The sequence below is a fragment of the Manis pentadactyla genome, chromosome 13, assembly GCF_030020395.1.
Source record: "Manis pentadactyla isolate mManPen7 chromosome 13, mManPen7.hap1, whole genome shotgun sequence".
NCBI classification, from domain to species: domain Eukaryota; kingdom Metazoa; phylum Chordata; class Mammalia; order Pholidota; family Manidae; genus Manis; species Manis pentadactyla.
The window spans coordinates 93,281,046-93,351,556 of NC_080031.1; the positions used below are offsets into that span (position 1 = coordinate 93,281,046).

At 55.2% G+C, this 70,511-nt stretch overlaps 1 protein-coding gene across 1 annotated transcript; it reads left to right on the forward strand.

Moving 5' to 3' along the window:
- The first annotated feature begins 20,960 nt into the window (after positions 1-20,960).
- Positions 20,961-56,679, forward strand: WNT3A (Wnt family member 3A). The gene is made up of 4 exons (XM_036927854.2): positions 20,961-21,175; positions 36,201-36,442; positions 51,157-51,422; positions 56,039-56,679. The coding sequence occupies exons 1-4, from the start codon at positions 21,105-21,107 to the stop codon at positions 56,516-56,518; spliced, it is 1,059 nt and encodes a 352-aa protein (XP_036783749.1). The 5' UTR covers positions 20,961-21,104; the 3' UTR covers positions 56,519-56,679.
- The last annotated feature ends 13,832 nt before the right edge of the window (positions 56,680-70,511 follow it).

Consider the following 70,511-nt stretch of genomic DNA (forward strand, 5'->3'; position numbering starts at 1 on the left):
GACAGGGTGTGGGCTCGGTTCTCCCGGAGGTCTGGGAGGAGTGGGGGCTGCTTATCAGGAAACATTGCCTAATTGAGAAGGTTTATGGGGCCAGGCAGGGGGTCTCCTTGGGGCAGACAGCAAAAGCCACTCATGAGTCATTTGAAACTAAGCTGGACAAAGAACTCAAGGAGAAATGATCCCACCCAGACTGCCAGCCATGGGCGGAATGAGCTCATGGGCCATGCAGCAGCATGCGTGTGTGTGTGTGTGTGTGTGTGTGAGAGAGAGAGAGAGAGAGAGAGAGAGAGAGAGAGAGAGAGAGAGAGGAGAGAGAGGAGAGAGAGAGGTGGGGGGGGTAGGGAGGGGTTGTGGGAGGAAGGAAGAGAAGGCTGCTGCTCTCAGAGCTGGGACTGCAGAGCTGAGCCCAGCACAGCCTCCACCACAGCCATCCCTACATGGCCAGGCTGCCCCCTGCAGGTTGGCAAGGGAAGAGCCCAGCACCTGGCCAGCATCCCCTCAGCATCCTGGTGTCCATGTAGCATCCTCATCCACTCACATCCTGGTCCAGTGGCCCACCAGTACCCAGGCCAGCCTACACACACACACCTTCTGGCCAGTGCCCAGCAGAGCACCTGTCCTAGGACAGAAGCCTCAAGCACAAAGTTTTCTTCACTGGGACACTAATCTGTTCACACCACCTCGTCCTCTGCAGATGTGTGTTGGAAGCTTGAGTGCATAATAAGCATTTCTTAACATATTTAAATCTTTAAAGCTTGTTTTGAGAAACCATAGATGCACATGCAGTTGTAAGAGGCAATAAAGAGATTTATCTAGTTTCCTCCATGACAGCGTCTTGCAGAACTCTAGGACATGGGCCTAGAATATGGACACTGACCTTGACACAATCCATAGACCTTGCTGCATGCACTCATCTGTGCCCACGTGTGTTTTGTTCTGTGCAACTTTATCACATGTAGAAGCTCCTGTTTCTACCTCGACAACAGGTTCTGCTCATCATCACAGAATCCCCAGTTACAGCTGCATGGCCCTCCACCTCCCCTACCCCAGCACCCACTAATCTGATCTCCATCTATGGGTCTGTCCGTTCAGGAATGTTCACACACGGCACGTGACCTATCAGGGATGGCACTTGCACTGAGCAAAGTTGCCTGAAGATCCCCACAGGCTATTGAGCGTATCAATGGCTTCTTTGTCTTCATGCTATATATGGATGGACCGTGGTCTGTCAAGCCTTCACCCAGTGCAGGACATAGGGGCTGCATCCAGTTTCTGGCTATAATAATGCTGCTGCATTCGTGTACAGGTTTCATGTGATTGTAGTTTAACCTCTCTGGGACTGCCACTCAAAGGAGTGGGTCATGTGGAGACTGCATGTTCCTTTTGGTAAGAAACCTCATGCTGTTTTCCAAAGTAGCTGTACCATTTTACATTCCTGCCAGCAACGTTCAAGAGCTTCCATTTCTGCGCATCCTGTCTGGTGTTTTGGGTCATCACTTGTGCATTGTGGCCATTGTTATCAGCCATGGCATCTCATTGTGGTTTCAGTTTGCATTTACCTAAAGGCTGAGTTGAACATGAATTATTTTTGTTCTCCATCTGTAGCTCCTCTTTGGTGAGATGTCTATTCAGCTTTTGCCTGTTTCTAATTGGATTGGTTTTTAATGTGCACATTCTCCACACATTGTTTCATTGGATTTTCCAAATGTGTACATGTTCTGCAAGTTCTGCATGTATTAGAGATGTGATCTCTTTGCAGATGCCAGGTTTACACGTTCTCCATTCATGCTCTTGACCTGGGCTTTTGCAGAGCAGAGTTTTTTAATTTTGATGAGGTTTTCAATATTTTCTTGAATGGTTGTTTTTGTTGTCATGTCTAAGCTCTGTCTAGCCCAAGATTCTGAAGGTTTCTGCTTTTGTAATGAGATTGTATAGCTTTACCATTTACATTTAACTCCATGACCCATTTTGTGCTAATATTCACCTAACGTTTGAGATTTAGGTAGAGCTTTTTTTTTTTCTGTCTGTTGGTGTCCAGCACCATTTGTTTTACAGGTTATCCTTCCTCCTTTGAATTGCTTCTGCAACATTATCAAAAAGAAAAAAAATCAGTTGTGCCTCCAAGAGCTGTTTGTGGGCTCTCTGTTCCCTTCCAATCATCTGTGTGTCTCTCTGTGGCCCTGTACTATCTTGGCTTCAGCTGGGCAGTGGCCTTCACATTGAGGACAGTGATTCTTCCACCACATGAACATCAAGATAGTTTCAGGTATGTTAGGATCTGTGCCTTTACACATGAATTTTAGAATAAGCTTGCCTGAGCCTGCAAAACACCTTGCTAGGATTGTTACAGAAATTACATTAAATTTGTACTCAACTTAGGGAGAACTGGTATCTTTGCCATGTTGAGTCTTCTTGCATTTACTGCATACCAAATGGTCAACTAACTACTAAAAAACAGAATGTGTGTTTACTTCTGAGGTTTTCTTTGACTTCTTTTATCATTTTGTAATTTCGGCATGCAGATCCTGCACATGTTTTGTGATGTTTGTAGCTGAGCATTTCATTTTCTTTAGAGTGATTATAAATGGTATTGTGTGTTACATTTCCATCTCCACGTGTTTGTTTTAAGTATACAGAAATGCAGTTGATATGTGTTTAGATCTTGTATCTTCCAACCTTCCAGAACCCACTTCTTAGTTCTAGAGGACTGTGTGGGTTTTTAAAAAAATATTCATTGGTATTTCCTACATAGATAATCACGTCATCTGCCAATAAAGACAACTTTATTTCTTCCTTTCCTATTTGTATGCCTTTTATGTCTTTTCTTGTCTTATTGCACTGACTAGAACTTCCAGTACTGTGTTAAATAATAGCAGTGAGAGTGTACATCGTCGTCTTATTCTCCATCTTGCGGGAGAGCTTTCATCTTTCATTATTAAGTATGATATTAGCTGTAAGTTTTGTTTCTAAGATGGTCTTTGTCAGTAGAGAAAGTTTCCCTCAATTCCTAGTTTGCTGAGTCTTTGTCACAAATGAGTGTTGGATTTTTTCAGATGATTTTTCTGTATCAATTAATACAATCATTTAATTTTCTTCTTTAACCTGTTGATGAGATGGATTACACTGATTGATTGTCACATGTTGACCCAGACTTGTGTTTCTGGGATGAATCCCACTTAGTCATGTTGTATAGTTCTTTTATGCATTGCCAGACTCAATTTGCTAATTTTTTTGCTTTGATGTTTGTAAAGGGTATTAGCCTGTAGATTTCTCCTTTTTTTTTTTTTGGTACTATCTTTGCCTGATTTGGATATCAGGCAGGATAATAACCAGTTTTCTAGCATGAGTTGGGATCTCATCTCTTCTATTTCCTAGAAGAAACCGAAAAATTTGTGTTATTTCTTCTTTAAATGTTTGTTAGAAATCTCCAGTGAAGCCATGTGGTCATGGGGATATTTTTATTTACACAATTTTTTAAAGGGCTATAGGACTATTCAGGTTGTTTGTTTCATCATGGTTGAATTTTGATCATCTATAGTTTGTGAGGAGTTAGTCCATTTCTTCTAAGTTGCTGGATTTATGAGCATAAAGTTGTTCATAGCATTCCTTTATTAGACTTGTAATGTCCCAGGTCTGTAGTGATGGCTCTTATTTAATTCTGATCTTGAGACTTGTGTTTTCTTTTCTTTTTCAGTTTTGCTAGAGGTCTATAAATATTACTGACGCTTTCTTCAAAGAGCCAGCTTTTTTTGTTTCACTGATTTCTCTCTTGTTCTTCTGTTTTCAGTTTCATCAGTTTCTTAACTTCATTATTTTTTCCTTTCTTCTTGCTTTGGCTTTATTTTGCTCCTCTTTTTCTCCTTTCTTGAGGCAGGCACTTTAAATATTAACTTGAGACCGGCTGTCTTTGCTGATGTAAGCATTCAGTGCTACAAATTTCCCTCTCTGCTCTCCTTTAGCTGTATCCCACATATTTTGATATGTTGCATTTTCATTGTATTTTCCAAACATGTACATACTATACAACAGAGCCTCAAAATCCATGAAGTGAAGACTGTTAGAGCAAGAAGGGCATGTAGACACACCCCAAGTTGTCACTGGGGACCTCAACACCTGTCAGTAGATGGGAGAACCACAAGGCAGATATCAGCAGGGTCACTGAAGAAATCAGCAGCCCCACTGACCAAGAGAGTCTGATGGACATCACCCAACATGCATTCTTTTCAGAAACCCAATGGAATGGAACCTCAGGGCATAAAATGAACCTCAACAAATTTGAAAGAATCAAAATCATACAGGTGTGCTCTTGCCCACAGTGCAATTCAACTGGATATCAACACCATAAAGGGACTGGAAATTCTCCTAACCCTGATATATCTTTCAAATTTTTAATTGTTAATTAAATCAGAAACAATTAATCCCCTAATTTGAAATCTCTACCTGACTTGGGAAAGTATTTTTTTTCTATAATCTACTCCAAACCAGTTTTCTGAGTGCCGCTTTTCCTCCCTTGGTTGGTTCACTGCTGGCAGGAATAGTACCAGGGCCAGAGAGTGGGCAAGGGCTATGCAGAGAGAGGCAGTAGGTGCTGAGAGTCTGTCTCCACCTGGAGTGCGAGCCGGACTCTACAGAGGAAGTGCACTTGCACCCAGAGAGTATGCCAGGCGCCAGGCTGTGCCCCATCCCTGAAGCACCCTCCCTGTCACTGGGACCCCTGCCTGGTTGCAGGCTCCCAGGTGGGCCAGTGGGGCTCAGAACCTGCATCCAGGCTCTCCGCTCTCCCCTCCAGGCCCTGGGTCAGCTCTACCCCTGTGACTGATGTGTTCAATCAGGTGCCCCTGCTCTAAGGAGGCTTGCTGGCCTCCCAGCACATTCCGGCTGACCCACCAGCAAGGAGCTTGCCCCAACCTTTGCAGGCTCCTCTGAAGCCAGGAAAGGGTAAAATTGTTGGGCTCAGCAGTAGGGTCCACATGCCAGCAGCTGAGGGAGACGGGCATGAAGCAGCCCTTTGCAGTGTGCCCCCCAAACACCCCCACAAATTGCACCTGCCTTTCCAATGACTTCCTCCTGCAGATTCAAGCAGGCTGTTCCATCAGGAAACTTTTGTTTGGGATTTGGAAAGTGCAGGTTGGGAGAGCCATGTGTTTCTGTGCCCAGGGGTGGCTGGCAGGCCTGTGTAGACTCCTGCAGTTGGCGAGGCCCCTTGACTCCTGCTGGACCTCTGGGCAGCCAGAGTGTGCTTATGCAGTGCAATGGACACCATCTAGCCCCCTGCCCACTGGGCTTCCAAGCGAACAGCTTCACAGAGATAGCTCTAAAACGGTGTGAGATCAGACCTCTGTTGTAAGCAGAGGCATGTCTCTGAGCAGCTTAGGTCTTTGCTCAAACCCAGACTCTACAATCTGATGGCAGACTTCCTTGGAGGCCAGCTAGCTTAGCCTGGGGAAAGTGTGTCCTGATGTCAGTGAGGGAGGCCCCTGGCCATGACAGTGGGGCTGTCAGAACACACTCGGCACCTCGTGGGCCTGGTTGGAAGCCAGTCCTGCCCTGTCCATGTCCCTCCCCAGTGCTGGTTCCCATCCTAAACCTGTGGATGAGCCATTTGAAAAAGAAGAAGAAATCCCTTCCTTCCAGCCCTGGCTTTGCTGAAATTGGTTTCAGAGGGATTAAGGAAACTTTAAAGTAATGAAAATTAAGTGGGTGAATTTCCTGTTGACTTGGGGGCGAGGAAGCCCTTTGTAAGCATAAGAAGGAAGTGGTGGCCAGCACTGTAGGCCATCTGGCAAAATTCCTCCAAAGTTTTGACCTTGTCAAAATTCTAACCCAGTGTCTAAGCATTCATGCTGGAAAATTAGTAGAGACACGAACATTCTGGACAGTGAATATTATTTGTAGTACGAGATCGCAGGCATTGTAAACATCCCCAGTGGAGATGTGTTTTCAAATAACGCTTCCAGGAAAATCTAACTGGTTAGAGACCCGAGAGCATTTCTGGCTAAAGATGGCTGTGCATCCTTCGCTTCAGTTTCTTCTTTCCCCCAAGACCTCACTGAAATAGTATTAAATGAATTAAAAGATATGAGGCCTTGGGAGAAAGTCATCAGGGGAAGATTTTTGGAAGAAAAGAGATGGGCAGGTATGCCAAGGCCCAGAGCAGGTGGGGATGGCAGGCCCATCAAGGGGCAGTGCAGTCCATGGAGGCTGTCAAGGGCTGAACTGTAGCCCCCAAAACTCATGTGTGGGTGCCCCACCCCCAGATCCTCCTACTGTGATTGTATTTGGAGACAGAGCCTTGAAAGAGGAGATTTGGGTGAAATGAGGCCTTGAGGGGAAGAATCCAAGAGAGGCAGTGAGTGGAGATGACAGAGGGCCCACCTCCCAGGATTGAGGCCAGCCCCCTGCCAGCTTACTACTCACAGCTGCCCCAGTGCCCACAACAGACCCCACACCACATACATGTGTCCTTGTAACCATCTACAAAGGCCTGTCTCTGTGTGGTGGTTTCCAGAGACAGGTGGGAGGGCAAGGCAGATGTGCCCTCCTGCAGGTGGCTTGGGGGAGCTCTGGCAGCCAGTGTGTGGCCCTCCAGGGCTGAGTCTTGGCTATGTGGTGGCTGGCCTCCCGCAGATGCTCCCCACCTACCAGGCCACCCCAAACACCTAAGAGCTGCCACGTGAGTCTACTTACATCTGAGTCACAATGAAGTACAATTAGCTAAACTGAACACTGAGGTGCCTGGTTGTCATCTGGCCTTGTTTTCAGAGCACAAAAGCTAATGTGGCTGGCGCTGCTCCTGTGGGAAGCACAGACACGAGATGCACCCTGTGGGGAGCTCTGCTCAGTGCTGCTCGAGGCGTGCTCACAGCTGGGTTATCCCACTCTTCATGCAACTTGCTCTAGTTACGGGAGATGCAGCAGCAAGCAGAGTAGACAAAACTTTGCACTTATGAAACTTACATTCTACTATGAGGAAACAGATAATAAATCAGACAGACAGTTGATAGATGACAGGTCAATTGACAGATAACACATAGATTGATGAGTAGGTAGGTAGATACACAGATGAGAGAGTCCACTAGCAATGCATGTAAAACAGCCCAGGGAAGACGTATCAGGTGGGGGAGGCTGCTTTCTGACTGAGGGCTTCGCTGGGACAGTGGCACATGGCTGGCCCTGAGGGAGGTGGGGGAGCTCTGAGCAGCCCCAGGGTGGGGTGTGAGGGGCACTGGGGGTCAGTGGGGAGTGAGCGAGGCCCAGGGTACTGGTGAGTCACCGCACTGAGTGGGCAGGTCTGCTGCACCAAGATCAGCCTGCAGGCCAAGCCTAGTGAGGGAGATGGTGTTTGAACCAGAGACCTCCGGCAGCATACAGGCCCTGCCCATCCTGCAGGGAGAGCTCTCAGACCTCCCAACAGCATGCACAGCCGGAGATGCAAAGAGCCTGGTGTCTCAAGGCTGCTGTGGGCTCAGATGGGAGGCCTGAGAACCAGCAGGGTCAGGACACTGAGAGGCATTGAATTGGTTGTGGACGTCAAGGTGGAACTGGGGAAAGGCGTCATTCATGAGTCAGAGAAACAACACGTAGGGACATCTTGGAGACTCCCACTGCCTGGCAAATCCTCATATTGCAAAGCCAGCCCTGGTTTCCAGAGACCAAGGTTACCGGCAGCACCCCACCACACGGCAGCACCCCACCAAACAAGAGATGGAAGCCCATGGTCACTGACATAGACAAGCAACATTGGTTTCCAGAGTGTGTGTGGCAGGCAGGGCTCCAGGGTGCACACCGTGCAGAAGCCCCAACCCTTCAGAGGGGCTGAACCTGAGTCCTTGGGGTCCATTACTGACCAGTTGGCTTTGAAAGACTGAGTATCCAGGTGGGCCTGACCTAATCAGGGGAGCTTGTAAGCAGGACCAGTTGTCCCTGAGTTACAGAGATGGGAGTGCTAGGAGGCCAGGGGGGCCAGGACGTGAGAACAGCCCTTAGCTGCTGGGAGCAGACCCCCACCAATAGCAGCAAGGCAATGGGGGCCTCAGCCTTAGAACCACAAGGACACAGGTCTGTCAACAATGCATGGGGGCTTGGCAGCTCTGCCTCGGGCCCACACCCCTGGTGAGGAGGCAGCCCTCCCACCCCTTGACTTTGATATGGTGACACCTGAGCAGCACACCCAGCCACACACACCCAGGGCTCCGTCTACAGACTGAGATGACACTTGAGTTTGTTAAGCACTGAGCTTGTGCTGATCTGTCACATGGCAACAGAAAGAGAACTAACACACCTATGCTGAACTTCAGTCACAAGGTTTCCTCAGACACTACTTTCCGTACCCATCTTGGCCTGGTTCTAGCAGGTGAGGCCACCTGGGTGCCATTTCTCCCCAGGATGCACCCTAAGTAGCTGCTACTTGCTGGCCACTCCCTCCCTCCAGTCCCCCATCCTGCCCCACCCCCACCAAAACCCCTGCTGACAGCACAAGGCCCAGAGATCACCTCGGCTGCTCCCCAGGATGCTCGAGGCTCCCCGTAGCGTGTGATCTCAACAGTTTTGTTACGAGGGTGTCCCTGGTGATCTTCATCTGCTGCTTTATCAGCAGATAGGAGGAATTCTTGGAATGTTCTGACTTGCCTCTGCCCATTGCCTAGATTGGTCCCCTGGACAAAAAGCTGTCACGGATCCAGCCCCTGGTTCTGGTATCTGTAGAAAGCTAATATCAGGGCTTGCAGGGTAGAACATACATGTAGGTGTGGACCACCCAGTCCTGCTTCCCTGAGTGGCAGGTTCTGCCACATCACCAGAGCATGGAGAGTGACTTCAAATGGCTCACGGTAGGTTTTTGGGACCTGTGCCTTTTGCTCTGAGTCTCATTCTGCACCATCTTCTTGAACCCACAGGTTGCCCCAGACCAGGGCTGCCTTCAGCCCTTCCCAACTCATGTTGCTGGACAGAGAGCCGGGGCCTCCAGAGGAGCAAACATCTGGCAATGCCATCTCAGCGTAAAGACCACTGGACTCCCACCACTGAAGCAGAGGTGGCATGACATACTCCTTAAGGAGATAACATGGGACATGCACAAGAAATCAGTCCCCAAAGAACCAAAGGAGACAAGAAGATGAGAAGTGAAGACAGGCTTCCTAGGGACCCAGATTTCAGGAAAGAGGCAGCAGTGAGTGGCCTGGTTTTCTTTTTGTCTGAAAGATCCCAGCCTCAGTGCTGGGAAGACCAGAAATGCAGAGACAGCAAGGGGTGCATATCAAAAATCCCCAAGAAAATCTTCCTCCCTTTAGCCAAAGGACTGAGAAAGGGCAGCCTAACAAGATAGGACATTTTAGATAGTAATTGCCCAATACAGTCAGACACCACGGGAGCAAACATGCCCACCACACCCTGCCATCAACTCAGGGGCCTGGACCTCCTCCTCACACACTTTCCAGCCACCAGGATGGTGTAAGGGAAGGCCCCTAACATGGAAGCCTTGACAAACACCACCTTCCAGGGAGTATGAGCCCCACTTCACCCTTGGGGTATGGGTAGAGGCCATGTGGGGAGCAGAGGGGCCTGGTAAGGAGCCATATCTTCCCCCACCAGCACCAGGGGGACAGTACCTCCCCTTTGCTACAGGCTGGTGTCAGAGAGGGCCTGCTAAAACAGACAAGTGTAATGCCCTCCGCTTGTGGGACCAAGAACCAGGAAAACTGCAACTGAATGACAATCAACAGATAGACACCAAGGTGACACAGAGGTTGAACTTATCTGGTAAGGAATTTAATGAAATCACCAGAAAAATCCTTCAAGAAGCAATGACAAATGCAGTTGAAATAAATGCGAAAAAGAAGAAAAACGGAAATTCTCAGCCAAGAAATAGAAGATATAAAAACAGCCAAATGAAAAGAAAGAAAGAAAAGACACACACACACACACATACACACACACACACACACACACACACAACCAGAAAACAAAAACAAAAAGAAAAGAAACTAAATGGAAATGTTAGAACCGAAAAACACAATAAAATAAAAAGCTCATGCTGGGCTCAACAGCAGAATGGAAAGGGCAGAGCAAGGAAGCAGCAAACGTGAAGCTAGACTAGCAAAAAACACCTAGTTTGAACAACAGCAATAAATAGGGGGGTGGGGGTGAGAAAAAGCAGAGCCTGAGAGCCCTGTGGGACAATAACAAAGAGCTGGTGTCCTGAGTCCTGAAACGAGGGGAGAAAGAGGGCCAGGCTCAGAAAACCCCCAAAGTTGGCAAAAGACATAAACCTGTAGATTTGAGAAGCCAAGCAAACCTAAGCAAGATAAACCCAAAGAATGCACACCAGGACCTATCATAGTCAAGCTTCTGGAAATGCAGAAAAAAATCTGGAAAGCAACACCTTATTTATAAGGGGGAGAAATTATAATTTTAACAGATTCCTCATCAGAAACCATGGAAACCAAAAGGAACTGGCATATTTTTCAATTGCTGAGAGAAAAGAACTGTCTGCCCAGAATTCTATATTCAACAAAAAATCCTTCAATAATGAAGAGGAAATAAAGTCATTCTTAGAGAAAGGAGCCCAAAGAGAGTGTCTCCAATAGACTTACCCTGGAAGGGTGGTTAAAGGAAGTTCATGCAACAGAAAGGAAATGACAGCAGAAGGAATCATGGAACATTAAGAAAGAAGAAAGAACAAAAATGTGGGTAGAGAAAATGGAATTTCCTCCTCCTGAGTTTTCTAAATTGTGTTTTATGGTTTAAGCAAAAATTATAACATTGTTTGGTGTGTTTCTCAAAGTTTGTAGAGGAAATGTTTAATGCAATTTTATTATAAATGAGATATGGTAAAGGATGTAAGGTTTCTACACTGTACTTGTAAAACGTGTACCCCAGCACACTGTGATATTATATACATAAAATGTGATACCCAAACCAACCAGTAAAAAATCCCTTCAAAGAGATATGCTCAGAAGCACAGCAAATTAATCAAAATGGAATTCTAAAATATGTTCGAGTAACCCACACGTAAGAAAAAGGAACAGAAACAGAGAACAGAGAAGAAAAAATAAAATGGTAGCATAAGCCACAACATATCAGTAATGACATTAAATGTAAATGGCCCACTTTATTTGTAATAGCTAAAAACCACAAACGAGTAAAATATTGCTCAGTAGGTGAACGGTTAGCCACACTTTAGTACTCTCATCCAATGTAATACTTACCAATAAGAAAATAACTATTGATCCATGCAACACTTTCAAATAAAAAGTATTTTTTAATGGCTCAGAGATTTGAATACACATATCACCAAAGAAGACACACAGAAGGTAAACTGGTCCATGAAAGGATGCTCACCAGCATTAGCCAATGGTAAATGTACATGAAAACCACAGTGAGGTATCGCTACACACCTATTAAAACAGCTGAGATAAAAGACTGATGATAAAATGCAAAACACTAACAAAAATGTGGAGCAGCTGGAACTCATGTTGCTGGTGGGAATGCACAACGGTGTAGCCTCTCTAGAAATCAGTTTGGCAGTTTCTCCTAACGTCAAGTATATACTTGTCATGTGATCCAGCAATCCCACTCCTAGGAGAAATAAAACTTCTTCACGCACACAAAAATGCATACTGGTGTTTATCACAGTTCTATTCATAATTGCTGAACACTGGAGAAAACTCCAAGTGTCCTTCAACATGAGTACATCATGGGGTCCCCATATGGCTCAATACTCCCCACAATAAAAAGAAATGAGTTATTGGTAAAATAAAAAATGTGGCTCAAGTTCAAAAGCATTATGCTGAGTGAAAGAAGCCAGTCTCACAGGGTCATATACCAAATGATTCCATTTATACGATATCCTCGAGGACCCAAAACTATAGTCACAAGGAACAGAACAGTAGCCAGCAGGGGCTGGGAAAGGGGGAGGGTATGATCACAAAAGTGCATCAGGAGGCAATAGTTTTGGGAAATGGAACTATTAAGTATCCTGACTGCAGTGGTGGTTACACCATGTGTTAAACTCGTGTTAAGATTCATGGAACTGTACATTTTAAGCTGTTTTTGCTGTAGATTTTTAAAATTAAACACAAACTTTCAATAATCTTTTTGGGGAAAAAATGGACAAGTTGATGCTAAAAGTTATAGGAAACTTCAAAGGGCCTAAAATAGTCCAGACAACTTGAAAAGAACCACTGGCAGGCTTCGTATGGACTGCACAAGCAACGCACAAGGATAGACATATATTTCAACACACATAATAGTCTGGAAATAGACTCTATTATGTACAACCCAGGTATCAAAGCAAAGCAACTAGGAAGAAAATGTCTTTCAATAAATGGTACTGGAACAACGAGATCAACAGATGGGAAATGAGCCTTAACCCCTATCTCAAAACCCATGCAAAATTAACTCAAGATGGACCATAGATGTAAACACAAAAGCTAAAACTAGAAATTTTTTCCAGAAGAAATATCATCTTCTAGATATTGATTCTCCTTGAAGATAGGAGAATATCTTCATGACATTGAAGGAGGCAAAACTTTCCCAGAGAGGACAAAAAAAGAGAAGAAAAAGACATATTTCATCAAAATTGAAAGCTTCTGTTCAACAGAAGACATTGTTAAGAAAATAAAAATGCAGGGCAGCAGACTGAGAGAAAAATGTTCACAATATACATATATGATGAAGGACTTGCATCCAGGTTGAATAAAGAACCACTACAAATAAGAAAAAGGCAAACATCTCAATAAAACAATGTGTAAAACACACAGATATTTCAAAGTAAGAAGATATACAAATGTCAGTAGAAAAACTGCACATGAAAATCACTCTGAGCTACCACTTCACACCCACTAGCAGGACTAACATTGAGGTGACTGACATCAGGACCTTCATTTCCATCTAAGATGGACCATAGGGAATGGATTTACCTTCCTATCTAAAACAACAACAGCAAAAACTACAAAAGACATAGGCAGAACATTTAATACAATAGTGATTGTCAAACTGCAGGACGATGATTCCCTAAAAGAGGGGAAGCAAGGTAAACTCTACAGTTGCCAAGTCAACTGTCTGTGGAGAGTCCACATCAAAGCAGGGTGGAGGGCCCAGGGAAGCCTGGGGTCTTCCTGAGCTGAGGAGACAGAGTCAAGAGTCTAGGAGTCCACACTGGCTGGTGTTCACCAGAAAGAGCACCAAAAAGGAGAGAACTCCTGAGATTTGCAGAGGGCTCTCTCAGGTCATCCAAGAGCACTGATCAGCACAGGCATGCCATGAAATTACTCAGAGTCGGGGAAAGAAAAACCGCAAAGAATTAGAGAAACCGTTCCCAGAGATCACACAGGTGGACAATAGTTTATGTTTCCAACAGCCAGAATGGAAAAAACTCACAATTCAGAGAACATCAGAAGGGCATGGCCTCCGTACTGAGGAAAAGTTAGCCTTAGACCAAATGCTGTTCAAATCCTGCCAAGCAAGCTTAAAAGAAAGCCTCAGGAGAATCAAACTGTTCTCAAGTCTTTCGACTGTTTCCCAGGGTATAGCTAAAGAATATAAGTATTCCAAAGTGTCCAGTCAAGTAAAGTAAAACACAGTGTCTGACATTCAGTCAAAAATTACCAGGCACACATGTAACCAGAAAAATCTGGCTTATAACATGGAGGAAAACCAATCAAGCAACGGAAATAGACAAAAATGAGAAAGTTAGTAGACAAGCGCATTGACACAGTGATTGTAGGGATTCACACATTCATAAAGCCAGAGGAAAGACCGCCAGGTTATAAGAGACAAGGAATGTATTCAGGTAAGCACCCCTCTAAAGCTTAAGGCCACAATAATAGAGATGACAAGCACTGGATGGGACTGATGGCCAATCAGTTATGGCAGAAAAGGAAATTAGGGAATGAAAAGACATCATGTGGAAGAAAAGACTGAAAATGTGAGCAGAGGATCAGTGAGTTGTGGGAAGCTTCAAGCAGACTCAAGACTCATATATATATATATAACTAGAGTCCCTGAAGGTAGGACTCAGGTGTATTATGAGAAATTGCCTTGTTTACATGTGAATGAAAACTAAGCAAGTCCAAAATCCCCAGGAATTCAGGAAGAAGAGATCACGGGCAAGGTCAAATCATGGACTCTTTGAAAGATCACTTTAGCCCTGCTTATCAGGAAAGGAGAGAGAATAATAATATCAAGAATTAGAAAGGTCACATCTCTACAGATATTAAAAAACAAAAAGGAATATTATTAACATCTATTTGTCAATACATTTAACAACTTCTATGAAATGAACAAGTTCCTTGAAAGACAAGTCTACCAAAGTTCATTCAACAAGAAATAGATAACCAAAATAGCACTGCATCTATAAAAAAAAATTGAATGTATAGTTACAAACCTTCCTATAAAAAACTTCTTCCTAAGAATACTTTAGGTCCAGATGACTTCACTGATGAATTCTAGCAAACATTCAAGAAAGAAATAATTACAATTCTCTAAACTTTTCTAGAAAGTTAAAGAGTTAAGAGCATTCATGGGTAACCCACAGGGCCAGAATTATCTTGATACCAAATTCAAAGATATTAAAAGAAAATATAGACCAATATTCATGAACATAGAAAAAAATTCTTCACTAAGTTATAGCATATCCAATTCAATAATATATAAAGACCAATACATCCAGGCCAAGATTTTTCCCAGGAATGCAAGATTTGTTTGATATTTGAACATCAGTTTGTATAATTCAGTATACTAACAGACTAACAAATAAAAGCCATACAATTGTCTCAATAGATGGAGAAAAATCAGTTGACAAATTCTGACATCTGGAAAAAAGTTCTTAACAAACTAAGAGTGTAAGGTAACTTCCTCAGCATGATAAAGGGAATGTATGGAATACCTCATACTTAAATGAATCACTGCATACCTACCCCTAATATCAAGAACAAAGTAAGGATATCAGCTCTCAACACTTTTATTCAGCATTGTTCTGGAGTTTCTAGCCAATGCAATAAGGCGAGAAAAAGGAATGAAAGGTATCCAGAACTCAGAGGGAGATGTAAAAGTGTCTTTATTCACAGATGACACAATTGCTTGTGTAGAAAATCCTATAGAATGTATGGGGGGAAATCTAGTAGAACTAAAAAGTGCATTTACAAAGAATACAAGATCAATGTATTGAAATCAATGTTATTTCCACATACTAGCAACAGAAATTGAAAGAAGCAATACCATTTCATATGTCATCTCACTTCTAGACAAAGAAAGATGCCAGTCTAGAGGATGAAGGTTTAAGAAAGAGATGGTTGTTGAGTCTGGGAAGGATGAGAACAAATGCTTGGCTGAATCTTCTGGACCAGCTTGGCTGGTGGGAATCTATCTCATCCTCTGAGGCAGGAGAGGTGGCACCCTACATCAGGTGTTAAGGGGAACTGAGAGCCTCGATCTCCTGACTTGAGAGGAAGTCAGAAGGGAGTAGCTACCCTGGAGGGTCAGCAGGTAGGGAAGCTGGCAGGGAGGCCCTCATGGCCACAGAGGAAGGAATGAACCTACAGAGGAGCTGATGGCGTCATAAGAAACATGTCCTGGAGTCTCACTGGAGCCAGGGAACAGAAAGAGGGAAGGAGTGGCCATGGAGTACCCTGGCCAGCCTAGGCCCATGCCCCACCTGCTCATCGCACAGAGCCCAATGGAAGAACTACACCCCACTTTCTGGGCCCAGGAAATAGCAACCAGCAGAGCTATGCTTTCCCCACCAACATGGTAGGGCTTAGAAGACGACCAAGGAGAATGTGCACAAAAGGACAGGGGAGTCTTGATGGGATGGATTCAGAGGCCATGAGCCTAGGCAATTAGGGCCAACTGCAAAGACACGGCCTGGAAGCCACCCAGACCTAACTAAGCTACACCCTAATACAGACCTGACCTTAACCCTAATACAGACTCTGACCCAGACCCAGACCTGACCCGACCTTCACCCTCTGAAGCCCATCCCACAAATCTCACTCTTGACCCTTCAGGGCCTTGCTCTGACTCATGCCCCAAGGATGGTCACACTGCATCTCGAGTGGTCTCAGGACCAAGCAGGTCACTCACCATGCCAAACACAGACTAGAAGAGGCTATGGTAACCTCCATTATCAGGAGGGTCATCTGCCCTCGGGAGGTGGGAACTCCGAGGACCAGGTAGGGTTGTGTGTCCCACCCACAGTGGGGCCAGTGCTGACTGCAAATGGGGGACCCCAGGTGTCCTATGCATGCCCCCTCACCCAGTGTCCCCACGTGGTGGCAGTGTTGTCCCAGAAGCAGAACTTGGGCAGGAGGCCATGCAAACACAAATGGCCCCACTGGGTGGCTTCCAAAGAGAACTTGGCATGTCAGACAGAAAGGCTAGGCTCACACCCTCATTTTACAGGATTCCAGCCCCCAGGTTACTGAGACCCCAGGGTCACAAATGATAGTCCAGAATTCCAGCGTCCACAGTGCTGGCTTTTATCCCCAAATTCTGTTTTCTTGTGTTTCTGAGGCTCTCTGTCTACAGATCCCAGCATCCAATGGCCCTACTTATTCATAGCTCTGTCCCTGGGGATCTGTGAGGGCAATGCCAACATCTCATTCCTGCGGACAGAATGCACCATGCCCTACTTAGGGGGCTGGAACTTGGTGGCTCTGCTTTTGTGACTCTGGGGTCCAGTCCTTCCCCTGGCAATTCCCACGTCTCCAGGCCACCTCAGTCCATCCAAGGAGCATGGGCTCAAGAGTAATGCAGCTTGTAAGGAGAATAGGACAGCCATGCCTCCCACGTGACCATGTCCTAAATGGAGAGAGGAGAGCCTGGGGTGGGGGATGGGGGGGTTGGGTCCAACAGAGAAAGGCATTGAGCTGGGGCTGCCCACCTGGATGCACACAGTCATCTGGCTTAGGGGTAGACCCTAGCAAACCTGTGATGACAGCCACCCAGTGACGTCCAGAGGCACAGCTGGGCTTCTGGTCCCGGAGGAGATGTCCTGAAAGGCGAGGAGGGTCCTTGGGAGTGGGTCCAGAGACAAGGTCTCTGTCACTCTGGAACCTCCCCCCCAGCTCTGAGTGTGCACCGACTGCATGGGCTGTCTGCAGGCATGCCCACCCTCACTGTCCATTCACGTGTGGTGTTCCCATGTGTCTTGGAATGCTGCATTGTACCACCAGTATCCAGACTTGCTCTCGGGACAAGCAAGGAATCTGCCCTGGTCCTGCCCCTGCTCCCTCTAGGGTCATGCGAGCCTTGTGTCTAAGCCTCCTAAGCCCCCTCACCTGGAGCTGTGTGTGATCAGGACCCAGAGTGTGTGGTGTCCTCATGGGGCCCACAGGGCCTTGGAGAGGTCACCTGACCCAACAGCAGGACCTTACAGGGAGATCCTCCTGGAGAGCAAGGGAGTCTGGGCTGGACAGAACAAGGAATGTGCACATTCTTTGTAGGGGAAAGACATGACCCGTGTTGCAGCCTGATTAGATGCCCCCCAGTGGCGGGGAACGGTGTCTCGGGTCATTAGAGCTATGGTTCTCAAACCATGTGCTGAGGCACTCAGGCAGGGTGCCACAGCTCGAAGAGACATCAGGATCATCACCGGCAGGAGACATGCCTACTGGCTCCCAGTAGCTGCCTTTCTGCCAGGACAGCACCTTCTTGCTTGGGAGTGATAGTGTTGGTGACTGGCTGGGTGACTGGCTGCAGCTAGGACAAAAAGCAAGCACCGGCAAAAATGGGTGTAGAGTGGAAAGTGGGACGTCCTTTGCCCACCCACAGGTAGGCTTCCCAGGGGTGGGTAACTGCAGTCATGGGCCAGTGATGTAAAAATGCCATCTTTTTCTTTTTACTTATGTAATTTTTTTCCCTAAAGAGCTACTAATTATCATGTTTGGACCTGATTGCTTGCTAAGCAGAAGATGCCTAAAAATGTCAAGGTTAGAGGTTAGGTTTTCTTTGGGGCAGGGCACAAAGGAAGGGGACTGAATGTCACCCAAATCAGCCTGAGTGCCGGCATGCCACCTCTGAGGAGCAGGTGGCCCCGGGACCCCCACAGAGGGTCAGGAGGCTCCTGAAGGGACTTAGGGCCAAATGTGGGGACAGGAAGAAGCTCCCCTTCTGACCCTAGTCCCTGTCCTGCTCTGTGGCAGCCCCTGTGGGCCACAGCCATGGGCTCCCTGGCCTTCAGTCCTCTGGCTCCCAGACTCTTCTTGGCTTTCCAGGTTTGCTTTGGAAAGGAAGCAGGCAATTCAGCAGTTAGTCTGAATCCTGCCTCCTCCCACCCAATACAGAAGGGACCTGACACCTGCCACACAGGGACTCGGACACCACCGCAGAAGGAGGGCTCACCACCTTGGAAAGCAAACCACTCTCTCCTCTAGCTTCCCCCCACCCCACACCTAGTCTTCTCCCTGCCCCCCAGCTGGGGCCTCACAGATCCCTGGGACCCCTGGTTTCCTTCATTCTGAGGGGAACAGGACCAGCAGGGGCCTCCAGCAGCCTCCAGTGGGGCAGCAAAGCATCCTTCTTCCAGGTCATCCAGAAAGGGAAGCGATGTTGAATCAGACCAGCCATGGGTACAGCAGGGACACTTCCCCTGTGTGACAGCAGAGGGCGTTGCCAGGAAGGTGCCCTCACTTTCAGTGGGCAACAGGGAGGGGGCCACCATGGGAACCATGACACTGGGCAGACAGGCCCCGGGGTGCAGAATTTCCAGCTGAGAGTCAGGAAACAGGAAGGAATCCCACCCTGCCCCCAAGCTCCTGGACTCTCAGGACGTGGACTCTGGGGCTTGGATGGCCCAGCAAAATGGGGCCTTTTCCCCCATCAGCCCTGCTGAGCCTTGCAGGATCCCTGGAGTGCTGGCAGCTCTGCCAGCAGACTCAGGTGGCGATGCCACCGCACCAGCCTGCCCCTGAGGTCTGGCCACCTTCTGGGTTCCCTGCCACTCTCCTCTCTGCACTCACATGGACTGTGGGAGGCCAGGCTCTCACAAAGGTCACAGGGGGTGAAGGAAAAACTCTGAAGCCCCCAGCCTATGCCACCCACCACCAGCTGCCCTGCAGCTCTCCCCACTGTGCATCCTCAGGAAGGGCCCCACAGCGGGGAGCCCTCACCCCTCACTCTCTCCCCCTGCACGGTGGGAGGCTACCCAGCTCGCTTGCCACTCCCCATCACCTGGCACCACAGAGGAGGGAGAAACAAGAAGCCTGGCGCCCAGAAGGACCTGGCAGGAGAGGGCCAGGAGGGACCTGTGGACACAGCACCCACCTGCTCTGTCCTGCGCTGCCCTCTGTGTGTGTGCAGCCTGTAGCCTCTGAGGTACTCCCCATTGTGGCTCTAATCCCCAGGCCCCACATCTGGGGAGGCGGGGATGGGAGTTTGGGCTCGAACCCCCTCCACTCCACAGCCCAGGCCCCCGGTAATGCGATAATTGGGTGGGATTTTCTCTGAGGGATGGGAAGTCCAGAGGACTACAAGCCAGCTCCCCGCCCACCCACCTCATTCCAGAGTCCTTCCCTCCTTCCCTCTGAGGGTGGGGGGCATGCAGTGACTCAGAGGGGGGCTAGAGGGACCGGGCATGCATAGACTTAGCTGGATCCCAAAGGCACTGTGGAAGAAAGGCAACTTCCTTGAGAGAGAGTGGCTCCTGCTTGCCCTAGGTGGGGCTCCTGACAGTCACCGGGTGACCCCCTGGGGCCATCGGACCCCATGGGCCCCCTTAGCAGATGGGGAAACCAAGCGGCGGGGCAGCATGAGGTAGGGCGTGGCCTGCCTCTGGTTCTCCAGCCAGTGCCAGACCTGGAGGGGCGCTGAGCCCCAGCCTCAAGAAGCAGCCAGTGCCACCCTGTGGCCTGTCCCCACGATCTACAGGTGGCTTGGGGAGAGCAGGCCGTCCACAGGGAGCTGGAGTCTTACGTCCCGAGTCCCAGATGGTGGCGTGAACTCCTGCTATGACAGCTGACCTCACATCATTGACTTTTTCCATGTCCCACCTCTTGTTGGCTATCATGTGCCTGGGAGAAGCTGGGGAGAAGTGGGTCTTCCCCTATCCAAATAAAGCTCCCTGGCGTCTCCCTGGGCTACAGAGCAAGATGCAAATGGAACTTGGGGTGGGCTACCAAGTGGGGGATGGCTAGCTGTTCCCTGAGATCTTGGGTAAGTCTCTTTCACCATCAGCTACATCAAAGGCTTACACAGGCTGCCAGAAATCCCTTCTGGCCAAAGAGGCTGGCTGCCATGAGTGGGAGGTCCTAGAGTGAGGGGCCCAGTGGCAACACTGTCCCCAACCCCTCATCTCCAGGGACTGCAGGTTCTCTTCCATGGTGGGGTGTGGGGGATAAAGTGGAGGCCCTAACACCTGGGCCCAGACAGCCCGACTGCTTCCCAGTCCTGACATTCAGGCAGGGGGCTTCACCTTAGACGCCCACCCAGCTGCTGTCCCCAGGGCAGGTGGCCCCCATTCCCAGTGCTCTCCGCGGGCAGCCCGGTTCCCAGCTGAGCAGCGAGGCGCGGCTCGAGCGCAGGACGGGACCCGCGGACCGCCTTGAGAGGACGAACAGATCCCCGGCCAGGGGATGAGAAAGGGGGGTCGCAGCCTGGCCATCTCGAGGGCAAGGAACAGAGCGCACGACAGAGCAGGAGCAACAGCGGGGCAGCGCGTCCAAGGGGGAGCGCCGCGCGCGAGGCTCCACACCCAGGCGCGCCCAGGAGTCCTGAGGGGGTGCGGCTGGCGAGTTATGAGCGAATGAGTGCCCGCCGACCACGCCGCCCAGGACCGCGCTGGCCGCCCGGCCAGCCACCCAACCCACACAGCGCAGCGCTGGGAGCCGGCGCACCCCGCGCACCCCGAGGCCACGGGAGGGGCCAGCGCCGCCGCCGAGCCCGCTCCCAGGGCCCCGCCCCGCCCCGGCCCCGGCGGGCGCCCCCCGCGGAGCTGCCCCGCCCCCTCCGTCCCGAGCAGCCCCGGGCCCGGGGCCGCAGCCCGGCCACCGGCCCACCTGGCGCAGCGCCGCCTTTGGAGCCCGCATCCCGCTGCCTCCGTAGGGCCCCGCGCCGCCGCCCGCAGCTCAGAGGGCCTGGCCCGCCCCGGCGCCCGCGTTCCCCGCCCGGCGATGGCCCTGCTCGGATACTTCTTATTCCTCTGCGGCCTGAAGCAGGCGCTGGGCAGCTACCCGATCTGGTGGTGAGTGAGCCTTCCTCGCGCGCGCCCGGTCCCCGTGCCGTCCCCAACTGGCGTCCCCTCGGGCAGGGCCCGCGGTTGCCAGGAGCCCGCGCCCTGCCCCTCCGGCTCGGCGGGCGGCGGGCGGGTTGTTTTTCTTGGCGGCCACTTTCGACCTGATCGGGCTGGGGCTGGGATGCGTGTGGTGGAGCTTCCGGGGACACTGATCCCCTGGCCTGGAGGGGCCCCCGCGCCTGGCGGGGCGCGCAGCGGGCAGTGGAGAGGCGGGAAGGGCGTCCGCGCAGATGGCACCTCGCCGGGCTGCCAGCCGGGTGCAGCCCGGCGGAGAGCAAGCCCCGCCGGAGACTGCCCTTAAGGACTGCGTTTTGAGCGCGCGCACCTTAAAACAAAGTAGGAGACAAGACCCAACAACTCGGGCAGCGCAGTTACGTAAAGACAGCGGACCGGCGGGAGTGGCTGCACCGGGCAGCACCGCCTGGTCCCTCTCCGCCGCTGTCCCGGCCGGGTGTCCTGAGGGCTTCTCTGCCTGGCCCGTGGTGGCAAGGGGGGCTGTTTAGAGAGCAAGAGCGAGAAAGCTTCGGGTTTGAGGACTTGGGTGAGAGGCGGTGGAAATCCACCTCTGAGAGGGTCGAAGCTCTATCCTCTGCCCCCGACTGGCACATTCCGGTGATACCCTCCCAAATCTGGGGACCAAGGGCAGAAAACCCAAGAGAAGGGTTCCCAGGGCCTACTTATCTTGGGGGTGGGAGGTCAGGATTACACCCCCGGGGCATCTAATTCAGCAGAAACCCCCACAAGCCAAGGTCACCCACGCCGACTCCCGGGGTGAGGGCACTCCGAGGAGCCCAAGATTTGAGGAACAGCAGATGGGGGCGTGCGGGCGCAAGGGGTCCACGCGCCGCTGGATGAGCCCGGGAGTTGGAGAGGAGCCTCCACACACAAATGCGCCCGCGCACACCCAGGAGCCCTCTCCAGCAGCTTGCCTGGAATTATAATAATTACGCCAAGGGGAAAGGGAAGACTGAGCAAGAGTACATCTAATCCGACAATAATTTTTCTCTCGAGATGGTTTGGGAGCAGGGCGCCCGAGCAGGGACGCGGGTCCGGGCGCAGCCCGGCGGGGCTGGGCAGAAGGGAGGCCAGGGCTGGTGCAAGGACTTGGAGACGCGGCGGGGAGGCGGTCCGCGCACTCCGCTCCGCGCCCGGCGCCCCGGCCCCGCACCCGCGCGTCATCTGCAGTGTCGGTGGTCTTGCTGCGCGGGCTGCGTGCGTGCCTTTGGACGCGAGGACCCTGACGCCGGGGCTGCCGGCCGCGGGGAGCCAGGAGAGCTGTAGGAGAGAGCCCCGCGACCGCCCTCTCGGCGCAGGCTTCTCATTAGAACCCGCCGCCGCATTCATGGGCGCAAGAGCAAGGGCCTTCGCCCCCGCGCTGCGCCCGTAAAGAAGCGCCCTGTCACCAGCTTCCGGACTACCCACGCCCGTGAGATCTCTGCCCCGTTGGCCCTGAGGGGCCTGGCCTTGCCCCCTCCCAACCCATGTATGCCACTCTCCCCACCTGGGCCACGTGTGTTCCATCTGAATGGACCTGGGTACAGACTGCACCACATACTCTGTGCAGCCCGCAAGGTCCAAGAGAGCGGGCAGGGGCGTCTGGCCCTAGCCTCTTCCTCCGGCTTAGCCACGCACCCCAGCAGGGTCTAAACAGCCCTTTCGCTTCAGAGGGAAGGGGGTGCCATGGAACCCCATTCTGTTCTGTTTCAGAAGCGTCTCTGGTGGACCAGACCCACGGTGCCTCCTGGCACTGATCTGCCCTCCTGCCGCCTCTCTGCCCCCAGGCCAGCTGGACAAGGGAAGGGACAGTCTCCGCACAGCGCACAGAGGCTGGGTAGACAGGAGGGCTCGTGGAGAAGCAGTGGGCTCAATAGCAGAGGAAGGCTTTCTGGCTTCCGCACCCTACCTGGTGGGGCTTCACACTGATAGCTCCTCCTTCCTCCTGCCCCCGCCCCCTCCCTCCTGCGCCACCCCGGGGACTCTCTGCAGCTCCTTGACCCTCTGTAACTTCTCTCCTGCACACTCACCTACCTAATTGGTTATCTATTTCATCTTCCCCCTCCAAAATGAAGCCCCTGCCCCCACGGCTCTTGGCGCCTTGCATTTGAAAGTGAAAGTGTCCTCACCTGAGAAACAACCAGGAAGCAGCACAATTCGGGAGTCTTTAGGGAAGTCGGTCCGGCGCTCAGTGGGAGGGGGGAAGGGCAGAGGGATGGCGCTGCCCGAAGCCGGCGGTGGGAACCTGCAGGATCACTGCTCCCCAGCACCTCAGGAGTGACCATCACACGGTTCCCGAGGTACAAAGCAGGTCCTGGCCAAGCAGCAGAGAGCTGGTTCTAAGATTGGATGTCAGAGCTGCAGGGACCGCTAAGCATGTGTCCTGATCTCCTCATTTACTGGACAAAGGTGGGGAACCTGTATAAGGGACCCGAGAGGTGATGGGCTGAGGCCCATACACAGTCCCAAGTAGGCAGTGCCCCTCTTCCCAACTCCCCTTTCTAGGTTGGATTCTTGAATTCAAATTGAGTGGAAGGGCCCAGGTGAACACAGGACAGGTGTCAGGGCCAAGGGACACCTGAAATCCCCAAGAACAGTACTCCACAGGCAACAGCCTCTCCCCATCTTCCCATGTCTGTGTTGATGTTAACTCTAGAGGTCAGCCTGGCTTCCCCCACATGGCACAAGTGCCCTGCACCCTCACCATTCTGCACTGCCCCATTCCCACCCACCCTCTCTCAGCTGGGATGTGCTCCCTGGCAGCTAAAGCCCCCTCCCCCTACACCCATTCACATTCCTGGGCATGCAGTTTGCCCAAGGAGGGACAGCTGGGCCATCACCTGCCCCTCACCTTCTGGAACCCCCTCTCTGCCTGATGTCCCTGATGCCAATATGTGGGTCTTGCCTTTGGAGAGGTGGGATCCATCCAGCCTTCTTCAATGGGCCCTGCTATTTTAGGGGGAAGGTGTACATGAGTTCCAGGTGAGTGACTGGCAGCCCCTGGCTGGCCAGTAGGGAAGGAGGAGGAGGATGTCTCTGTCTCTCCCTCTGTGTCCCTGTCTCTCTGCAGCCCCCAGGGCTGGTGGTGGCAGTAGCTAGCTTTTAATAGCAGAGAAATCCAGATACCAGGCTGACTCCCTGCCATTGTGGCAGGATGTCAGGGTGCTGGGAGCATCATGCCCCAGGGAACCACAAATGGACACCCTCTGGTGGAGGGGCAGTGTCTAGTGGCCACAAGTATACAGGGTGAGAAAGCATGTTTTATACAACCAGCAAGGGGACTGTCCTTTCTCTCTAGCTCTTAACTGCCCTCCTGGCACACCCTCCCCCAGGGTGCAAAAACTCTGTCACCCTCCCTCCTGGGGCCCTGTGACTGGATCCCCTGTGCTCAGTACTGTATGGAGCCTGCGTGCAGACACTTCTCTCAGGCCAATGGCCCCTCCACTTCACGGGGTGTTGTCATTTGTTATAAAATGATTTTCTGTTTCATTTGCATGAACCCACTAGAATCATTTGTGGCAAAGAATGGGGCAAATGGAGTCAAGGAAGAACAGGGTCTTAGGGAAGCTATAAAGCCCTCTCCCCACAGCAGGTCAGCATGCAGTCAGCCCACAGGGCAGGGACTACCTGTCTCCCAGGCTCTGCCAGGATAGGAAAGTAGGGCCTGGATGTCCATTGGTGTTGGTGGTACAATGGCCGAAGGCCAAAGCCCACCCACAGGCAGTGGTCCACAAAGTAAGAACAGAAACGGTAGATAGGTGTTTGCAACATCATGGCAGGTTTATGTCTTGTGTCCTTTTCTCATGCAGCAGCTTTATGTATGTTATAGTAATGGGCTGGACATTTTTAAAAAACCAAATGCCACGTTGTCACTAGACAGCCCAAGAAGCCCCTGCCCATCTCCCAGCAAGCCTGGAGCCCCTGCGGAGCCCACATGGGAGGTCGTCCAAGGGGACTCCTGCCCTTTGCACCTCACCATCCAGCACCTGCCATACGAGTGGTTGAACCAAGCATGAGAGTTTGTATTTGCCCTTCCTAAGCATGGCTGGAGGGTTGAGAAGCATGAGGAGGAGGCCCCCCTGTTCTGGGCGCCCGAGAGGCAGTGGGGAAGGAGGAACGGGCTTCTACGTGGTTCCAGGGAAGGCCAGACCAGGCTGGCCAGGGGGCTGATCGCTGCTCAGTGTAGGAAAGGCCTCCTGATGGTGACTAGTTTCCAAAGTGTTACTTGGAAGGTGGTGCCTGTCTTTGGAGGAAGGTGCAGCCCTCCAGGTGGGGGTCCCACAGGCTCCAGGATGCCCCAGCACTCCCACCCATGGTCACCACCAGCTAACAGTCCTGACAAGTCCCCTCTGTGCACAGTTTGGGGTAGTTGGTCCAGTGGTTCCTGTCAGATCGGCCCTACAGGTGTGCAGGGTCCTCGGCAGAGCCTTCAGAATAGCCCCCCAGCACAGCACAGCCCCAAGCACCCTTAAGCCCTCCCTGGCATGCTTGCCATCCCAGCCTGGCAACGCGGCCCACTTGCCCTCCTCCCCTGCATGTATGTATCCCAGACCCAAGCACCCCCACTGCTTCTCAGGCTGGGCTAGACACTGTGGAAGTCTTGGAGAACAGGGCCCTGGCCAGCCCGCTGTTGGGTATTGGCACCAGGATGGCACCCTGTGGCCCAGCTGTGCATCACACGAGGAGATGGGCTCTGCCCTCCCTGGGTAACACCCTGGAGGTGTCTGATGCTTCAGCACTTCCACATTCCTTCCCGGGGAAACGTGCCACTGCCGCCCAGGGACGCGGGCAAATGGACGGCCTCGGGCACAGGAGCCCCTGCCTGCTTGCTGTGACTTGCTCAAAGTATGTGTCAGTAATCCTGGCTCAGCGGTGGGGTGAGGGTGCTGGGAGGCTGCAGGCAGGGCTCCTCAGCCCAGCGTGGAGCAGGGTGGTCCCCATTCTGGGACCAGGGTCTGGGGATTCCTGCAGGCCCCCTTGCCCTCCTGGTACAGAAGGTGCTCTGGCTTCCAGGGAGGTGTCTTCCAGGCAGATGTGAGTGGGCATGTGGAGGCCTTTAGACCCCTTCTGGGGGCCCCATGGTGGTGGGAAGAAGCAGAACCTGGAGTGCCTGGGGTGGGTGCCCTAGAGGGAGCTGGGTCCTGTGTGGCTCCTGGGACACAGCTGAGTTCCAATAAGGACAGAGTCCATCAAGCTGGCAGCCATCAACCCATAGGGTGACCGGCACACTAACAGGAACATTGTTCCAACCAAGAAGAGGCCCTGATCTTAAAAGATAGCAACTCAGAAGGGACAGGCACTTCAGGGGACTTGCATGTTATCCCCAAGGGGAGACTCACTGGACCGACCATGGCCCTCCTTGGCAGAGACTCCACAGGGTGAACAGCATGGGGCCAAAAGACCTTTGCTCCCCCGGGGCCTGGACAGAGCTCTGTACCCATGAAGGACAAGAGAAGACATGGCCTTGCCCTCATCATCCAGGCAAGGAGGATGTGTGGGAGCAGGTGGCAAGCTTCAGCAGAATCCAGAGGGCAGCCAGCAGGTCTGGGAGCTCAGAGCACTTCCTGGAAAAGTGGCCCTGGGTGACAATGTGGGCAGGAAGTGCCCACCCCTGCAGGTGCGGGTGGACCTGCTGAGCCTGCTGGAAGCCATACACAGAATGTGCTCCCCATACCTCTGTGGACAGACAGGGACTAAGGCCCAGGAAGGAAGGGCAGAAAGGTAAAGCAAGTGAGTTCCGGAGCTGGCTCCCAGGTCCTTCCTCCAGGCCTTGCGCGGCTGCAGGGCGGGCAGAATGGTGCCCAGAGTGTGTGGGCGAAACTTGACTGCAAAGGCAACCAAACCAGGACTTGGGAGACCCACCAGGAACAATGGACAGGCCGTGGACTCGTGCAGGAGGGAGTGGGCGCCACGGAGCATGCCTCTGCCTGGCCTCTTCTGACCCCCAACCCCACTGCATGACAGCAAACCCTGTGGGTGTCAGCTACCAGCCCAGAGCCGGCCGAGGATGGATCCTGGGAGGCCTCATGCCCATGTGCCATAACCAGTGCACCTATTCTGTGCAGGACAGGACAGGCTGACCTCACAGGAAGGACGAGACAGGAGAGAGAAAAACCATTAGTGCTAGCAGGCAGTGGGCGTGGCTCACATGGTCCCAGCTGTGGAGCACTTTCCAAATGACACACATGTGAACTCTGGGGTGAAGGCAATAACCCCCCCCACACACACACACACTGCCCCTTAGAAACAAGCTATTACTGAATAAATGAACCAGCCACAGCAGCCACAAGGACCTGGGAGCAGAGAGTGTACAGTACCTCCCAGCGTACGGTACCCTCTTCACAGGGACATTCTGCTGTCTGCCACATGTGTCCTGTATCTCCAGGACCTCCTCCACCACATTGGTGTTCCTGGGGCCATGGTGTAGCCAGAAGTGCTGGAATCAGCTTGCCAGGCCACTGGCCCCTTCTGCAGCCTGGACAACGGAGCTGGGATTCCCAGAAAGGCTCAGATGGAGAAGGTGGTAGGGATGTGCTCCGTGCCAGGCACTCTGGTTTCGAGAAGGCTGTAGGACTTCAGGGGTAATGTCTCGCCAGGCAGTTCAATTCTACTGTCAAGGTGGAGTGTTAGTGCCTTCTGGGACACCATCCTGCACTTCTGGAAAATACACAGAAGGCTCCCAGGTTAGTCATGTAGCCAGACATGGAGTGAAGGGAATGGACACTGTGAAGTGGGCCAGTGGTCTCCCAGGGCTGGGTTCCCAGGCTGGCTGGGCCACCTGCACCTGCATGTATTTCTCTGGACCGAGGGAAGGCTTCTCTGCCCATCAGCACAGGGCCAGCAGAGCCCTGAGGTCTCCATCAGCTGTGATGTCCTGGGGGGCAAAGGCTGTGACCCCAACAGATAGAACCCAGGGTAAGGGGGCCTCTGGGTACAGAGTCCCTCGCCCAGCCTCACCTGGATGCCGCATCTCTGGTGTGAGCAGCCCTTCACCAGGCACCCCCCCGACCCCCTGGGGACCCTAGTTTGCATGCCTGTGAAGCATGTGAGAAGCTGAAGGGAAACTGGCGAACAACCCAAGTCCCAGACACCCAGGTGGCCTGTCAGAGTGGCTCTGGGCCTTCCTGAGGCATGAGCCAGTCCTGAGACCCCTCCAGAGGGCCCCTCCTGGTAGTGCTGGGCAGAAGGCTCTGGGTATGCCTCCTCGCAGCCTGGCAGCTGGCAGTCGTTGTGCCTCCTGACACGGTGCTTCTGGCCATACTGCCTCTGGAAGGTTCACCATGGCTGCTCCCTTCCCCTTGACCACCTCATCCTCTTCAGGGCCCTGGCTACCTCTGGAGGGGAGCTGTGGGGTCCGGCTTGTGATCTCATCCACGGCTGGCTCTGTCACTAGGCTGGAAGCAGGTGCACGGCAGTCCAGGTGTGTGGTGGGGCCCTGGAGGGTGACCCTGCTCCTGCCCTGGCTCACCCAGACAACCACCCTCCCCCAGAACTGCAACTGAACTCTTGTTCTCAAAGGGCAATGTGGAAGCTTCTGGAAGCCTTGGAGTTCAGAAGCAGAAACCGAGGGAAACCCCTGCCGGCCAACCACAGAGTGTGGATTTGAAGGAGCCACAGTGACCCAGCATTGGTTCTCAAAGACAAGGATGCATCCAAGCCCATGGGGCCTGCCTGTGGAAACAGCCCCAGCAATTCCAGCCCAGCAGCCCAGGCGCCTGGGAACTTGCATTCCTGTCAGGTCTCCTTGGGGCCACCCCTGGAGGACCCAGCTCTCACCCAGCTACCTGGCCTGGAGTGTCCACTGGGGAAACTGAGGCACAAAGCATCCCAAACAAACAGCAGGCAAAATTGACCGGCCAGGAGGTGGACAGCAAATAGGACCACCACTCAGGTCACCTCTGGGTGACCATCCTGTGACAGAAATGAGGCCACATGGGATCCAGGAGTCCTTTGGCACTGTGCGGGTTTAGTGGTGCCTGTGTAAGTTTTGTTCATCAACACGAGTTTGTGTTGCTCACGACACGGATGTGTGTTCATACACCCCCACATTCCTATGAGGGAGCTCTGACCCCCGGGGGCCTCTGGGAGACGAGGAGGTAGTGAGGTCCTGAAAGGTGGACCCCCCAGTGGGGTCAATGTCCCTCTGAGAAGAGGAAGAGACACAGCTCACAGGACACGGCAAGGAAGTGGCTGGCTGAGAGCCAGGGAGAGGCTCACGAATCAGTCGGCACCCTGGTCTGGATGCCCAGCCAGGGAATAAATGTGGGGAATAAGTGTCAGTTGCAGCTGCCGGCTTGCCTGTGCTGACTGAGACGCTTGTTCATAAATGTTATCTCGGAGGTACTGGAATCATTTCCTTGTAGGACATCAGAACACACTGGAAGGAACCTGGGAGGCCCACACACCAGACCCCACCCTGCCTCATTAACACACCAACGTGGGCCACCTGCCTTCCTCTGAGCTGTGTTTTCCTGGCCCAGGAGGTGCCCAGCAGCCACCTATGAGTCAAGTGGTCTCAGAGGGTCATGGGGAGGGTTGGGCCAAGTGGGGGGCCGCACAGATGACTGTGTTGGGGAAGCTGGGGTGGGTGAGGAGCTGGCAGTGGCCAGTAGAAGGCACGATGCCTGGCAAGGAAGGAGGAAATAACCAGCCTCCACAGCAGAGCAACACCAGGTTGTGGGGAGGGCGGTGCTGGGCATGCAGTGCAACCGAGGTAACCGGACCCTCCAGCTGCACTTGGAAGGGCCACAGGCTTACATGTTTCAGTCCCTCTGAACCTGCAGCTTAGCGGGCAAGGATGAGGTGGAGCAGGTCTCCCACAGGGTAACAAGGGGCCAGATGTCCTGGCTTCAAACAGCACCCCTGCACATACCCATTGTCAGCTCACGGCTTCACAATCAGAAGGCTGGCGGCTTGTCTGTGGGAGAATGTGCCCCAACCCTCACCCAATGGTCAAATTCTGGTCCTTGTACTTGGGGAACCTGGCCTCCCAAATTTCCAGCTGTCAGCTGGGGTCATCCTCAGCTCCTCAGGGTGCTTTCTGGTCCCTTCATCTTGGGCTAGCTGAAGCACTGGCCGCTCTGGACAGACGTCTCTGACCTCTGCTTCAGCAGGAAGCTGTGCTGTGGGGCAGATTGACAAGTTGGCAGCCCTGATTTACAGGTGCCATCCACAGAGAAGCCTGTGGGTGCACGCACTACTGGTTATCCCAGTGATGGCCCAGCAGCAGTGTGGGGCCCAGGGCCAAGTCAGAATCTGGGCTGGGAGAATGGGTGTCCCCTCCCCACACAGGCCCCCCAAGCGACACATCCCCCCACTAGTGTCTGCAGTAGCCTGTGGGGGCCTCCTGGGGATAGGGCAATGACACTGTTATTCGCAGTCACTGACTGCATTTGTACTTGCCTTCAGTTACCATCAGAGGAGCACATGCAGCAGTGCCGGCAGCTTCTGCGCCGATGTCTCAGGAGAGGGCAGATACTTTCATGTCAGTGACGGTTTGGGGGCAGAGCCAGGAGCTGCTGCCACTGTGGCTGGGCCCTGGCTTCCTTGTAACTCTCTCCACCACCCCACTGGGTGGTGACCAGATGGCCCCCCCGGCTGCACCCACCTCCCCACCAGCTCTGACGTAAGGTGGAGAGACCAGTCGGCACACTGCCACCAGCCAAGTGCCCACTTCAGTCTTTCTGTGGGCGTCTCCCTTCTCCCCTGGGATCTGACCTGGGAGCCCACCTTGCACTTTGTGCTGAGAACCTGGGGGCACAGGGCACCAGGAGTTTTCAGTAGGCCAAGAGCTGCCCCAGTCCCTGGTAAGGCCTTGGGACAGGCCAATACGTTGTCACAGGGTCTCCCCACCCTCCCATCCAGCCTCAAGCCCAGCCCTGGGCCCCCACGTCCTCCCAGAAGGAAGGGAGGAGGGAGTTATAGATGGTGGATTCCAAGTCCAGATTGACTGGGCACATCTACCCGTGATCCTGGATGAGGAATTTGGATGCAGGGGGCATAGGGGGCATCCAGCTTTAATTTTTCCCCAATTTGTTGAGATACAGTCAATGTACCCACAGCGAGCAGTTGAGGTGTGTGATGTAACAATCGGATGTACCTTATGGAACGATTAGCACAGTGAGCTCAGGGGACACCAGCTTGGATTTTTTAAAGATTTTTTTTAACAATCCAATTTAACCTTCAAGGCCCAGCCCAAATCTGGCACTGGTAAGCCCCAACCCTTGCCCACCTCTACTGCCCCCAAGCAATCCCCTCGCTCTGGACAGAGCCACCCAGTGCTCACTGTCCTCAGGCATGGCTCTGGCTCCAGGATGGGAAACCTTTCTGGAAACAAATTAAGGAAGCAAAGGGGCTTCCGGGTCCATGGGGGCTGGACAGGGGCCAGGCCGGACAGGGGTCCAGCTGGGGCCGGTGGGGGCCCAGACAGCTGGAGTGGCATCTGCTGGCACCCTGGCCCTGCCCGCTCCCCTTGGAGGTAGCGAGCCGGGACCTGCCTGCCTTGGAGGAGGGCTGGCCCAGGGGGAGGCGGGCTGGGGCTAACTCAGCACCCCGGGGCCCACAGTGCTTTCCCTGGAGCCATGGCTGGGGGGCATGGAGGAGACTGGCACAGGGCCCCTCTTCCCACCTGACACGGGGTGAGACAGGAGGGAGGCAGGGGGCCTGGGGGTGCAGGTTCTGTGGGGCTCTGGGGGTGAGCTCCTCAGCCCCCTCCCGAGACCCCAGCCAGCAGGAGTCCGGGCCTCTGACCATGTGCAGGGGCTCCAGCACTCCGGGAACAGAGCTGACAAAGGGTGCCTTAGTGTCTTGTGGCCTCATCCTGAGGCCATGAGTAAGCAAGCACATTCAGCCGCCGAGGGAGCAGCACAGAGCGGGTGTTCCTTCCCATGGGCCCCCTCACCCTTTCCTTTTGGGAGCCGGACTACAGGCCAGAGAAGACAGAGGGACCCCACAAGCCTCAGGGACAAGGCTCCTCATCCCGAGCACCACTCAGGGAACAGCCTGCAGGCCAGGAAGACACGGGCGTGGGCAGGAACTTCTGAGAGCCCACAGTTCGTGTCCTCGGCCCAGTTGATCCCATAATTGGTGACCCTTATCGCCACTGACACTGACCTTGCCCACTTTGCCCCTGGATATGTGGCCAGCCTGTCATTAACTGGACTTCTGCATTTTCTTGCAAATCAACTGCCTTTGTGGGACGTCCTAACCCGGGCCTTATGGAAGTGAAGCATCCTGGTCTGTGGATGGTCCTGTTAGGGCAGCCTCACCTGGGGTGACCAGTGTGTCCAGCTTGCAAACAGCAGCCCTCAGTCCTGGGCAAACTGGGAACAGCTGTCCCCAGCCTCATCTCACCTGCCAGCCTCAGAAGCACCTCTGCTGGGGCCTGACACCAGCCCAGCTCCCATGGTCACCTCCCGGCCAGGGGTGGCCTTCAGGATTGGCCATGGCGGCCCTTCCTCAGCCTGAAGGTGAAAGAGCCTGGTGAGAGACCAGCCAGGTCCCTCAGAGGGAGGCAGAGATGGACTCCTCAGTGACAGAAGCTGCAGAAGTTTCCTGAACCAGCCCCAACCTCCCCACCCATCTCTTGCACTGTGTTCCAGCCGCCATCCTCAGTAGGCGCCTGGTTACTTGGTTCTTGGGGCCCCTCCCCGTGCATCCCCCAGATTCAATTTGGGGGGCGCACAGGAAGCGTCATCCCAGCTCCACAAGCTGCTGGCTCCAGGCTGCAGTCCAGTGGTGCTGCATGGGGAGGGCGGGGGCTTTGCAGCAGCATTGCCTGCGCAGTGTCAGGCTCCCTGAGTATGTGGCACTGAGCACCCAGCCCTGCTGTGCACCCAGCAGAGGTGGGAGGTGGGGACTGTGGGGTCACTTCAAGAGGCACCCTGCTGGAAAACAGATGACTGACCTCAGCTGAGGGCAGGCAGAGCTGTGCACACACATCTACACAGGCTGAGTGGTCCCAGGGTGGTGGCAGGAATATCTTGGGCTTCAGAACTGGCTGGCATGGGCTGCACAGGCAGTGGGGGTGACAACTCTGCAGGAGCACCAGGCCAGGCCGGGCTGGGCCAGGCCAGGAGAGTTTGCAGTCTTACAGGCAGAGGTTCTCCAGACAAGCAGGGCCAACGAGGGGCAGGTGGGGGCAGAATGAAGCTCAGACGTGGCCTGTGTCACCTGCTGCACGGCCACGGGCTCCGGGCCCCACCGGACCCAACTCGTCAGCCTGCAGGCCTAGCTCCTGCCCACTGGCTGTGCCCCAAAGGCACAGATTTCTGCATGTGCCCAGCTTTCCTCCCATTCTGCCTTCTGTCTGCTGGGTCCTACTGGACTATTGGGAAGTTTGGCATCCACATCGGCCTAGGGATCCCTCAGGTTCCCACTCAGAGCCTGCCGTGCAGTGCAGGGTGTAGGAAAGTGAGGCCCAGATCACTGGACACCTCCTAGTGGATAAGAGCCAAGGGCTGGCTGTTCTGGAAACTCTGGGGCCCATGGGACTGAGGGGCAGGTGTGGGAGAACCCCAGGGAGGGTCAGGTATGGCCTGGTGCCAGGCGCTCATTAGGCTCTGCAAATAGTGCATGAAAACAAGGGGGTGAGCCTGCCCCACCTGATGCAGACCTTGCCCGCTTTTGTCACATGCCATGTCAGGAGCAAACCAGCCCCACCATCGCCTGCCCCTCCGGAAATGAGCCAGCCTGCGGAGGACACACCCAGCCAGGGGAACGGGGAGGCCTGCTGTGTCTGGCACGGAGTCATGGCTAGTCTGTGGCCCATCGAGGCATTTGATCAGAGGACAGATGGGGTATGGGAAGCATGCCAAGGAAGGGGAGGGGGTCAGATATCAGGGCACGGTTGCAGGAGGGACCCAGGACACCAAGAGTCTAGTCCAGAGGCACCAGGCCTTGCCCAGGACCAGACACACAGCAGCACCAGCTGCCCAGAGGAATGAGGCTTTGTCCCACTTGGCACCTGGCTGCCAGGCGCATGGATGCTCCTGGGGGAAGAAGGTTTAACTCCTGGGACACATGCTTGACGAGGAGGAGGGGCAGCGGGAGGAGGCAGACCCCCCATCAGGAGCATACATGCAGGTGGCTTTGCTGAACACGCAGTGGAGAGGATGTCACATTCAGGACTTCTGAGGTGGGGATCCAACGGCAGGTCACCCCTCTACTTTGCTCATTCCCTGCAGGAGCTCCCCTGGTCCCCTAATTAAGGCAAAAACTATGTACACACTGCACAGGGAGGCACCCGGGGAAGCAGCCCGAACCAGCCAGCCAAAGCCCCACCTGGGTAGCAGGAGGGGTGAGGGAGCCGGTGGGCCAAGCCAGTTGTAGTGCAGCGAGGACATTGTGCCATCCCGGCGGCTCAGGTGCTGAAGGATGCCAGGTTCGTGGCTCAGGGTATCCTCAGGAGAAGAGTATCGAACTTGGCCTTCCAGAGGGTAGGTTTGCTTCTGAGACAGCGATTTACCATTTCCCGGTGCCCTCCCTGCGGCTGGGTGGAGCAGGTTTAGGCACAGAATGGGACCTCCCCAACGTCTGTGTCACAGTGCACTGTGTGGGTTGTGGGGGGACTCAGAAGCTTCTGCCTGCCTTCAGGTGGGTGCTCAGTCGTCCCAGGGCAGAACGGGTGCGACCAAGGGCTCCGCAGGATCAGCAATGGCATGAATCCACCTGCCTCGGTTTCCCCACAAAACAGAGGAAGGAGAAAAGGCCTTTCTCCTGGCCCAGGGCACAGCCGGGCAGCCCTGAAGAAGTAGGGACAGAGGGACAGGGTTACCTGATGAGGAGGTGGCCAGTGGCCCAGGGATCCTTGGGGCCTCCCTGGCCTGGGCCTTCCCTGAGTGTCTCTGAAGCCCCTCCACAGGACCCTGAAGACCCTTTGTAATATGAGCAGCTGATGGGAGATGCCCCAGCCTGGCCCAACTCAGCGATTCACATGGACCCTCCACCCAGGGGTGTGGGAGGCATGAGACACAGAGGAATTAGACTGAATGACCACCCCACTGGAGATACCACAGGACTCCATGGGATTGGGCTCTGCCCCAAGGCCCCAGCATTCCTTCTTTGGAGTCAAGGTGTAATTACTGCAGTAAAGCACTCATGGCCCATCCCTTCTGACCCAGGAGCACAGAGGAACCACGAAACGAATCATGCAGAGCAGAGCTGTCCACTAGCCCTGTCACTAGCCCTGTCTAGCTGGCAGCTGGGCCCGTGAGTGGCTAGTATAACTGCAGTTTTCCTCTTTTCATCACTTTACTTAGTTTAACTTCACAGGCCCATGTGGCAGGTGGGAAACATCCCCTGGAGCACATTCTGTTCAGTCCACCTCCCAGGGGAGCAGGGAGCCACCGCCCTGGCTCCTGTGCCCGTCTGTGAGTGCCACGTGGCCTCGGCCACAGTCCGGGTAGCACGGACACGCTGGCCGAGTCAGGCATGGGCTCAGCAGCAGCTGGGGGTCCCCCGCCTCTCACTGGCAGTGAGCTCTTCTGTTTCCACGCGAGAGCAGCCGCCATCTGTTCACTGGGTGCAACTGTGGCACATCCTGGTTTACTGTCATGATCCTGACTGGCTCTGTGGTGCCTTTGAGGACAGCTTGCGGTGGATACATGCTTTGGTACCCAACAGGGAGACCGCCCATAGTGGCTGTCATGGCAGGCATGGCACAGCAGTGGCATCACCCTGTGACTCCACCACCCTGGAAAGAGCCCTATGTTACCCTGTTGCCCAAGTGCTGCCACCTCTGCCCCCAGAGAATAGGGCCCCTGTAGTGTGGGGCAGTGCAGCAGCCAGGCCACCACCAGGGCCTGAGTTCACCTCCTGCACATGTGGGGCCTCGGCACAGGGCAGGGACACACTTCTGTCCCATGGGAACATGCCACGCCCAGAACACACCACCAGAGGAAGGGGCCACACAGAGGGCTGGCCCTCAGCAGGCAGGCAGGGCAGCACCCCCTGACCTGGCCTCCTCATCCCACACTCCCAGGTCCCTGGCAGTTGGGCCACAGTACTCGTCTCTGGGTGTGCGGCCCATTCTGTGTGCCAGCATCCCAGGCCTGGTGCCCAAGCAGCTGCGCTTCTGCCGGAACTACGTGGACATCATGCCCAGCGTGGCCGAGGGCGTCAAAATCAGCATCCAGGAGTGCCAGCACCAGTTCCGTGGCCGCCGGTGGAATTGTACCACCATCAACACCAGCATGGCCATCTTCGGCCCCGTGCTGGACAAAGGTACGTGGGCTCCCTCACAGAGGTGGTAGCCAGACTATGGGCATGGTGGGGTCTGAGCCAGCCACCCCTTCGTGGGCTGGGCACAAGCTGCTCCAGCTGCCTGCCTCCATGTGTGACCTGGTTCTGCACAGACCTGGTCTCTGTGGCATCTCCCACATGGGCCCCTTCCTGTGCACACCCACCCTGGGTGTGGTAGGGGGCTCCTGGAGTTGGGGAGGATGTAGGATCATGCAGAGATGCTTCCTACCTGTCCCTCTCCAAAAGGAAGTTTCACAGTTCTGGGTGAACAGGGTTACCCATCTCAGGCTTCCTGGGGTGGGGTCAGGCCCTAGTAGGGCTCAGAGAGAAAATGCAGAAAGCATGGGAAGAGGAGTCTTGGGGGCTGAGAGGTCCGTGACGGGGGCCACCCCAGGTTCCAGAGCCAGGGGATATTTTGGAAGGAGAGAGGAAGATGAGAGCTGGGTTCGGTTACCTTTCAGTGATGAGAACATTTTCACAACACGTAGTGGCTTGAACATAATAATCAGTGTGGTGCATGCACATCTGCAATCAGAGAGCAGCCTGGTTGGTGGAGCTGGTCTCTGTTGTGTCCCACGTCTGGCAGCCAATGCCACTGTCCATGGGAGCACCCCCAAGAGGCCTCTGCTTGTGGCCTGGGCCCCTTACAATGCTGGCCCCACCAGGAAAGCACATCCTTTCAGGCAGCATGTTTTATTTTCAGTTTTAGAGATCCATGCACGGGTTCTAGCCCTGTAGCCCACCGTATGGAAGGACCCTGTCTCATTCACCGCTCACCCTTGGCAGGCATTTGGGTTGTTTGCACCTTTTGGCAACTGTGAGCAGTGCTGCGGTGAATGTGTCTGTGTGAGTATCTGTTTGAACACTGGTTTTCGAGTCTCCGGGGCACATTTCTAGGGTTGGAATTGCTGGATCCCATGATAATGCTATGGTTAAGCGTTTGGGGAACTGCCACCAGTTTTCCCCAGCAGCTGCTCCCTTGTACCCTCCCACCAGCCATCCACAAATGTTCCGATTTCTCCACATCCTCGTCAGTCCTGTTATCTTCTGGCTTTTTTCTCCAGCTACCTCAGTGGGTGTGAAGTGGGGTCTCACTGTGGTTTTCATTGGCACATCCCTGAGTCCCTGGTGACTCCCTTGAGCATCTTTTCATGGGCTTGTAGAACATATGTCTTCCTTGGGGAAATGTCTGTTCATGTTCTTCCCGCAGGTTCACACTGGGACATTGTCTTTTTGTTGTTGGGCTCTTTAGAGCTCTTTACATATTCTAGACACTGGACCCTGATCAGACCTACAACCTGTAAACAGCTTCTCCCATTGTGCCGGCTGTCTGTTTGCTACTGTGACGACGTGTCTCTCATACAGAAGTTTTAAACCTTGTGAAGTGCAGGCTGTTTCCCCTTACCTGGGTTTGCTATGCTACGCTGTGGGCTGTGGCTGCCTGTTTGTTTAGTGACTCTTCCAAACTACTCAGAGTGACTGTGTTCTGTGTCCTGTCTGGTCAGTGGGGACTCTGTTTCTTTAGGTCATGGTCAGCTAGAGGTTTAATATCCTGGGGCAAAAAAAGAAAAGAAGCCCTCTTCGGGTCTCCACAGAGTGGTTGTGGTGCACACTGCAACATGAGCTGGCCCGCCCCCAGCCCTGCCTTTGACTTCCCTTCCCACCCACACTGAGCCTGCAGAGCAGGGGGAAGTGGAAGCTTCTGGTCTGTCCTGGCCATGTGCCTGCCCTTGGCCTGCATGTGGCTCCAGCCCTCCCGGGATGCCTGGGGCTTTCAGAGCCTTATTCCCCAAAGCAGCTCTCCGCCTGGCTTTTCCTCCCAGTGGTCAGCATGTCTGTTTTTGGGTCCCCCAATCATTTTTGCCCCAGGTGGCTTGTTCACCTGTTTTCAGTGTTTCCAGGGAATGCCATCTGCATAGCCACCATTCAACCTGAGAGTCCTGAGGTGGGCATCGGTCCCTCAGGGAAACTGACAGGTCACAATGGACAGATTTCTCAGGGGTGGAGACCCTTCTGCTCCCTCCAGAACCATCTGCCCACACAGGAACAACATGGCTGCCATCCCAAGACTTCACAGTTCCAGGGAAGGTGGGGGGCCGTGTCCAGGTAAGAATGCCACGATGCCCTTCCGCACTGCAGAGCCACCCCTTCCTTGCTCTGCCATTTGCCTGGAGCTCTTCCCAGTGCTCTGATGATGCTGGCTCTGGTGGGTTTTGCTTGACCTTTTCTGCACTCCAGGTCCTGGACCATTGGCATGTGTCCAGGGGAGGCTGGCTAAGGAGGGCCTGAGAGGGCAGCCAAGCACTGTACTGGGGCTCGTCTGCTGGACAGTGTTTGCTCAAGGGCTGGGGGCTTCCCGACTTCACGCGGCCATGGCCATGCCCAGCCAGGTGGGCCTGAGTTCTCCATGGGGAGGGGGTGTCACACCGTGTGACCTTGATGGGTGAGTCAGCTTGCTTCCCGCCTGTAAAACAAGAGCCTTGATTAACAGCCGACTCCACGTAGCTGTTGGCTGGGATTATTACAGGGCTTCTCCCCACAGTGACTGTGGGGGGAGCTAGGGTCATGAGGGATGCAGCACATCAGGCATATGGGGGCCTGGGAGTATGGGTACACAAGTGTGGTGTGTGTGCATCTGGTGGCGGGTGAGTGCATGTGTGCTTATGTATCTGAGGTCTGTGTACATGTGTGGTCTGTGTGTGTGCATGAGAGTATATGTGCACATGAGTGTGTAACTCTTCATGTGATAAGGGTGTGCACATATGTCTGTGCATGTGGTGAATGGTTGTGCATATTGAAAGCACGTGTGTGCATGAGTGTGTACATGTGGTGTGTGCATTTGCACATGTGAGTGTGCACATGAGTGTGTGCCTATGTGCATGTGCATGAGTTGTGGTATGCATGCATGTGCATGTGTGAACATACATGTGTGCTGTAGTTCCCACCCACAAATCCTCTTCTGCTACGTGCCAGTGGTGCTGTGGGCTGAGGATGCATGCTCAGCATGGGCACGGTGGCTGGGAGGCCCCATATGGGCCCAGTGCCACTGGGTCCCCTGCTCTGGAACCCAGATGGGGGTGTCTAGGGTTCCCTCTCCCTCAGGTAAGGAGGACATTAGGGAGTTCAGGAAGAAGGCTGTGCTGTGCCACCTGAAGAGGCTGTCCCTGGGTGGTGGAGGAAGGCAGTGCCCGGCAGGTTGGGCCCCACCTGGAAGACAGAAAAGGGCATGGCTTCCTCCTAGGTGCTATTCTTCCCAGGGCCACCAGCCTCTCCTGCACCTGTGCTGCACCTCTGTACTGCCGTGGCCCTGAAATCAGGAAGTGTGAGTCCTCCAACTCAGTTCCACTTTTTCAAGACTTTTGGCTCTTCAGGGCCCCTTACCATCCTGATGGATTTTAGGACCAGCTCATCAGTTTCTGCAAAAAAGCTTGGATATTTTAGGGATGGCACTGAATCCACAGGTCACTTTGGGAATATTGCCATGTTAACATGTTTTTGGATTATGAGCAGGAGATGTATTTCCACACCTAGGCCTGCTTCAATTTCTTTCAACAACATGGGGTTTTCAGCATATGAACCTTGCACTACTCTTGTTCAGTGTAATCGAGTATTTTAGTCTCTCTGACGCTAACGTAAGAGGAATTGTCTTCCTGATCTCATTTTTGGGTTGTTGCTGGTGCATGAAACACAATGCATTTTAACATCAGTCTCCTGCTCTGTAACTATGCTGATGGCTTCTTGGTTCTAACATGTTTTGCGCATTCCCTGGGGTTTTCATATCATTCGCTATGAGAGGCCATTTGACTTCTTCCTTCCAGTGGATGCACTTTGTTTCTTTTTGTTGCTCAGGTGCCCTGGCTGGGGCCTCAGGGCCAATGTGAGTAGCTGTGAGCAGAGGAGGCGTCTCTGGTTTCCTCCTGATATCAGAGTCCTTAGGTTTCCACCACTTCTAGTCAAGGGTTAGTTCTGTCCTTATTTTGTAAAGATCTAGGTGTGAGGATCCTGCTTCCCATAAATAAGTAAACACAGGACCGTTTTGATTTAATGAGTCTCTTGATTCTTTGAATTTTTCTGAGCGTCATGTGCCAGAAATCACACAGTGATCTGTTATCAAAAAGGTTTACTGGGTCTGCCGCCTCCTCCTTACAGACGACCTCTGGGGAGGCACACACCGGGAAGCCCAGGGTCTCCTGGGCTGAGCGAGAGGGCGGTCATGGAGGGGGAGCAGGAATGGAAGCCAGGATGGCCTGGAACCACTCGCACCATCTCTGTGAGCCCCTAGGATAGACAGACCTGCCTTGGGGACCCTGGGTTGAGCCCTCGCTACTGCTGGCATTAAGCTTACCCTTGGGGCCTTGCGGCATCCCCGTCCCGCACAATCCTGCACTGGGTCCTGCATCCCGGGCTCCAAACCCACAACCCCTCAGTTATGCTTAGCACCGATGGAAGGCAGCCCCAGGTCTGCATAAGAGCAGACCGGCCGCCATCCTGGGCCACAGCCCTGGGAGCCCCCTTCTCCTGCCCTCTTGCCCTTCCTAGAAGACCCTCAGGGACCAGAGAGGCCTCTGGGACCCTTGGGCAGCCTCTGTATTCCAGCCCCTCTACCCTTCCAAGACCACTACCCATGTCCACTCCACATCCATCCCATGTCCACCCCATGTCCACTCCAAGTCCACCCCAATGTTCACTCCCATGCCCATCCCCATTTCCACTCCATGTCCACCCCACATCCTTCCCCACATCCATCCCACATCTATCCCCCGTCCATCTCCATGTCTGCTCTGTGTCATCCTCATGTCCTCTCTACGTCCATCCCCACATCCACCCCATGGTTATCCCCCTGTCCATCCCCATGTCCACTCCACATCCATCCCCACATCCACCCCCCCATTTATCCTCCGTCCATCCCATGTCTGCTCCTTGTCCATCCCACATCCATCCCCAAGTGCATCCCCCATCCATCCCCATATCTACTCCATGTCCATTCCCACATCTGCTCCATGTCCATCCCTCAGTCCACTCCATGTCTATCTCATGTCCACTCCATGTCCATGCCCCGTCCATCCCCATATCCACTCCATGTCCATGTCCATCCCCATGTCTGCTCTGTGTCCATCCCCATGTTCCTCCCCACATCCATCTCTATGCCATCCCCATGTCTGCTCCATATCCATGCCCCTGTCGGTCTTCAGGTCCAACCCCACCCACATCCACCCCCCTGCCCATCCCTGCATCCACTCCATGTCCATCTTTTCTGCCCTCTGCCCCTCTCCACTGTCCTCTTCCCTAATTTTTGCTGATGAAAATGTCACTACCAGCCCCTCACCGCCTGGTTTAAGTGGGAAAAAGAATGCCCTTCTCCCCTTTGCCTGCAGTCAGGGGGCTGAGAAATGGCAGTTCTCTGTGGTGGTGAAGCTGACTGGCCAGCAAGAAGGAGCTGGCCAGATACCCCAGGGAGGCCGGCTCCGGAAGGCCACTGAGGAGGCCCCTGCCTGCCTGCATGGCCTCCCTTGCTGTAATCAATCTGATTGGATTAGGGTCACAGCAACCCTAATCGTGTCAGAGGTCACCCAGGCTTTGTGGCGGGACCCACGGGGCACCTGGCTGTCCCTGCTGAGGCTGCCTTGTTTCACAGAGCTCACCCCAGCCCAGCCAGCAGAGAAGGGCCCGGCCCTGGAAGTATGCAAGCCTGCGTGTGAGGATGAGGCTAGAACATGGCTTAAGCCTCTGCTTCCCGGATGCTCTGCATACACCACCTGCAGGGCCTGGACTGGGGCCCTGTCAGCAGGTAGACTGAGCCTGTGAGCAGTGCCTGGGGCCAGAAGCTGTCCAGGCCAGGGAGAGGCGCCCTCTAGCTGGCTTCTTAAGGTGGCTGGGCCACTGGCAGAAAGCATTTGAAGAATTTTGAGTGCCGAGGCTGTCTGGTCCTCAGGCAGGCCCCTGGGCACTGGAGGGCCTGTGTCCAAGAGCTAGCCAACACCCCTCTTGACCCTGGCAAAGTGAAGTGTGTGAGGATGCAAGGTGGGTCTGCCCAGAGGAGGCCCCACAAGGCGTGTCCTGGGGAGCTCTGTGGCCTCCAAGGCCCATGGGCCAGGCTGGTGGGCTTGCAGGGGCACCAGATTCTCCCAGGCACCAGGCTCATAGCGACAGAGCGTGTCACCTTAGAGGAGAGAAAGGGCCATGAGGAGGTTGTCCACAGTAGGCATGGTGCCCTAGGGCATCAGGGTAAGCAGGTAGGGCACGGCCCCCAGCCTGATGTTTGGTGACCCTGGGCTCTGGGCTTGGCCTGCATCTGTCCACTTGTTCCATGCCCTGGGAGTGGGCAGGGCCAGGGGCCTGGGCCTCCTGCAGGGTAGACTTGGGGTGCTGCCCATCCCACCCCACCTCAGGCTCTCCTTGGGGGCTCACTGCCTGCAGAGGCTGGCCCCCCCAGTGGAGTCTGCCCTGGGACCTCACCTCACCCCCTGACTGTTGGCCCAGGCTGACCCCTCAAAGCTCATCTTCAGTCCTGGTCAGTTCCCCGAGAACCCCTATGTCCTTGAGGCAGGGTCTGCAGGTGTCAGTCAAGTTCTCAGCAGGATGGGCCCCACGCCCCCAGACCAAGCCCACCCCCGTAGTCCTCTGCCTGGCCCTTGGTCAGCCCATGGACAAGCCTGCCTGCCTTCCTGCCCTGTCTGGGTTCAGGGACTGGGCAGAGGGGCAGGAGGGGGCAGCACACCCAGCCCTTCTGGCCTAGCCTCCTCCATCAGGGCTCTGACGGGTGGTCTGCCCCTCCCTGGGCACTCCAGCCAGTGGAAGGCAGGCCAGCCAGGGCAGCAAGAAGATGGAGGCCCTTGAGGGGACTGTCGTTCTGACTCCAGGTTGTGACCCCTGACTCGCCCATCAGAAAGTGTTTCAGCCTGTCCCTGGCCTCCCCGAATATCATTAACTCTCCCCTGTAGGAGGGGTGGGGGGACCAGCAGCACCCCGCCAGGCCTGCTGGGAGCACAATATCCCTGCAAGGACAAGATTAAGCACCAGAGGAAAGCAAGATGCTGGGGGCGGTTCCCACGCCCCGGGGAGCGCCAAGTTAAACCGTGTGAATTGCACGCACCCCCCTAGCCGCTGGCCCTCAGCCGCGCATACCTCCTGGTTGCTATGACTGGCTTGCTATGGCCTAATCGCCAACGAGGGGGAAATTCATATAAAATATCACAGGCCATTGTGGGCCTAACGCGGCGTGACAGTGGCTCACAAAGCCAGATTCATTAGCCCCAGCAGGTAATCAGGATGCCGGCGGTGCGCCGCCAGGCGTGTCAGGGGCCGCAGCCGCCGCGGGGTGCCAGCCACATTCCGCTCTCAGGTGGCTCCTTTCTTTGTGCAGGATGCGGCCAGGGATTATCAATGTCCCTGAGACACCCCTGGCGCAGCTCGCTAGGAGACCAGGGAGGTAGGCGTCCTGAGGACGAACCTGGGGCCTGGGGCTCTGGCCAGCCCCCTGTCTATCCTTGTGTTGGGGCATCTGTGGGGGATGAGGTGCCAGCCCACTGAATGATCAGAAAGGATCCTGCAGGTCTTACTGGCCAAAGAGAACAAGACGGGAGGGTCTGCTGGCCTCTCTGACCAGCCCAGGCTCTTTCGGTCCCACTTGTCTGTTTTGATGGTGGCTGTCCCTTGTCCTGCCCCCTCCCTCGGCTTCTCACCTGCCAGATGGGTAGAGTCCCCAGGCCCAGCCTTGGGGAGGCTGGGAGGCCCCAGAGAGGGAGGCACAGCTGCTATAACTGTGGCCTTGTGTGTGTGCTGGGGCATGTGGCATGGGTGAGGGAGCCCCAGTTCTTTATGGGTCTCACCAACAAGGCTACATGTGTGGGCGGCAGCAGAGGGGCCCCAAAGAGGTCCCCGTGGTTGGGAGCGGGGTGCCCTGCCCCAGGCTGGTGGAGGGCCTGTCCCACTGTCCATAGCAGCTGTGACAAGGAGCTCCTTCCTGGAGCCCAGAGGTGTCCAGAGCAGGTGGGGTCCAGCTCTCAGGATGGGGGATTTACCTGGCAAGAGAAGCCGCAGCAGAACATGCTCACTCAGTTTCCCTGCCGGGGGGTGGGGACCCCCACCCCAGGCAGGCCACTGTGGGGCAGCCAAGGGACTCCACAGAGGCAGGATGCCTGCCCACCCCGCTGTGCACCCTTGCTGCCATGTGGGCAGTGCCTCCTTGCTGACATGTGGGCAGCCCCAGCCCCAGTGCTGACTGTCAGTACTGTCCAGGGGAGGGACTGAGCCTGGAGTCCCGGGAGCTCTAGGGGAGGCAGGCCCAACCTGGGAAGTGCCATGCCTATGGCCATAGTTTAGCGGGGGGGGGGGGGGAGGCTCTGCCGGGCAGGTCCTGCAGCCCCTGGGGAAGGCCACACCCCACCCTGCCCCAGGCTGAGTTCCTGCCTGGCCACTGAGTCCCAAGGTGACAAGGGCCTGGCTTCACCAGGAACCAGGCCAGAGACACATGGCCCACCTCAGGGGAGGAGGTGGTGTCAGAGACAACTGTGCAAGGTGAGCACCTCCCCTCTCCTGGCTGGGCCCTGTCCCAGGGTCCTCCCACATGCCTCGTGGTCTGGCCATCACCCAGAGGAGGGGGCTGGGGGATCAGCTCAGGGATGCATCAGAATCACCTGGGACCCTTTACAGAAATAGCGTGTCCCCCCCACCCTGACCCCACCAGAACTGTGGCTCCTGGTCCACTATGAGCCTACCGTGACACAGTGCCCCCAGTGACCACTGCTGGGGTAGCACCCAGGCCCTGTTCCCTGCAGAGCTTCCCAGGGGCCTGCCTGGGTGGACCCCATAGACTAAAGATCCTGTACTTTGATCTCATCAGTCAGTTCAGATCCACCTGAGGCCATACTTGTTTCTTAGAAAAGCCAGGCCAGCGCCCTCTCAGGCCAGTGGGTTTGTCCCAGGAGTTTTGTGAGTATCCCAGTCCTTTTCATCCAGTATCTATCCCCCACCCTTCCCCCGAGGAGAGGACAGGTAGGAGGCCCCCACCCCTGTGGAGTGCAGAGCCTGCAGGGCAGGTGCACCCTCCACCACCTCAAGGCTGCAGTCCCAGAAACCGGCGGGTGGAGTCTCAGGACCCCTGGCTTGGGGGTGGAGAAGCCTCCCGCGACCCTTGTCTGGGCTCAGCACTAACTGCTGACCCACTCTGAGCCTCTGCACAGACTGTGGCGACAGTGGCTCGCCCACCTCCAGTCCAGCCAGTTCTCTCCATAAAGGCTCCCTATGCCCAGGCCAGGGTGGCCTCCAGGCCCTGCTCGCCTATCTCCCTCTGGAACAGCCTGCTGGGTGACCTCCCCAGGGGAAGGTCAGCTCTGGGACAGAGGCTGCAGCTGCCTGTCCACCTAGAACATGGTTAGGTGCTCAAAAATTGCTGCCTACCACAAACTTCATGGTGAAACGTGAAAGACCAGGGCTTTGGAATGATTTTTTTTTAGTTTTCTTCAGCATGTAGGACTTGGGAAATATGTCCATTTTTTTTAATGTTAAAAGGCTCTTTTCTGATGTTTGGTAGTTTTTATAGTCTTATCTTTTCATAAAAAATAAGAACACTTGGCACTCCTATTTCAGCCCCCAAATGATATCTGGTACTTGACAAGCCCATGAAATCCAAATCTAGAAAAAAGGGTTTGTTAAGATCCCTCTAGTTCTGTGACCCAGGGAGGTCACTGCCAAAGCCCTCAGCCTGCCATACCTGCAGCTGCACAGGTCTAAGCCATGATGGACCCCTGCCTGGCCGCTCTCCCTGCTCTCTGCCTGACACCCATCTCTCAGCACACAGGACTCCCTCACCTGCCCCAGACTCTACCCATCCATCTATCCATCCACCATATATCCACCCTTCCATCCACTCACCCACCCAACCATTCATCCACCATCCATCCATCCATATATTCACCCAACCACCCATCCAACCACTCTCCCACCCATCCACTCACCCAACCAACCATTCATCCACCACCATCCATCCATATATCCACCCAACCATCCATCTTTCCATCCATCCATCCATCCATCCATCCATCCATCCATCCATCCATCCATCTTCCATCCTCCCTTCAACCATTCACCATCTATCCATCTATCCCAGGCTTTCCCCAGAGCTCACACATTGCTAAGCTTCACTGTGTGTCCTTATTACCCTGACTCTTTTACTTATAAACTAAAAGCTCCTAAAAGCAGGTGACTTAGCATAGCCCAAAGCAAAGAACCTCAGTCACAACAGCAGGACCTCCCACTAAAGGAGGTGCATACTCCTTCCCAGTGCAGAGATTTCTTCTACCTGAGAGTGGGTCACCAGCCTCTGTTTAATTACCACCCGGTCAAGTAGCTCCTTCACATTTCAGAAAGCCTGGGTTCATCAAATATGTAGCAATCCACTTTCTTGCAGATTTCTTACTGTGATTCTTAGAATGGGCACCTTGCATCTTACTCATCTCATATTTCTAGCTCTGAGCCTAGTGTATAGCTCATTATAGGCTTTCTAATCCTGAATGGATCAGTAGTTGGGTGGATGAATGATGGATGATGGGTGGGTGGATGGTAGATCATGGATGGGTGCTTGGATGCATGGATAGTTGGGTGCATGGGTGAGGGTGGACGGGTGGGTGGGTGGATGGAAGGAAGGATAGATCATTGATACTTTGCATGAATTCAGTAAGTAATTACTAATGAAGCAAGGCCACGTTTCTGGGGAAGATGGTTTTCCCGGTGGAAGATGCTTGCCTTACAGAAGAACTTTGTCACAAGATTCCCTTTCTTGCTTTTCCCATCCCCTGATCACAATTCTGAAATTATGATAGTCATTTTTTATACCTCTTATCCTCATGTGAAAAAGTAAGAGCACACTTGGCAGTCCTATTTCAACTCCCAAATGTTCTCTGGTACTTGACAAACCCACAAAATCCAAATGTGGCAACAAGGACTTAAGATCCCTCTAGTTCTAAAGTTCTGAGGCCCAGGGAGGTAAAGTCACTGCCAGAGCCCACCTCACAGGCTTGAATGAGACCCTGGGCCTGAGCAGAGCAGGCCTGAGACTGCTCTGCTCAAAGACTCCCGTGGGCTCTGCACCAGCAGCTCGGCAAACTAGCAGCTGTGGCCCTTCCGCACTTCTCCCTGAGGCCCGTGTCCTCACCCCTCCCTTGACCCGACGCAGCCCATGGGGAAGACAACATTTTGCTGGTGATGGAGGTGTTTTCATTATCATCCCAAAGCTGGGGTTCCCTCCCCAGGGGCAGGATGGCTCCTCCTCCGCTCCCCAGAACCTCTGGTGTGTAAACAGAGGCAGAGACCTCTGACAAAGATCCTGACTGTAGCTGAGAACTTGGCTGTGATTGGGGTGGCTTCTGGGTCCAGAACTGAGCTTGAGTCTTGGCGGTGCCCTTTTCATGTACCCATGTACCCATGACCTCAGGTATCTATGACCTCAGGGGAGCCCTGACTCTCTCCTCCAGAGATTGAGGCTATTCCAGCTAATGCATCAGGACCTGCTTGCTTCCAACTCCTGTGGATATCTGATCAAAGCAATGGGTTCTCTATCCAGAAAACACATGAGTTTTCAGACAGGCCCTGTCATTCCTGCTCACGATTTCAGGAGGGTTATAAGCCTCCTGAAGCCTACCCAAGGGCCCCCTGGGTGAAAAGTTCCTGCCACTGTGGGATGTCATCTGGCTGTTCTGGGGGTCTCCCTTCTACACAGACTTAGGATGCCTTTTAATTTTTTCTTCAGAAATAATTATAGACCTACAGAAACATTGCAGGAGGGCCACCAGGGGTCCAGGCCCCTCACAGGGTGACATCGCCCAAACCCAGCAGCATCATTCAGAACTAAGATTTATCACTATTAATGGAAGTCCAGACTTTACTCAGATTTTACCTGCTTCTCCACCAATGCCCCTTTTCTGTCCAGGATCCACCCTGGTCTCTAGGACCCTTCACCCAACCCTGTCCTTCACACCCTTGAGACCAGGAGGAGCTTGGTTAGGCCTTTTGGGTTTGTCGGATGTCTCCTGATGACTGGTTACCCATCTTCAGTGCAAAGGCCTTCCGAGGTGTCCTTGGAGCATGTCTAAGGGGGGGAGCATGTCCATCTGCCTCGGGCATGGCTCCCTCTGTCCCAGGCTGATGATGGCAGCCCTAGTCCCTTGGGTGAGGTGGGGTCTGCCAGCCTTCTCCGACGCAAAGTTAGTTTTTTCTCTTTGTGAGGAGCTACCTAGAGAGCTGGGTCTTCAGAATTAAAATGAGTTTCTTTGCCAGAACAAACCATCTCACGCATTTCTGACTGCTTGTCTTGCAGCCTCTTCACCGAGGCTTCTTTTCCTCATAAGCAAGCTAAAGGCCAGCTCCAAGGTGTCCTCAATGCCAAGACCTTATCTGTCAGGAGCCCGCACCCTTATTTAGCAGAAAGGGAAATTTAGGCCATGGGAAGGAAGATGTGTGCAGGGTCATTAGCTGACCAGTGACAGAGCTGGGCAGGAATGAGCTCTTTTTCCTCCAAGTTCAAGGGGGGGTCCCCTTCAACACCCGTGTCCTCAAGTACGTCTGGCGGCTGGGCCTATTTGCCTGAGCTCGATAGACAGATCTCCAAGCCCTGGTTCGGGGTGCGGCAAGCCCCAGGCTGCTCCTCTCCCCTCATCTCAAAGGAGGGGAGGGAAGGCTGGCTGAGGAGGGAGGCCGGCTCCTCCTGTGGTCCTGAGCCCCAGGGCTAGAGGGCAGGCTTCATGGTGCCTGAAGAAGGTACTGGATTTGCCCATGCTGAGCCTTGAGGCAGGCCACCAGGGGCCCGTGCAGTGGGGAAGGCACTTGGTTCCAGGCACGCCGTGGACATGCTGACTCTGTCCCAGGAGCCTGCAGGCTGTCTGCTCGCAGCCCCTCACCCAGGCTCGCTGCAGGCCCTGCAGGGGAGGCACCAGGCTGGGGCCCTGGGCAGGAGAAGCAAGGAATGGAACCGACTCCCAGAAGAGGGGGGTGGGGGCAGTCAAGGGTCCTCGGGAAGATAAAATAAGGGCAGGAGGGCAAGAGTCTGTCCAGCCATGCTGGCCTCTATTTGTGGGTGCCTTGGGGCAGCAGAGGGCTGCTCCAGGCTGGCTGTGGACTGATCCGCCGTGTTAGGAAAGGAAATCAGGGAGGCTTTCCCCGGGAATGCAGAGAGGGGGCAGCCTAGCTGGTCTTTGGGTGAGAGGACCTGTCCTGGGTCCTTCAGGGACCAGCTGAGCAGGGAGAGGCAGAGAGCCGGCCCCAAGGGTGGGCCTGCCCCGGGTGAGCCCAGAGCCTGCCAGGCTTCCCGACCCAGCCCAGAGCCCTTGCCCTCTCTCCCACCAGGCCCCCTCCCCTACAGCCAGGCAGGGGCAAGGCTTCAGATGGGGAAAATGGTGAACGAGACATAGTCCCTGCCTAGCTGAGGATGAGTCAGGGTAGTCAAGCCTGGAGGAGGGAGCTGCCAGGCCAGGTGCTGGGCATGCCCAGGACTGCATGGCGGGACTATGGAGCAGGATGCAGGAGCAGAGGGACAGCTGGAAAGAACCAGGGAAGGGGTTGGGCGAGCCTAGTTGGCTGGAGGCCAGGCAGCTGGGACAGGGCTGGGTGGACAGCAGGGGGTGGGGGCCGGGTGGCTGTCAGGCAGAGTGCTCCGCCTGTGGTCTCTGGGTGTGTGCGGCACACACATGGGGATGATGGGGAAGCTGGGGTCCCCCAGACTGGTCCCAACTAGGAGCCCCTTCTGGTGAACAGGGAAGGGCAGGAGGGGAAGAACGGGTCTCAGCCGCCTCAGGAGGCCAGAGCAGCCTTCAAGCTTGGGCAGCCCTGGCCAGGTGAGAGGTGGGAGCGGAATCGGGGAATGGGGTGTCCCCTTCCAGATTTGCGACCAGATGCCCAGCGGGGCTCAGCCCAAGGCCTGCAGGGCTCCAAACCCTCTGCATCCCAGACTTAGGTTATTATAATTCCTGGAAGCCCGTGAGGTCATCTCACTCCCTGCTGTTTCTCCAGTGAAAGGTGGCAAACAGCGGGCACTCTGTGCACACACACAGGATGGGGAGTGAACAGGGAAGGGGTTCCACCAGCACACAGGACCCAGGCCGGCCCCAAGCCCTTGTCTTCCTTGCAGAGATGTGTGTACACACATACTGTCTGAGGAAGCTGGCTGGGGCCCAGCCTCAGCACAGCCCAGGCTGCCCCCCATACACCCAGAGGGCTCCCCCTAAATACCTCTGTCCTCCCCCCACAACCTGGCTTTGTTCCTGCTAAATAGAATTCCACTTTATGGAGATATCCCCATTTTTCTTACCAAGAAACAACTGACAACATACGTTGCATCAGGGTGAAGGACATAATGATCCAATACATGTGCACAGTGCAGAATAGTCCCAACAGGAGGTCTGGTTACCATCTGTCACCACACAAGGTTACTGTTTTTTTTCTTGCGATGAGAACTTTCAAGGTCTACCATGCTAGCAACTGTCGGATAGGCAACACAGGATGGTGAACTACAGCCCCACACTGCACACTCTAACCCCAGATTGCCTTATTTTGGGCCACAGTGGTTTATCCATTCCCTGTCGGTGGACATCTGGGGGCTGCCAGATTGGAGTTCTTACCAACAAGGCAGTGGGGATAGGGTGACCAGGCCCAGCCCAGCCCAGGACCCCGCTGGGGCCTGCCAACCCACTTGCCTCTCCCCTCAGCCACGCGGGAGTCAGCCTTCGTGCATGCCATCGCCTCCGCCGGTGTGGCCTTTGCCGTGACGCGCTCCTGCTCCGAGGGCTCCACCGCCATCTGTGGCTGCAGCAGCCGCCACCTGGGCTTGCCAGGCGAGGGCTGGAAGTGGGGCGGCTGCAGTGAGGACATTGAATTTGGAGGGATGGTGTCTCGGGAGTTTGCAGATGCACGGGAGAACCGGCCAGATGCCCGCTCTGCAATGAACCGCCACAACAATGAGGCTGGACGCCAGGTATGTCCGGGTGCACGGGGGCCTGCCTACCATGGCCCTGAGTGTCCTGGGGGTGCGTACCTGGTGGGGTGGGTCTGACTACAGCCCTGTGTGTCCCGGGGGTGCACTGGGGGACCCCTCTACCACTCCTTGTGCATCCTGGGGTGCACCAAAAGTATCCCCCAACCTCATCCCTGGGTACTGGGAAATAGCTTCCTGAGCAGGGTATGTGCCCTGATCCCTTGAAGGGTGTGGCTGGCTGAGGAAGGCTGACCATGATGGCCAGGCTGGGGTCTGCTTGCCACCTGTCCAGGGCTGTCTGAAACAGCCCTGGCCAGCTGCTCCAAAAGTGTCAAGGACACTCCCACAGGATGGGAGGCTGCCTGCGGAGCTGGGATCCCAAGAGGAGGGATGGGATGAAGGCCTGCCCTGCAGGAGCTCTTACAGGTCCCGGGAGGGAGACAGTGCAGTGAGGAAGCTCTGTAGTGAGGAAGTACACACACTGGTTCACCCGGGCACAGCAGAGGGGCCACAACAACCCAGGCGGAGTGGCAAAAAAGACCTCCAGTGGCCATGCTGAGTCGAGACATGCAGAGTATTGGACAGTTCTGTAGGTGTGGCAGCAGAGAGAGCCTCAGGCAGCCCAGGCGTGAAAGAAGCAAGGAGGTCAGTCTGGGTAGAATAGGGAGATCAGGAAGAACAGACAGAGGCTGTCCCCCAAATGGACATTTGGGGGCTGGAGAGGCTGGCAGGGACTGAGTTTTGTGAGCCCTACTAAAAAGGACTGGGTCAGAAGACAAGCATAAATGCAGAATGAGATACCTAAAGTGCCCCATAGCCACCTGTGTCCAGGCACCTGGCTAATCACAGGGAAGTCAGCACAGTGCAGACGGGAAGATGGAAAATGGTCTTTTCCACAGCGGTGCTCAGTCAACTGGATAGAAGCATGGGGTGGGGCAGGGAATTAACCCTGACCCCTACCTCACACCATATACAAAGTCAACTACAAACCCAAGTGGGAAAGGTAAAACATAAAACACTAAGAACACATGGGAGAACATCTCTGTGACCTTGTAGTAGGCAGAGATTTCTTAAACAGGCCAAAAAACATTTCTTGCAATGAAAGAAAAATGTACTGATGTGGGCTGCATTAAAATTAAGAACATCTACTCATAAAAGGACACTAGTATGAGATTGAAAAAATAACCCACCCAGGGAGATGTATATCTATATATTAGATATATATATCTAGTGGGTTATTATACATACATAAAGCATTAAAAATATATATATATACTTATATAAATAAAAACATAAATATAAAATATATACACAGTCCAACAAATATATAAAAGCTTTTCCTCCAAGCTTCATTCCAACAAATATATAAAAGCTATAATATAAAAAGAACTCTGTAAGTTAATAAGAAGACAGATAACCCAATAGTGAAAAAAATGGAAACCCACTTCACAAAAGAAAATATAGAAAAGGCCAACAAACACATGAAAAGGTGCCCAAAAGCATTAGTCCTCAAGGAAATGCTGTTAGAATTGGTGCAACTGGATGGCGGTTTCTGAGCTGGTGTTAGGGGGCCAGTCATTTGTGAATGTGTCTGGCTTTGCACTTATGACATACATACATTTTTGTATTATTTTATGCTCCCATAGAATTATTTTAAGTGTCAGATAAGTAATCACATACTATGAATTGGTGGCCCAAGATCCAGGAGATGACAGGACTCTAAGCCTGGTACCTGGGGCAACTTTTGTCCAGGAGTTGTTAGCTGATTGGATAGACAGAGCATAACCGAGCAGCACTTCCTGACCTCACAGAGCTAAGCCAGCATGGCGCTACCTCCAGACCAGTCCTCAGTGGAGGCAGGGACCCAGAGGAGTCAAGAACCAGAAGCAGACCTGCCACTTTGCACATGTGAGGGCTGGAAAAATCCCAAGACCTGAGTGTGGATTAGGGCAACCCCAAATTGCTGGTATCACCACATACCTGGAAAAAGCATATACATCCTCTTTGGAGGATAATAACCTTATTCTACATTGCAAAATGTTCCTACAAATAATTTTTTCTAAAACAATGTCCAGGACCCCAGACACTGGAATTTTTAGATACAGATTGCAAGGGGAAAATATACTCACTTAAGTTCACGGAGCTAAAATGAAAGCATGAACATTTCAGCAGGGGAAGGCCTCCAGCAACCACAAAGGTAAAGACAAAACAAACCAAAAAAAGCAAAACTTACAACAATGAGATGTTGTAAAGGGAGACGGAAACTTCCAAACACTGTCACTACCCCAGAGAGATAAAGACTCTGCATCCATGGAATTAAAACAGGATGTTTATTTAAAAGAAACTTCAGAGGAAAAAAGAGTTCTAGAAAGTAGACAGGGAAGAGTGGAAACAAAACTCTCAGCAGGAAGGATGGAAGATAGTTGAGACACCTTTCCGGAAAAGTAGAGAAGAAAAGACAAAGAGATGGAAAGCAGGAAAGAATCGAAAATATGGAGGCTCTGTCCAACACAGACATTGATGAATGTGACAAAGAGAAAGTTGGCAAAGGGATGAGGCAGGAAAGTCTCCAGGACTGAAGGACACAGGTTTCAGACCAGGCAGGCCCATAAGTGACTGGCACAAGAGGGATGCACTTTGAGATAAGTTGTCATGAAATTCACAGCCAAGGCACAAAGAGCCCCCCTAGCTTCCCTGGAGAGGTTTGGGTCTCATGTAAAGGTCTGGGAATCAAAACACCATCAGAGTTTCCAACAACATGGAAAACTAGAATAAAATGGATCCATGCTGTCAGGATTCTGAGGGAAAAAATATTTTAAGCCAGAAATTTTATACCCAGCTACACCATCTTGCCAACTTTGCAAGTAGAAAATACTTGTTTTTTGATGTGCACACTTCACAAAATTTACCAGAAGGCCTCTGAAAAAGAAGCCTCCCAGAAGATGAAAGCTTGTTAGAATACTTGGAGTATGTGATCATCTTCAAGAGGATATTTGCACAATTGGGGGTAGCTGGAGACTGAATCAGTGATAAGGTTTTTTTTTAAGGCAACAACAAAGCATTTTGTAGAAAAGGAAGAATCGTAAAACATCACAGGGCTCAGCTGAATGTGACATTTAACACAGTCCCAATCCCATCAGCCCTAAACTTTGATCTAACTGGAATCATGCTATGGTTTTTAGGGCAGGAAAGGGATGAGAAGGTGTGCAACCATGTGGTGTGTGTGATTATAAACACCAAATTCTTCTTCTATGGTGAGGGGTCCATGGAGAACACCAAACACTGAAAACTCAAGAAGCAGCAAAACCTGCATTTTATTAATGATGGGAGAGGTGACCAGTGCTATGTGTGGGATGAAGCCCAGAACCCCTAAGAGTTCTTCTTAGGAACTTGTGGACTCCTCAAAGGATGTGCCTATTTGGAAAGCAAAACCAAAACAAGAGCCTGAAGAGGCAGAGATGGGTTGTGGCAGCTCTTCTTTGGGAAAGAAGACAATGGAGATTAGGCAGAAAAGACTGAGGGGAATTGGCAGGGGCCCTAGGAAAGGCCAAATATGAACAGAAGAACTGCCAGGTGCAGGCAGCCACTGGACACAGAGCCACCTGAAGCCTAAGCCACTATCCGGTAGGAGTCCACTGGAAGCCACGTAGCTTAGTGACAGATTTTCTGAGAGCCACGTTTAAGAAGGAAACAAGTGACATTAGTGTTTTTTTAATTGAACTATAGTTGATATACAATGTCATATGATTTCAAGTCTACAACAATATGATTCAGCAGTTATCTACATTATTAAATGCTCATCCCAACTAGTGTAGTTAATATCTGTCAGCACAGAAAGATGTTACAGAGCTAGTGGCTATATTCTCTCAGGTGATGTTAATTTTGATACTAAATTTTAGTAAAGCCAATACAGCCCAGGTTATCAGTACAAGAATGCAATCAACACCATGAACAGGATATTTTACATCTGCTTCTTGCACGAAGACTGAGGACTCAGTGCCAGCTAGCATGTGGTTCGCACTGATGGCACTTCTCAGTTTGGAACAGCCTCTGGCTCTTGGGTGGCCAGGGCCTACAGTGGACAATGCAGCCTTAGACAGTTCTGATAAAGTCCCCACACCCATGAAGTCCCCCAAAGGGAGAAGGGACCGAGTATACATTCCTCAGCCAGGCCCTGCTACTGTTGCACTCAAGCAGCATTCATTACCCAGCTTGGGCCAGCACCCAGCCTTGCCACCAGCCCAAGTACCCCCACTCCTGCCACAGTCCTTCAGGGCATCACGTCGTTGCCCCTTCCTTTCCTCACCTAGTTGTAGATGCTGTGGAGGTAGACCCAGCGGAGAAGCAGCTGGGGGTTGGGGGGGATTACGCTCCCAGGCCCTGCCCTCTTCCAGAATCTTGGGTCTGCAAGGGGTGCTCGGTGGGGGCCCACGAAGAGGGCACCTGCACCACCTAGGAGTCCCAGGCATGTGATGGAGCAGGCTGGTCGGGTTGTTTGCCAGGCAAGCATGGGGGTGGTGGGGCTGCAGGCAAAGAGCACAGCGCGGAGACACCTTGCACGTACCCCACCAGCCCTACCTGGTGCCCAGACCGGGCCCTGACTCTCTCACTCGCAGGCCATCGCCAGCCACATGCACCTTAAGTGCAAGTGCCACGGGCTGTCGGGCAGCTGCGAAGTGAAGACCTGCTGGTGGGCGCAGCCCGACTTTCGCGCCATCGGCGACTTCCTTAAGGACAAATACGACAGCGCTTCGGAGATGGTGGTGGAAAAGCACCGCGAGTCGCGAGGATGGGTGGAGACCCTGAGGCCGCGCTACACCTACTTCAAGGTGCCCACGGAGCGCGACCTGGTCTACTACGAGGCGTCGCCCAACTTCTGCGAGCCCAACCCTGAGACGGGCTCCTTCGGCACGCGCGGCCGCACCTGCAACGTGAGCTCGCATGGCATCGACGGTTGCGACCTTCTGTGCTGCGGGCGCGGCCACGACGTGCGCTCTGAGCGGCGCCGGGAGAAGTGCCACTGCGTTTTCCACTGGTGCTGCTACGTGCGCTGCCAGGAGTGCGCGCGCGCCTACGACGTCCACACCTGCAAGTAGCGCGGATCTGGACGGCTCCGCGGACGGGGCGGGTCCTCCCAGCAAGGTGAAAGGCTCCTCCCTGGATGGGGCGGGGCTCCAGGGCGGAGGCTCCTCTATGGCACGAGATCCCCCTGGATGGGGTGCGCTTCTCCCTCGTATGGCAGGAGTGGGGCTCCCGAGTGTATGTGTGTTGCGGGTGGGATGGGGCGGGGGTTGTGGGGGGGCTCTTCCCTGAAGGTGCTGGGCTCCTCCTGGTGGTGGAGCTCCAAGTCTCGCTCCCGAATGGGGGCGGTGTCCTCTGAATGGGGCGGGGCTCCAGGGCTGGGGCTCTTGGGTGGGGGCGGGTCCTCCCTGGATGTGGTGGAGCTCTGGGAGTAGGGGTCTTGAATGGGGGCCCTCTGGTAGGACAGGGGTGAGCTCCCGAGTGGGGTTCTTCCCAACGGGTACTGGGCTCCTCCTGGGGGCTCCCCTTTCTGGATGGGGCGGGGTCCCTTCTGGGGGTTCAGCCTTCAAGCTCCTCCTCACCGGCTCGCCTGTGTGGAGAGCAGCATCTCCTGGCAGAAGAAGCTTCGAGGCCCTGTGGCGAGGCACGAGGCCCGCCCCCCTTCCTCTGGGCTCTGGGGTGCCCCTCCCTCAGCCGGGCATCTGCCCCAGCTCTGGACCAGGGTGCCCCCTAAGCACATTTGCCCTGACATATCAGGCAGTGCAGGGCAGCAGACAGCCTGGGCTCTGAGACCTGGCTCTGCACCGACTGCATGTGCCAGAGCCTCAGATACCCTGGCCCCCTTCTCAGGCTTTTCCTACTGTCTCCCAGTTCCCTGCCTGGCTGGTTCTGGGCCTGGTCAGCGTGCCCCAGGAAAAGTCCCACTACCTGGGCACCCCTGCCTGCTCCCATCCCGACACAGGAGAGGAGCCAAGCCTGGCGCGCCAGTCTCTCCTCCCCACAACCCACTTCCCGCCCCAGGCCCCATCACCTCTCCACCTGCCTGGGCCACAGCCCCCTATGAGGGAGAGGGTCGAGGGGAGACCCCAGGGCTGCGCACGGCCTTGGAGGCCCACTTTGGGTTGGGTTGGGTTGCTTGGGAGGTCAGGGGGATGAGCCCCTGCCCCTGCTGCAGACAGAGGATGCACAGCCCCCAGGGGGGTGGCCAGGACAGACCCCCGGCTCCCGTGCCCCAATCCTCCTGCTGCTGACTGTTGTCCTGCAGCCTCTGGCTGGCCCTTGGTCCTCCTCACCTGGGACTAGTCGTCTTCCTTGGCCGGCGACCACAGGGACCTCCTGCCAGGTCCTGCCCTTTAGGGAATGCCCCCACCCCCCTCAGCTTCTGCCACTGTGAAATGTCCCCTGCCTCTGCCTGCCCTCCTGGCAGGAGAAAGAGACACAGGGAGGCAGACCACCTCATACCCCTTCCTCTACCTTGAATTTTGTGTTTTTAGTTTTAATTTTATTTCTAATGCTGCTACACTCACCATACACTGGAGCTAGACAAACAGACCTGTTGTTTTTGTCCTTTTCTTTCCATGAAAGAAATTTAGTCATAGCTTGTGAGTTTCAAATGATGAGTACAGTAAAACAAAAAAAACAACAAAAAGAAGCAGCAACTGAACAAGCCATGGACTGTGCTGGATTTTTGGTAATGGGTCAGCGAGGCGCGGGGCTGGGTGGGCAGTGGGCTTTTGGGAGGGGAACAGGGGCCTCTGTGGGGACCTCTGGGGAAGGAAGAGAGGTGCCAAAGCAGCCCCTGTAGGCGGGGACCCCCACCCAGGTCAGCTGCAGTGACAATCGCCAGGCCAGCCACAGACACCCCACACATGTCCACACCATGCATCGCTCAGATGACATGGGCGCACCAGCTACATGCCCGCACCCTTGGCTTGGGAACGCACCCACAGCACAGAAGGTTGCACCCTATGTGGGGTACCCACGGAGGCCTGCCATGAGGCACACCACGAACCCAGTCTGGCTGGATCTTGGAAGTGAGGAGGGCACTTCTGGGCCTCCTCCCACCACCTGCTGAGGCCAATTTAGAAGTCACAGCTCATGCAGCTGGAATCCAGTGGGGAGCCACCACATGAGGCCAAGACCTCCCAGGGGCCCCTGCCTGCCCCTGTGCACCTCAGGCCAGGGGCCAGAGCCAGCTGTGGACACCCAGCCTTCCCAGACCACAGGGCAGAGCCCAGAGGTGCAAGGCTCAGCAGAGGGCTGTGGTTTCTACGTATGTGGTGGGCTGCATCCCAACATCATTCACAGGACCTCGGGGCAGGGATGGGGTGGCCTTGTTCCAGGCCAGGCAAGGAAAACCCCCAAACAAGCAAGGCATCCTCTGGCTGAAGCCTCACATGGCCCTTCTGTCCACCCTCCCTCGGGGATATGGGGCACACAGGGCTGGGTGAGGCCTGGGAAAACTGTGGGAGCAGGGAGCCTCCAAGGCCACATCTGCACCTCTCCAAGCTGAATGCAGGGTCTCTCTGCCCTTCCAAGTCCCCTCCAATACTCTTGGCCCTGCCCTTGCACCCAGCCAGACCCTCAGGCAAGAAGAAAGCTGAGGAGGTCGGTAGGTGTTAGGGAGCTGAGGGCAAGAGGCCCAGCCCCCATCAAAGGTCAGGTCCTGCTGGGGCCAGTTGCTGGAATGGAGGGGCCAGAGGTCACAGAATGAGACTTCACCAGGAGCCTGATTGTGGGGCCCCACCCGGAGCCATGATTGGGAGGCCCAGCAGAAGGAAGGAAGCCCAGTGTAGCCAGCTCTGAGGCCGGAGTGCCAGGGCCACACCTGAGAGCACAGGCAGTGGGGATACGCTCTGCCACTGGAGCCACAGACGGCTGGATGGGTCTTGGGCCAGGGTTGTGGACTTAGGGTGAGAAGGGGTTCCTGGATGGTCACTGCAGACCCAGGAAGGAAGGGGGTCCTGGATGGAGGGGTGTTAAATCCAGGAAGGAAGGGGGTTCTGGGCAGGAGTACAGACCAAGGTGGGTGGGGTTTCTGAATAGGGGTGCAGACCTGGGAAGGAAGGGGATCCTGAACAGGGGTGTAGACCCAGGGTGGGTGGGGGTCCTGGATGGGTGTGCAGGCTCAGAGTGGGTGGGGTCATCCAGACAGACAGAGCCCTGTGTGGAGAGAGGGTTGTGGGAGGGTATGGGGAGCTGCCTGGTGGGAGGAGTGGGGGGTCCATGGAGCGGGGAGGGAAGTGAGAGAAAGCGTCGTGGGATGTCATGGCCTTGACCCTCCAGGCAGGACTTTGGGAGCCCCAGCCTCCCCCTGTATCCCCTCCCAGTTGGAAGCTCCATGTCACTGAAGGCAGCTGGTAGGGGCCCAGTGGGGCAAAGGGATAGGAGACAGACCCGGCCTCTGGGCTCCAGCACCCCCACCAATTTGCATCCTAGCTGGCACTCACCAACCCCCCATAAGCCCAAGCCCTGTACTGGACGCTTCCCCACTAGTCCCATTCCAGGCAGGTCACCCACTGGTCAGGGGCTGACACTGACTAAAAGGGATTCCCCACTGCTGCACGAGGGGTCAGCTGGGGCCAGATGGGCTGCAGCAGATACTCCACAAAGAGGGAGCACAGGGCAGCAGCCGAGGCCAGACCACCAGCCACCGGTGTCCTCCGTGGGGGTGAGTCACCAGTAGGAGGGACCCCGCACAACCCACCAAGCCATCCTGGGCAATAGGGGTCAGTGCTTCTCACAGGGGTTAGGCCCTGGAGATGGGGGTGACAGGTGCCCCATTTCAGCTGCCCATGGATCCATTCACAGCACACAGCCCAGACAGTGGCACCTGAGTCAGGGCCAGGCCAGGAGCCATCCTAACTGGCATCTGCTAGGAACTAGGTGCCAGGGCTTCACAGATGAAGGGACTGGAGCAACAGGCAGGCTGGGGGTGTGGTGGTGGTCAGGGAGACAGGGATACCAATTTGCAGGCCCCTGAGAACCAAATGACTGTTTACCATATTCGTGGGGTTACAGGGGAGGATGCAGAGACCTGCAAGGGGAGCAGACCAGACACCCAGGGGGGTGGATGCAGAGGTGCGGCCCCCACACCTCTGAGTAGTAGGAGTGTAATTCCCCAGCATCAGGCTTTGTCTTCTGGGGCCCAGAGATGGGTGGCACTGGTCCGAGGACACGCAGCATGTCAGAGACCTGGGGCAGGGGGGCAGCGGGCCTCAGGGTCCAGCTGCCATAATTCCAGGGTAGAGAGAGGCAGAACTCCACCAGAAGAGGGCCAGTATGGAGCACCCTCCCAAGGGGCCACAGGGCAGCCCCCCAGTATGGGTGAGGGAGCTTCAGGGAGGAAGCAAAACCAGGTCTACTGGCCCAGAGCAAGCCCCACCCCCTCTGGGCCTCAGTTTCCCTCTAGTGTGAGAGGCAGTGGGCTGAAGCAGTGCCCCCCCAGGTCTTCTCTGCTCCTGCCTTTTGCAGACATGGGATGTCACATCTGAAGCCGTCACCTGCCAAGATCAGCATGTCCCCAGGCAGCCGGGCCCAGCCCCCCACTCAGAGTGAGGCCAGAACTGGGCAGCCTGAGAGCCTCAGAAGGCCTCTCCAGAAGGCCTCTCCAGGGAGTTTACAGCTCCTCCTGCCCCCCTGAGGGAGGAAATGGGCCTGGTGGGCCTGTTCACAGGTAGTTGAGACAGGAGAGGAATAACCATATTAAAGCCCCGGAGGCAGTGGGCCCTGCGAATCTCACACTCCCAGCTCTGCCCTTTGAAGCTCTACAGGGGTGTGGCTGGCCCCCTCAGGGCCCCAATGCCCTCCCTCCCCCAGCTCCTACTTTCTGGGTCCTGGGCCCCAGGTTCCTCCCTGAGGGATGCTCTAAGCCACCCCACTCCCCTCCCCACCTCTATGCTGGGCCAGAACCTGGAGCTGGGACTCCGAGGTCAGCAGGTGCAGGCTCGGCTCCAGGTCTGCAGGCCTGGCGTGGAAGCTGAGGCCCCACACAGCCCCGGCTCCCACAGGGAGCCTCTGGCCACCACCAGCACCGCACAGCCTGGGCGGGGTGAATCTTAGTGCCCAAATGGCCTGGCTTTGGCCCGGCCCTGCCCTGGTCTGGGGAACACAGCCCTGCCCTGGTCTGGTGTGGGGGACACGGCCCTGCCCTGGGTCGGTTCTGAGGGACCCGGCCCTGCCCTGGTCTGAGGAACACAGCCCTGCCCTGGTCTGGTGTGGGGGACATGGCCCTGCCCTGGGTCGGTTCTGAGGGACCCAGCCCTGCCCTGGTCTGGTCTGATGACCTGAAGTGGCACTACTCCCTTCTCTCCCCTTTAGGGGCTCCCCCCACCCGAGGCCCCTTGCCCTCCCCAAGCTGCTTGCACCACTTCCTCCCTCCATCCCCCCATAACATCAGGGGACAGGGAGCAGGTAACAGATGATACCCCAGCCACCCCACTGCTCACTCTGTCAGGTGACCTTGGCCCTGGAGAGTTGGACGGTGACCCTTTCATTACATTCTGAGTTACTTGGGAGGGCTTCCTGGGGGAGGTGAGAGTGGGGTGCAGTTTCTATGACCTGCATCCTTGGTCCAGTCCCTCAGGCCTCCTTGTACTCAGTCCCTCACTGGGGATGCTGGGACCAGGCCAGCACCCAGGACACCAGGCTGGGGAAGCCCTGTGGAGGGCCCAGTCTTGGAGCTGGCCTGGCAGCTGGGACAGGAGCTAGTCAGAAGGTGCTAATTGACGTTTAGCTCCGGGCTGACTCCCAGCTCTGTCTCTGTCTCTCTCTCTCTCTCTCTTTTTATTTGAGTCTCTGGAGCCCATGGTAAACAGTCATTTGGCTCTCAGGCCCCTGCAAATTGGTATTTATGGTGTGAGGACCAGGACTGGGTCCACCCAAACATGGCCACTGGGAGGGAGGGAGGCTCTGGGCTGGCAGGGCAGCCTGCCCCCAACCCACAGAGGCCTGGCTTTGGGGTCCCTCACCCACTCCTGCCTTGGGAATTGGGGAACACAACAGCCTATCGGAGTGCACCCACCCACCCACTCTGGGATGGAGCTGCTGGCTGGAGTCCTGCTGGCCAGGCACTTATGTGCTTTCAGATGACTGATGCTCTGCATGTTGCAGTGAATCCAGGAGGGCTTTGGGAAGAGGTGAGGCTTCAAAAGAAGAGGCCTCTCCACAGGGGAGCTTGCCCAGGGATGCCATGCATTCAAGTCTAGCTACTTTCATCCCATGGCCTCTGTCTCCCCCAGCCTCCTCCACGTCCAGAGGGCAGATGCCCGGACCCTCTGCACACAGCCCTCCCCAGCCCAGCGGCCATCTGCATGAGTGAAGACAGGGAATGAGAGGAGGCTGGGCATAAGGCAAGGGGTGAATGGTGGAATTCCAGACAGGGGTGGGGAAGTCCTGCAGAGAAGGGGACTTCCCCACCCATCTGCCTCTCGCCTGACAGTGTGGAGAGGCAGGCAGGCCCATGCAGAACCCCCAGTGGTCCATCCTACCTGGCACTGCTCAGACCCACCAGCCTGCAGTCTGTGGAGTGGCAAGGTTTGGAGTCCTGGGGGAGGCTATTTGGTGTCTGGAGTTTGGACGAAGACCAGAAGACCACATGTGCTTCTCCCTGGGGTGTATTTTTAGTTTCCAGCCCTGAGTCAGGCCATCCTCTGCTCCAGAACCTTCCATGGCTCCCCAGTGCCCACTGGATGGGGTTTGTGTCTTCGCTCATGCCCCTCACCTCCCAGTCCCACTCTGGGCTGAGAGGGGTCCTCTGATCAACTGGGCAGAGTATGACCTGCCCTAAGGGAGGCTAGTCTGAGTAAGCCACACTAGCCCCTACAAGAGCCCTTCAGAGGGACACCCCCTTACTCAAGGGCAGATAGGGAGTTTGGGGCACCTGCAGTGGGTAACCTGGTAAGGTGTGCCCTCAGCAGCTGGCCCTGCAGCAATGCAGGGGGTCCCTGGGCACAAGTCCACCAATGAGCCACATTCCCAGGAAGGGCATCTTGAGTCTCGGGATTACATCACAGTGGCCTGTCGTGCTGGAAATGGAAACTGAGGCCAGGAGACAGGCAGACCTTACCCAAGCCCCTCAGAGTCACCAGCAGACTAAGGAGCCCAGTGAGGAGGGCCTGCATCCAGGACAGGGGCTTCAGTTGGGGAAGGTGGGGGGGCGGGGAAAATTTCCCAGAGACAGAATCAGGATCAGCCTGAGGTCAGAGGCCAGCCTACGGGTCAGGGGCAGGTCTGGGACAGGATGGAGGGTCAGTCTGCCCCTTGCCTGCTGCCAGAGAGCTGTCTGCATGGATGTCCTCCACCGTGTGGGGAATGGGGGCCTTCCCAGGCTCCTGGACACCCCTGCATGTGCAATCCAGACCCACACCTGCACCCCTCAGCTCCAAGCCCCCACCTATAGGGCACAGGGCATGTTGGGCCATGGAGAGCTGCCAGGACACTGACCAGGGACCCATAGCCCTGCCAGCCCTTGTTTGACAGCTACTACTGGTGGGGAAGGGAGGACAGTTCCAGCCCCTTAGGTGGGGAGGACAGACAGCCCATGGGGGAAATCGGGGTTGGGGGGTGGACCAGGAGGGCAGTGTGGCATCTACCTGCAGACAGCTCAGCCCACCAGCTCAGCCTCAACTTCCCCTGAGCAATGGGGGTGCAGCCCAGTTCCCAACAGCTGTGAAGATAATGGGTATGGTGGGGACTTGGGTGGGGATGCTGCAGGTAGGGACCATACAGGTGGGAATGATGCAGGTGGGGCCATATAGGTGGAGATGATGCAGATGGAGGCCATACAAGTGAGATGATGCAGGTGGGGACCATACAAGGAGCATAGCAGGTGGGGGCTGGCATGCACTGCAGGTGTTCAGGCCTGCTTGCTGCCTCTCCTGGTCTTGCAGCCTACTGTGCCGTGGGGTGGGCAGAAAGAGGGGAGTCTGGTTCCTGAGCCCAGGTCCAAGCCTCCCCCTGGGCTGATCCTCTAACCAGGAGCTGAGCCCAGCCCAGACACATGGGCCCAGCACCTGCGTCTGGGCCAAGAGGGGCTGATTAGACTGTCTGTTCTCCTCCCGCAGGGGCCTGGTTCCCTGAGCAGACCCTGAAGGGGCACAAGACACCCCCAACCCTGGGGCCCGTTGGCAGTGCTGAGGCTGCAGCTCCACTGCAGCCTGGCCTACACTGTGCCCCACAAGTCTGCAGTCCTGGGTCCCACCCACTGCTACTGTCCTCTTTAGAGTCTTCTCACCCAGTTAATGAGGAATAATTTCCCTCCAGGACCAGAGAGCAATGCCAGGCCTCCTCACACAATGTGGCCAGCCTGCTCGGGTGCCCCCAGCCCTCAGCCTGGCTCCTGTAGGCCTGGACCCTGTATGTTACCGGACTGCGCATCTCCATCTCTGAGGCCAGGCCTGGAGACGTGAGGCTTTTGAAGGCTCTGCTCGCAGACCCTGATGCCCCTGGCTTCTCCAGGCTTTGGCTGCTGCCCATGTCTCCCTGCCCACTGGCCTCCCTCATGGGCATCCACCTCCTGAACACACCTGGAGAGTGGGTGTCCTGCAGGGTGGCAGTGGCCTCTCCCTCACAGACAGTCCCAACAGGGGATGGTGGGAAGGGGCTTGAGACCAAGACCTGCTCCTAAGAAAAGTCGTCCCCAGGTTTGGGGTGCCCAGCTGGGCCTGCCCATGGAGTGGGGGACTAAAGAGCACAGGGCTGCCCCACCAAGGCCTGGGAGCCAGAGGCAGCACCCAGACTGCTGGGCTGGTGTCGGGACCCAGTGTCCCAGAGCCAGCCCTGCCTTCTGGTGGGTCAGAATCTCACCTCTGAGGGATGCCCCCTTGGAGAGATGCGCAGCACAGGGCTGGGAGCTGGACCCCGGGCCCAGGCCTCAGGTTCAGGGAGGACTGTGTGCAGGTGGGGGCTGGCGGCAGATGCTGGGACACTGCGATGTCTTCAGCTGGTTTTTTAATTAACCTCGGCCGCTCCAAAGGGCCCCAATTAAGTAGAGAATGTGATGGCAGAGTGGGGTCAGGCAGAGGGGCAGGTTTTAATTAAATCAGGTGGGTCCCCAGCCAGGGTGGCAGCAGGCTGGGCAGGAGCGCCCCCACCTGACCACCTCGGCCCATTGTCCTCCCAAGGACAGTCTGCTGGCTGCTTGCTGACACAGCTGAGACCCAGTCTAGGTGGCTCCACACCCGGCAACCCCTCTCAGAGCCTGCCCCTGGGGCCTGCCTTGCTTTCCCATCGGCCCTAGCATCGTCAGTAAGCACTTAATGGGCCTGCAGAGGCCCTACCAGGTGGTGGGGGACACACAGAAGCCATACAACAAGTAACTTCATGGAAGGGGCTGGTATGCAATGCAAGAGGACAGCCAAGGGGCAGAGAGAGGCCAGAGGGTAGGAGGCAGCTGATGCAGAGGTCCTGGGGCAGGGGCCTGGGGAGAAGGGCCTGTGAGCTAAGGGAGGGTCAGACAGATGCCCAAGGGCAAGGGGCACTCAGCTTCCCTGTGGCCCCTGACAGGGACCCTCACTAGGTGTCAGGAACACAGGGATGCCTGACACCCCAGGACCTGGACCCCACTCTGCTGGTTGTCCAGGCCCTTGGCAAGCCAGACATTCATGAACCCCTGAGACAGTCTGTGCATCCGAGGATGGTTCACAGCCACTGGGGCCTGCGGCTGGCTGGGGGAGGAGGGGCAGGCAGGTGCGTGAGCCAGCCCCACAGCTGCCCATCTTTCCTGAGGGCAGTTTTGCAATAACTGCCTCCTGGGGCCAACATTCTCCACACTTGGCTTCCTTCAGACATGGAGCTTTGGGGGTAATGAGTGAAGGAAGGGGGTGAGCAGGTGTCCTCCAGGCCCAGCCCAGCGACCACCAGCCCTCCCTGCCCCCAAGGCCCCCCTCCCTGGTCCTGCAGGAATTTGCAGAGCAGGCCGTGCCCAGGAGGCACCCAAGAGACAGACAGACCTGAGCTTCCCAGGTGGCCTCCCACCCAGCAGTGGACACACACACAGCTGGGCCAGCCCTGCTGAGGCCACTGTGTGCACACACCACCTGGACAGGCACCAGGGAGAGAGGGGGTCCAGGGGGCCTCCAGCCCTTTAGCCTGGGCGCCAGCTGATTAAAGAAGCCTGGGTGAGGTCCTGGGGCTGCTGTAGCTAATTGAAGCAACTGTGCTGGCCTAAAACTAGTTTGTTCCCTCCCAGGTCTAGAGGCCAGACATCCGAGATCAAGGTGTCTTTTCTAGGCCCCAGGAGAGTCCTCTCTGCCTCTCCTGGCCCAGATGGTCATCCCAGCCTCTGCCTCCACTGTCATGGCTGTGTCCCTGTGTCTGTCCCCAATCTCCCTCTCCTACAAGGCCATCTGTCATGGGGATCAAGACTGCCCTCATTAGGGTCACCTCATCCCAGTCCTTACCTGGGTACACCTGCCAAGACCCATTTCCACATATGGCCCCATTTCGAGGTTCCAGCTCACATGGATCAGGGGAGACATGGCTTTCCCTGCTGCACAGCTGGTGGGGGTGAACCCAGGCACTGCTGCCATCTGGCTGCACGCCTGCACACCTCTAGCCAGTGCAAATCACTGAGATCCCCCCAGGTCCTGACCCCCTGGACTGCCGTTTTAAGCCACAAAAGCTTGAGGAACTTGTCACCAGGCCAAAAGAACCAAGAACGGGAACCAACCATTCCCTCTCCACAGGTTTTCAGAGCTCTGAGTAGGTCTGGTGCCTCCCAGCCCGGGCAGGATCCATCCTTTCCATTGACCTGTCTGGGGCTTGGAAGAGGAAGAAGGTCCTGAGAGCCCCCTCAAACCTGGGGGTTGGCTCCAAGAGCACAGTGTCATCCAGGTGGAGCTTGGGGCTGCATCTCTCATTCTGTGTACCCCTCAGACCATGGGAGTGCAGCCCCATCCTCCCACTCCCACCCATTGCCTTGCTGGGTGCCATAGCGCCACACCCTGGTCAGCCTGGTCCTGCTGAAGGTGATGTCCTGCATCTTTGTTTGCATGTGGGTTTACCGGGGTACATGCTTCCCGTGTCTGTGTGTCACTGCACGTGACATATCTGTGTGTCACTGCACGTAAATTAGGCCTTGTTCCTGGAGAGCACCCGGACCTGCTCACCATGGATGGTCCTGAAGCCCCCCACTGGTCCCTGTGGCAGCCTATACCTTCCCCAGGCCTCGCTCCCTTTTCTGCGGGGTGGAGTAGATGGGTAGGTCCTAGGACTCCAGGACAGACTGGCTCTCCCCAGAAGGGGAGCAAGGACTGGTCTCTCCAGGGGCTCTTGGGAGAAATGGGGCTGGGGGTGCCAAACAGGTAACCCCCAGAGGCCTGGGATGGAGGGAGATGACAAGGCCAAAGACCACTCTCCATGGGCTGGGCCAGAGGCTGGGGGTTCCCCATGCTCCCAGGTGGGAGGAATACCCCTCTGTCTCAGGGCTGGAGGGGCCAGTGGTCGAGTGGGCCTTGTCCAACCCACTGGGACCTGAATAGGACAAAAGGGCCGAGGAAGGGGGGACCCACTCTCTTCCTGGACTGGGGCGCTGAATATTTTAACTAAGTAGTTCTCCTGCTCTCAGACATGGGTGCTTCTGGTTCTGGGGTGTTTGGACTTGGACGGAGTCAAGTCCCAGGCTTTTTCCAGTGACTAGCTTGCAGATGATGGGCCATGGGACTCTCAGCCTCCTGAGCTGGTTCTAACAATTCTTGCCTCGTATACATCTCTGCATCTCCTCTTGGCCCACGTCTCCAGAGAACCCTAATAGGTCTGCTGATTACATCTATATGGGGGTGGGGTTGGAGTTGGGGATGCAGAGGGTGGAGGCTCAGCCAGGCATAGGTGGAAAGAAGTGTCCGAGGCCTGGCAGGTGTCGGGGACACTGCTGGGATCCACAGCAGGGTGGCCAGGCCCTCCTAACATGTTGGTGAAGCCCACAGGTCCCTACCCAGAATGAGGCCTTACTGCTGCCTCAAATAAGTGGTGCACCACCCCCAAATGAAACAGGTCCAACCATCAAAAGCTTTAAGACTTTTGAGGCATGTGACTTCAGGGTTGATGGATCCCCTCTACATCCATGAGATGTACTGTGGTCAGAACTTCCCAAACCCCACACCTCCAGTGTGTTCTGCTGACTACATTCCCCTTGTACCCCAACAAAGCCAGAGGGCACAGAGGCGAGGCATTGTGCAGAGGGAGCACAGGATGCAGTATGCCATACATGACGGCCTTAGTGCTCAGCACGGCATGTGACAAGGCCTGCTGCAGGCTGATACCCTCCATGATTTCAGGTGAGCAAGGAGCAGAAACCATATTTCATGGCTCCTGCAACAGCTAGGACACAACACAGAAATGCTCAAGATTTCAGTTGTGGACAAAATCGGAGGCCCCATGTGTGCCACTGATTGGGAATGCAGCCTGCATTCAAAATAGGAAATGCTAGGCAGTCAGGGGGCCAAAAAGCAGAGACGTGCTGAGCAGGGTACCCCATGTCCACTTCATCTGCTGTCTGCCCAGGTGTGGGGAGAGTCTGAGACCAAGGTGGGAAATATCCTTGCCTTTAAGGGATACAGTGCTGGGGAGCCAAGTTCGCAGAGGCCCCCCAAGCTGGAGCCGAGAAGAGTCCCAGCCTGTCCCAGGAATGGGAAGGTGACCCATGAGCTGGGCCAGGATGAGGGGGCCCTACTGGGGTACAGGGAAGGGAGGGCTGTATTGAGATGGGGAAAATGAAGTAGGTGATGCCCAAAGGGCCCCAAGGTGAGGCAGGTCTCCCACATGTGTGCATGGGCAGGGCTCCTCAGGCTGTCTCTTGGTCCCCTGCCAGCCACCCTGCAGGATTGCAGGGACAAGGGTCAAGGCCAGGCTGTCCCCAGACCCCAGCCCAGGCACAGGCGAGAGCCCCACCGTGGGGCCAGGAACTGGGTGTGGGTGTGTAGGCTGTGCAGGGCCCCTCCTGGGACACCAGCTCACCCGTAATAATTCCCACAGAAGAGACGTGGAGGAGGGTGGGCTTTGCATGTGGGCCTGGAGAAGGGATTGGGGTGGAGCAGAGGTAGGGCGGGTGTCTCCCTGTCTGGATCAGGGGGTCCACAGAGGCCAGCCCAGTGGGGCCAGGAGCAGGCAGGGCAGCATCCATGAGGAGCCAGAGGGCACCCCCCACCCCCCACTATCCAGGAAAGCCTTTAACCAGGTAAAGCTCCCTGCAGCTAGCACTGAAGCTCTAGGGTCGGGGGAGGAACAAAGGTGCTGACGACAGGTACATGGGGGGCAGGTTTCAGGGCCTCAGCCTTATCTGTGTGACCTCAGGCAGGCTTGCAACCTCTCTGAGCACTCCTGGCCTGGTTGGAATGCTGCCAACCTCACAAGTGCCGCACACAGTAGCTGCATGAGGTGTCTGCCTTGCTTGGGGAAGTGGGCACATCTCTTGTCCTCTCCCTCCTGTCTCTGCCCCTTTGCTCCCCTGGTCACATTACGCTGGGTCAGGGTCCCTGTGTCTAATGTGTATCTTGGGCAGGGATTCCTGGAGCAGGGAAACTACACCCCACGGTCCAGCCAGGCCCCTGCCCATGGTCAGGCTGGAGGTGAGGACCTGGGTCAGAGGCCTCAGACTGACCCTGGAGGTGCTGCAGATGCTGAAGGGCCCTCTAGCCAGCTCACCCCCACCCTCTGCTGGCAGAAGCTGGGCTGGAGCCCTGCTGGGTGTGTCCCCAGGTGTCCCATCCCCAGGATCTGGGGAAGAGGGGCAGAGATGCTTCAGGTAGCCTCAGGTAAACACACCTGGGCCTTGGTTTCCCCAGGTAACCCCCTGATACCTCCATGTTCCTTGTGGGGCAGCGATGCCCTGACCCGCCCACCAAGGGCCCCCACACCTGCCTGGCCTGAAGACAGGTATACTTGTGAGGTGGTCCTGTTTCCAAGGGCTGGGGGTGGGGGAAGGGGGCAAACTAGGTGGACGAATCAGGAGGAAGGTAAATGCCCTTAACCTGGGGGCAGGCCCACAGGAATCCACCTTATTCTTTTTTAAATTGTGTGTATCTTTCCAACGCTCCTTCCAGTCTGTACAGTTACAACTTCTTAAATTTC

What these genes read in the sequence shown, in the direction of transcription:
- WNT3A (XM_036927854.2), top strand. Translation starts at nt 21,105, where the DNA reads ATGGCCCTGCTCGGATACTTCTTATTCCTCTGCGGCCTGAAGCAGGCG. An exon ending in CGGCCCCGTGCTGGACAAAG is followed by an intron (nt 36,443 to 51,156) that starts GTACGTGGGCTC and finishes CTCTCCCCTCAG; the next exon opens with CCACGCGGGAGTCAGCCTTC. An exon ending in ACAATGAGGCTGGACGCCAG is followed by an intron (nt 51,423 to 56,038) that starts GTATGTCCGGGT and finishes TCTCACTCGCAG; the next exon opens with GCCATCGCCAGCCACATGCA.